The following is a 72,089-nucleotide window of genomic DNA, read 5'->3' on the forward strand; positions in this document are numbered from 1 at the left end:
GCTTAAAGGAGCTGTAATTGTCAGGGTTGCGCTCGGAATCATGGAGTGAGCGGCTTCCATACGCGATCACTCTCTCCCGGCTGTCTTGAACTTGTGACAACACAGTCCCCAGCCCGTGAAGACTCCCGTCAGTGTGCAGGATGAACGGATGCGAGAAATCCGCATAAGCAAACACCGGAGCATCCGAGAGCGGAGCCTTAAGGTCTTGGAAGGCCTCTTCTTGAGGTTGTAGCCACTGGATTTTTCGTCCATTTGCAAGAAATGCAAATGCAGGAGCCCCCTTTAGCAGGTCATGAAGGGCTCGAGCTCGACATGCAAAATTCTTTACGAAACGACAGCAGTATCCAGCCAACCCCAGGAAGGCCCGCACGTCTTTTATCGTCTCGGGGGTAGGCCATCCCTGAATGACAGCAACCTTTTCTCGGGACGGCCTTATGCCCTCTGCCGAGACGACATGGCCCAGATATTCAATCTGGGTGCGAAATAAATGGCATTTTTGGGGTTTTACCTTCAACCCGTACTTTTGCAGCTGGCCGAGTACCTGCCCCAACCGCCTCAGGTGGTCCTCAAACGTGGCAGCATAGATGATAATATTGTCTAGGTATATCAACGTGGCCTCAAAATTGAGATCACCCAGACACCGCTCCATCAACCGCTGAAAGGTTCCTGGGGCGTTAGGCAGTCCGAACGGCATACGATTGAACTCAAATAGTCCCATAGGAAGTAGGAACGCCCTGTTTCTATTGACATGGGCACCTGCCAGTACCCACTGGCCATGTCCAAAGTTGAAAAATACGTTGCCTTCCCCAAGGCGGACAAGGATTCTTCTATTCGGGGTAGTGGATATGAGTCTTTTATGGTGCAAGCATTCAGCTTTCGACAGTCCACGCAGAATCACAAGGTGCCATCCTTTTTGCAGACCAACACAATGGGAGCTGCCCAGGGGCTTTGGCTTTCTCGAATAACTCCCTTTTGCAACATTTGGGCCAGCAAAGTTTTCACCTCTTGGTAGAGTTGTGGAGGTATCTGTGAATATCATTCTCGGATGGGGGCCGCTTCTGCTGTGGGAATTCCATGGGTGATGGCGGTGGTACATCCAAAATCTTCCTCATGACTAGCAAATACCTCGTGGTACTGTCTGAGCAGTGTTTTTATCTGGGAAAGCTGAGCTGAAGGTAGTCCGGAGAGCTCGGCCCGCATTTGTTCCAGAGCTCCGCCCATTGCTTCAATAACATCATAATTTGTGAGGGGGAATGTACTGTGGGGACATGGTAATGTGTGGGGGGATGTACTGTGAGGACATCATACTGTGTGAGGAAGAATGTACTGTGGGGACATCATAATGTTTGTGTGTAGGAATGTACTGTGAGGACATCATACTGTGTGGGGGAATGTACTGTGGGAACACCATACTGTGTGTGGGGGAATGTACTGTGGGGACATTATAATGTGTGTGGGGGAATGTACTGTGGGGAAATCATACTGAGTGTGGGCGAATGTACTGTGGGGACAACATAATGTGTGCAGGGGAATGTACTGTGGGGAAATCCTACTGTGTAGGGGGACCATACTGTGATAACATCATACTATGTGTGGGGGGAATATACTGTGGGGACATCATAATGTGTGTAAGAGAATGTAGTGTGAGGACATTACATCATACTGTGTGTGGGGGAAAGTACTGTGGGGACATCATACTGTGTGTGGGGGAAAGTACTGTGGGGACATCATACTGTGTGTGGGGGAATGTACTGTTGGGATATCATACTTTGTGGGGGAGTATGTACTGTGAGGATATCATTCTGTGTGTGTGTCAGAAAGTACTGTGGGGATATCACACTGTGTGCTGGGGAATGTACTGTGGTGACATCATAATGTGTGTGGAGGAATGTACTGTGGGGACATCATACTGTGTGTGGGAGAATGTACTGTGTGGAAATTATACTGTGTGTGGGGGAATGTACAGTGGCGACATCATACTGTGTGTGGTGGAACGTACTGTGGGAACATCATACTGTGTGTGGGAGAAATAACTGAAGACATACTGTGCGTGGGGGAATGTACTGTGTGGACATCATACTGTGTGTGGGGGAACGTACTATGGGGACATCATACATGTGTGGGGGGAACATACTGTGATAACATCATACTGTGTGTGGGGGAATGTACTGTGGGACATCATACTGTGTGTGTGGGGGAATATACTGTGAGGACATCATACTGTGTGTGGGGGGAATGTACTGTTGGGATATCATACTGTGTGGGGGAGTATGTACTGTGAGGATATCATTCTGTGTGTGTGTCAGAAAGTACTGTGGGGATATCACACTGTGTGCTGGGGAATGTACTGTGGTGACATCATAATGTGTGTGGAGGAATGTACTGTGGGGACATCATAATGTGTGTGGGAGAATGTACTGTGTGGAAATTATACTGTGTGTGGGAGAATGTACAGTGGCGACATCATACTGTGTGTGGTGGAACGTACTGTGGGAACATCATACTGTGTGTGGGAGAATTAACTGTGAACACATCATACTGTGCGTGGGGGAATGTACTGTGTGGACATCATACTGTGTGTGGGGGAACGTACTATGGGGACATCATACATGTGTGGGGGGAACATACTGTGATAACATCATACTGTGTGTGGGGGAATGTACTGTGGGACATCATACTGTGTGTGTGGGGGAATATACTGTGAGGACATCATACTGTGCGTGGGGGAATGTACTGTGGGGACATCATACTGTGTGTGGGGGAATGTACTGTGGGGACATCATACTGTGTGTGGGGGAATGTACTGTGGGGACAGCATACTGTGTGTGGAATGTACTGTGAAGGCATCATACTCTGTGTGTGGGGGAATGTACTGTGGGGGCATCATACTGTGTGTGGGGTAATGCACTGTAGGAACATCGTACTGTGTGTGTGGGAATGTACTGTAGGGGCATCATACTGTGTGTGGTGGAACGTACTGTGGGAACATCATACTGTGTGTGAGAGAATGTACTGTGAAGACATCATACTGTGCGTGGGGGAATGTACTGTGTGGACATCATACTGTGTGTGGGGGAACGTACTATGGGGACATCATTCATGTGTGGGGGAACATACTGTGATAACATCATACTGTGTGTGGGGGAATGTACTGTGGGACATCATACTGTGTGTGGGGGAATATACTGTGAGGACATCATACTGTGTGTGGGGGAATGTACTTTGGGGACATCATACTCTGTGTGGGGGAATGTTCTGTGGGGACATCATACTGTGTGTGGGGGAATGTACTGTGGGGACAGCATACTGTGTGTGGAATGTACTGTGAAGGCATCATACTCTGTGTGTGGGGGAATTTACTGAGGGGACATCATACTGTGTGTGGTGGAATGTACTGTGGGGGCATCATACTGTGTGTGGGGGAATGCACTGTAGGAACATCATACTGTGTGTGGGGGAAAGTACTGTGGAGACATCATACTCTGTGTGGTGGAATGTACTGTGGGGATATCATACTGTTTGTGGGGGAAATGAACTGTAAGGACATCAAGAAACCAGGGGAAGAGTCTTGAGGAGATCATTTGCATATTCCCAGTGCCTTCTGGGATAAGTGAAGAGTCTCCGCGAGCTCAACGATCACTGGGTTTTGGCCGTTGCAGCTGAAAAGAGGAAATCGGAGAAACCAGGGGAAGAGTCTTGAGGAGATCATTTGCATATTCCCAGTGCCTTCTGGGATAAGTGAAGAGTCTCCGCGAGCTCAACGATCACTGGGTTTTGGCCGTTGCAGCTGAAAAGAGGAAATCGGAGAAACCAGGGGAAGAGTCTTGAGGAGATCATTTGCATATTCCCAGTGCCTTCTGGGATAAGTGAAGAGTCTCCGCGAGCTCAACGATCACTGGGTTTTGGCCGTTGCAGCTGAAAAGAGGAAATCGGAGAAACCAGGGGAAGAGTCTTGAGGAGATCATTTGCATATTCCCAGTGCCTTCTGGGATAAGTGAAGAGTCTCCGCGAGCTCAACGATCACTGGGTTTTGGCCGTTGCAGCTGAAAAGAGGAAATCGGAGAAACCTCGCGCCTGTCGGCGCGCGAATTTTGGCTCATCTTTCATCTTTTTAAGAAATCTCAAGATGGAAGAGGCCAGGAGCCATTTGGTGAGCTGCATTTCTTGCTACATGTTCACAGATTTACCAGTGGAAAAGCCAAACTTCACATGTCACAAATGCAAGCTTGTGACCCTGTTGGAGGAAAAGTTGCAAAATCTCGAAGAGAGGTTAGCTACCGTACGTTGAAGATCATTAAGGAAGGTGAAGAGTTCTTGGACAGAGCAGAATTATCTCTTCATGTTACAGAAAGAGAAGAAATTCAAAGTGCACCTGAAGAAACAGAGGAATGGAGACATGTGACCCAGAGAAGCAGGAGGATCAGGAGGCAGTCAGCACCCATACTGCTCAGAAACCAGTACCAGGCTCTCACGCAGGAAAACGATGAAGAAATACATCAGGATAAGACTTTGCCAACAAACAGCAACCTTTTACGCCTTCAGAGTCCTCCTGGATGGAGAAAGAAAAATGTTGTGAAGAAGAAACGGAGAGTGGTGGTCATGGGGGATTCCCTGTTGAGAGGAACAGAGGCCGCTATCTGCAGACCGGATATAACTTCAAGAGAAATGTGCTGTCTTCCAGGTGCAAAAATTAAAGATGTGTCTGACAGGATATCAGGACTCTTCAGACCTACAGATGACTACCCATTCCTGCTACTACATGTGGGGACAAATGACACCGCAAGAAATGACCTGGAAACCATCTGCAGAGACTTTGAAGACTTAGGCAAGAAAGTGAAAGAACTGGGAGCGCAGGTGGTCTTCTCTTCCATCCTCCCAGTGGATGGCCATGGAACAAGGAGGTGGAATAAGATTCTGCAGGTGAACAACTGGCTACGTCGATGGTGCCGTCAGCAACGATTTGGATTTCTGGATCACGGAGTGAACTACTTATACGATGGACTACTTGCTAGAGATGGGGTGCACCTTACGAAGACTGGAAAGCAGGTATTTGGAAGTCGCCTTGCTACACTTGTAAGGAGAGCTTTAAACTAGAACAACATGGGAAGGGAAGCAAAAGACCAGAAAAAGCCATACACCTGACAAATGCTACTGAGAACTCTGCTATTAGAAGTGGAAAGGAAGAACAAAGACGAAAGAATCTAATTAAAAAAAATATTGGAGAAAGAGAAACCAATCACAAACTAAAATGTTTCTATACTAATGCACAAAGCATGGGCAACAAACAAGGAGAATTGGAACTACTAACACAGGAAAAGAAATATGATGTCATTGGAATCACTGAAACTTGGTGGGACAATACACATGATTGGAATACAAGACTAGAAGGATACAACTTATTTGCAAGAAACAGACTTGATAAACGAGGAGGGGGTGTCGCATTGTATGTTAGAAATGCGTATATCTGCACAGAGATTGAAGCTTCAGAGACTGGGAGTTCTGTGGAAACTGTTTGGGTAAGAATACAAGGACAGAACAATGGAAAGGACACCATTGTAGGCATTTACTACAGGCCGCCTGTGCAAGCTGAAGATATGGATGAACTCTTTATGCATCAAATGGCCAAATTCTCCAAAAAATATGACATAGTTGTCATGGGAGATTTCAACTATCCAGACATTTGTTGGGAATCTCTCTCAGGCAAAACTAACAGGTCATCTTCCAAAAGGTAAAGGAGAAAACAAGGGGAACTGCTACCTTGGATCTAATCCTTATAAACAGGGAGGAAATGGTTGAGGAGGTAAAAGTGGCTGGGACCCTAGGAGGTAGCGACCATGCTATTTTAGAATTTTGGATAACTAGAGGCGGAAGACCTGTGAAGACTCAGACGTCAAGGTTAGATTTCAGAAAGGCAGAAACGATCACTGGGTTTTGGCCGTTGCAGCTGAAAAGAGGAAATCGGAGAAACCAGGGGAAGAGTCTTGAGGAGATCATTTGCATATTCCCAGTGCCTTCTGGGATAAGTGAAGAGTCTCCGCGAGCTCAACGATCACTGGGTTTTGGCCGTTGCAGCTGAAAAGAGGAAATCGGAGAAACCAGGGGAAGAGTCTTGAGGAGATCATTTGCATATTCCCAGTGCCTTCTGGGATAAGTGAAGAGTCTCCGCGAGCTCAACGATCACTGGGTTTTGGCCGTTGCAGCTGAAAAGAGGAAATCGGAGAAACCAGGGGAAGAGTCTTGAGGAGATCATTTGCATATTCCCAGTGCCTTCTGGGATAAGTGAAGAGTCTCCGCGAGCTCAACGATCACTGGGTTTTGGCCGTTGCAGCTGAAAAGAGGAAATCGGAGAAACCAGGGGAAGAGTCTTGAGGAGATCATTTGCATATTCCCAGTGCCTTCTGGGATAAGTGAAGAGTCGCCGCGAGCTCAACGATCACTGGGTTTTGGCCGTTGCAGCTGAAAAGAGGAAATCGGAGAAACCAGGGGAAGAGTCTTGAGGAGATCATTTGCATATTCCCAGTGCCTTCTGGGATAAGTGAAGAGTCTCCGCGAGCTCAACGATCACTGGGTTTTGGCCGTTGCAGCTGAAAAGAGGAAATCGGAGAAACCAGGGGAAGAGTCTTGAGGAGATCATTTGCATATTCCCAGTGCCTTCTGGGATAAGTGAAGAGTCTCCGCGAGCTCAACGATCACTGGGTTTTGGCCGTTGCAGCTGAAAAGAGGAAATCGGAGAAACCAGGGGAAGAGTCTTGAGGAGATCATTTGCATATTCCCAGTGCCTTCTGGGATAAGTGAAGAGTCTCCGCGAGCTCAACGATCACTGGGTTTTGGCCGTTGCAGCTGAAAAGAGGAAATCGGAGAAACCAGGGGAAGAGTCTTGAGGAGATCATTTGCATATTCCCAGTGCCTTCTGGGATAAGTGAAGAGTCTCCGCGAGCTCAACGATCACTGGGTTTTGGCCGTTGCAGCTGAAAAGAGGAAATCGGAGAAACCAGGGGAAGAGTCTTGAGGAGATCATTTGCATATTCCCAGTGCCTTCTGGGATAAGTGAAGAGTCTCCGCGAGCTCAACGATCACTGGGTTTTGGCCGTTGCAGCTGAAAAGAGGAAATCGGAGAAACCTCGCGCCTGTCGGCGCGCGAATTTTGGCTCATCTTTCATCTTTTTAAGAAATCTCAAGATGGAAGAGGCCAGGAGCCATTTGGTGAGCTGCATTTCTTGCTACATGTTCACAGATTTACCAGTGGAAAAGCCAAACTTCACATGTCACAAATGCAAGCTTGTGACCCTGTTGGAGGAAAAGTTGCAAAATCTCGAAGAGAGGTTAGCTACAGTACGTTGAAGATCATTAAGGAAGGTGAAGAGTTCTTGGACAGAGCAGAATTATCTCTTCATGTTACAGAAAGAGAAGAAATTCAAAGTGCACCTGAAGAAACTCAACGATCACTGGGTTTTGGCCGTTGCAGCTGAAAAGAGGAAATCGGAGAAACCAGGGGAAGAGTCTTGAGGAGATCATTTGCATATTCCCAGTGCCTTCTGGGATAAGTGAAGAGTCTCCGCGAGCTCAACGATCACTGGGTTTTGGCCGTTGCAGCTGAAAAGAGGAAATCGGAGAAACCAGGGGAAGAGTCTTGAGGAGATCATTTGCATATTCCCAGTGCCTTCTGGGATAAGTGAAGAGTCTCCGCGAGCTCAACGATCACTGGGTTTTGGCCGTTGCAGCTGAAAAGAGGAAATCGGAGAAACCAGGGGAAGAGTCTTGAGGAGATCATTTGCATATTCCCAGTGCCTTCTGGGATAAGTGAAGAGTCTCCGCGAGCTCAACGATCACTGGGTTTTGGCCGTTGCAGCTGAAAAGAGGAAATCGGAGAAACCAGGGGAAGAGTCTTGAGGAGATCATTTGCATATTCCCAGTGCCTTCTGGGATAAGTGAAGAGTCTCCGCGAGCTCAACGATCACTGGGTTTTGGCCGTTGCAGCTGAAAAGAGGAAATCGGAGAAACCAGGGGAAGAGTCTTGAGGAGATCATTTGCATATTCCCAGTGCCTTCTGGGATAAGTGAAGAGTCTCCGCGAGCTCAACGATCACTGGGTTTTGGCCGTTGCAGCTGAAAAGAGGAAATCGGAGAAACCAGGGGAAGAGTCTTGAGGAGATCATTTGCATATTCCCAGTGCCTTCTGGGATAAGTGAAGAGTCTCCGCGAGCTCAACGATCACTGGGTTTTGGCCGTTGCAGCTGAAAAGAGGAAATCGGAGAAACCAGGGGAAGAGTCTTGAGGAGATCATTTGCATATTCCCAGTGCCTTCTGGGATAAGTGAAGAGTCTCCGCGAGCTCAACGATCACTGGGTTTTGGCCGTTGCAGCTGAAAAGAGGAAATCGGAGAAACCAGGGGAAGAGTCTTGAGGAGATCATTTGCATATTCCCAGTGCCTTCTGGGATAAGTGAAGAGTCTCCGCGAGCTCAACGATCACTGGGTTTTGGCCGTTGCAGCTGAAAAGAGGAAATCGGAGAAACCTCGCGCCTGTCGGCGCGCGAATTTTGGCTCATCTTTCATCTTTTTAAGAAATCTCAAGATGGAAGAGGCCAGGAGCCATTTGGTGAGCTGCATTTCTTGCTACATGTTCACAGATTTACCAGTGGAAAAGCCAAACTTCACATGTCACAAATGCAAGCTTGTGACCCTGTTGGAGGAAAAGTTGCAAAATCTCGAAGAGAGGTTAGCTACCGTACGTTGAAGATCATTAAGGAAGGTGAAGAGTTCTTGGACAGAGCAGAATTATCTCTTCATGTTACAGAAAGAGAAGAAATTCAAAGTGCACCTGAAGAAACAGAGGAATGGAGACATGTGACCCAGAGAAGCAGGAGGATCAGGAGGCAGTCAGCACCCATACTGCTCAGAAACCAGTACCAGGCTCTCACGCAGGAAAACGATGAAGAAATACATCAGGATAAGACTTTGCCAACAAACAGCAACCTTTTACGCCTTCAGAGTCCTCCTGGATGGAGAAAGAAAAATGTTGTGAAGAAGAAACGGAGAGTGGTGGTCATGGGGGATTCCCTGTTGAGAGGAACAGAGGCCGCTATCTGCAGACCGGATATAACTTCAAGAGAAATGTGCTGTCTTCCAGGTGCAAAAATTAAAGATGTGTCTGACAGGATATCAGGACTCTTCAGACCTACAGATGACTACCCATTCCTGCTACTACATGTGGGGACAAATGACACCGCAAGAAATGACCTGGAAACCATCTGCAGAGACTTTGAAGACTTAGGCAAGAAAGTGAAAGAACTGGGAGCGCAGGTGGTCTTCTCTTCCATCCTCCCAGTGGATGGCCATGGAACAAGGAGGTGGAATAAGATTCTGCAGGTGAACAACTGGCTACGTCGATGGTGCCGTCAGCAACGATTTGGATTTCTGGATCACGGAGTGAACTACTTATACGATGGACTACTTGCTAGAGATGGGGTGCACCTTACGAAGACTGGAAAGCAGGTATTTGGAAGTCGCCTTGCTACACTTGTAAGGAGAGCTTTAAACTAGAACAACATGGGAAGGGAAGCAAAAGACCAGAAAAAGCCATACACCTGACAAATGCTACTGAGAACTCTGCTATTAGAAGTGGAAAGGAAGAACAAAGACGAAAGAATCTAATTAAAAAAAATATTGGAGAAAGAGAAACCAATCACAAACTAAAATGTTTCTATACTAATGCACAAAGCATGGGCAACAAACAAGGAGAATTGGAACTACTAACACAGGAAAAGAAATATGATGTCATTGGAATCACTGAAACTTGGTGGGACAATACACATGATTGGAATACAAGACTAGAAGGATACAACTTATTTGCAAGAAACAGACTTGATAAACGAGGAGGGGGTGTCGCATTGTATGTTAGAAATGCGTATATCTGCACAGAGATTGAAGCTTCAGAGACTGGGAGTTCTGTGGAAACTGTTTGGGTAAGAATACAAGGACAGAACAATGGAAAGGACACCATTGTAGGCATTTACTACAGGCCGCCTGTGCAAGCTGAAGATATGGATGAACTCTTTATGCATCAAATGGCCAAATTCTCCAAAAAATATGACATAGTTGTCATGGGAGATTTCAACTATCCAGACATTTGTTGGGAATCTCTCTCAGGCAAAACTAACAGGTCATCTTCCAAAAGGTAAAGGAGAAAACAAGGGGAACTGCTACCTTGGATCTAATCCTTATAAACAGGGAGGAAATGGTTGAGGAGGTAAAAGTGGCTGGGACCCTAGGAGGTAGCGACCATGCTATTTTAGAATTTTGGATAACTAGAGGCGGAAGACCTGTGAAGACTCAGACGTCAAGGTTAGATTTCAGAAAGGCAGATTTTAAGGGATTCAGAAAGAGAATTGGAGGGATCCAATGGCTGGATATCCTTAAAGACAAAAATGTCCAGGAAGGATGGGAAATCTTGAAAAATGAAATTCTCAAAGCACAGTTGTTAACAATTCCGAAAAGAGGGAAGAATAGGAAGCATTTAAGGAAACCAGGATGGATGAACACAGAACTTAAGCACATGCTAAAAAGGAAGAAAAACATGTTTATAAAATGGAAAGAAGGAGGCATATCTAAAGAAGAATATAATGCTGTCTGCAGAACCTGCAAGGCACAAATCAGATTAGCTAAAGCTGAAAATGAATTGAGGCTTGCAAGAGATGTCAAAAGCAATAATAAAGGATTTTGGGGATATGTCAAAAGTAAAAGAAAAGTCAAAGATGCTATAGGATTTTTACAGGATGAAAATGATGAAATGGTAAGACAGGATGTTGAGAAGGCTGAACTTTTAAATTCCTATTTTGCATCTGTTTTCTCTCAGAAAGGAAATGTAACATCAACTGCTATTCACTGTCCTATTAAGGGAATAGAAGAATCCAGGATATCTATAAACAGAAAGATAGTGAGGAAACACTTAGCTAACCTAAATGTATTCAAGTCTCCAGGTCCAGATGAATTACACCCCAGAGTACTGAAGGAGATAGCAGAAGATATTTTTGAACCCCTCTCCATAATCTTTGAAAATTCTTGGAGAACAGGAGAAGTGCCAGAAGACTGGAGAAGAGCAAATGTTGTTCCTATCTTCAAAAAGGGGAAGAAGGTGGACCCAGGCAACTATAGGCCGGTGAGTCTGACTTCTATACCAGGAAAGATCTTTGAACAAATTATTAAACAACATGTATGTCAATACCTGGATAAGAATGAAGTGATTAAACAGAGTCAGCATGGGTTTGTAACTAATAAGTCATGTCAGACTAATTTAATTTCCTTCTATGATGGTATTACTGATTGGGTGGATCAAGGAAATGCTGTAGATATAGTATATCTTGACTTCAGCAAAGCATTTGACAAAGTCTCTCATACAATCCTTATTGAAAAAATGACTAAGTATGGAATGGACAAGGCAACTGTTAGGTGGATTCATAACTGGCTTAGTGATCGGACCCAAAGAGTGGTCGTAAATGGCTGCACATCCAGTTGGAAGAATGTCTCAAGTGGGGTACCACAGGGCTCTGTCCTGGGCCCTGTATTGTTCAACATCTTTATCAACGATTTAGATGAAGGAATTGAGGGTAAACTGATTAAATTTGCTGATGACACAAAGCTAGGAGGGATAGCTAATACTAGAGAAGAGAGAGAGAGGATTCAAAAAGATTTAAATAAAATGGAGAAGTGGGCAGCAACTAACAGAATGGTTTTTAACAGGGAGAAATGCAAAGTACTACATCTGGGCAATAAAAATGAAAAAAGCATATATAGAATGGGAGGAATAGGGCTAAGTGACAGCACATGTGAAAAAGACTTGGGTATACTAATAGATCGCAGACTGAATATGAGTCAACAGTGTGATGCAGCAGCAAAAAAGGCAAATGCAATTCTAGGATGTATTAACAGAAGCATACAGTCTAGATCACGTGAAGTAATTATTTCCCTCTACTCCTCTTTGGTCAGACCTCATCTGGAATATTGTGTCCAATTTTGGGCACCACATTTTAAAAAAGACATCAACAAACTGGAGCAAGTTCAGAAAAGAGCGACCAGAATGGTGACCGGTCTGCAAACCCTGTCTTATGAGGAAAGGTTGCAGGATTTGGGAATGTTTAGTTTGCAAAAGAGAAGACTGAGAGGAGACTTAATAGCTGTCTACAAATATCTAAAGGGCTGTCACATTGTAGAAGGATCAACTTTATTCTCATTTGCAAAAGGAAAGACTAGAAGCAATGGGATGAAGCTGAATGGGAGGAGACACAGATTAGATATTAGAAAAAACTTTTTGACAGTTAGAGTGATCAATGAGTGGAACAGGCTGCCACGAGAAGTGGTGAGTTCTCCTTCAATGGAAGTCTTCAAACAGAGGCTGGACAGACATCTAACTGGGATGATTTAGCGAATCCTGCTTTGAGCAGGGGGTTGGACCAGATGGCCCAGGAGGTCCCTTCCAACTCTACGATTCTATGATTCCCTATGATTCCCATACTTTGTGTGGGGGAATGTACTGTAGGGACGTCATACTGTATGTGGGGGAATGTACTGTGGGGCAATCATACTGTTTGTGGGAATGTACTGTGGGGCCATCGTACTGTGTGTGTGGGAATGTACTGTAGGGGCATCATACTGTGTGTGGAGGAATGTACTGTGAGGACATCATACTGTGTGTGGGGGAATGTACTGTGCGGACATCATACTGAGTGTGGGGGGATGTACTGTGAGGACATCATACTGTGTGTGGGGGAATGTACTGTGGGGACATGTGGTGGGGAATGTACTGTGAAGACATCATACTGTTTGTGGGGGAATGTACTGTGCGGACATCATACTGTGTGGTGGGGAATGTACTGTGAAGACATCATACTGTTTGTGGGGGAATGTACTGTGGGGACATCATAATGTGTGTGGGGAATGTGCTGTGAGATCATGACATCATACTGTGTGTGGGGGAATGTACTGTGAAGACATCATACTGTGTGTGGGGGAATATACTCTGACAATGTAAGGGTGTGGCGTTGCTATGGACAGTGAGACAAGCTGCCATTTTAAGAGACAGCACACCCTTTGTTAGAGCAACGGGACATTCTGCTCTCCCCTGCAGAAAAGACTGTGTGGGTTGTTCTGCCAGCACTGGAGAAGGGATGGTCTGCTTTTCTGTGCGAGTGTTCAGAGCCGAGATTTTCTGCAGAAAGCTGACGTGCCTGGAGCTGTGAGGAAAAGAACGTAAAGCCGGAGACATGTTTCAAAGGTTCAAGCTGTGAAAGTTTTTTAAGCTAAATGAGTCGAGGTTATTAAATTGTTTCTGTCTACTTTCTATCTGGCTATCTTTTTCCTTCAGAAGCGACGGGAGGACGGGTCATTAGAGGGTTTTCTGCAGAAAGCTGACGTGCCTGGAGCTGTGAGGAAAAGAACGTACAGCCGGAGACTTACTGAACCTGCGTGATTGTGGTGGCTTTCCTGTGTTGCCGTGAGGAGCCACGAAGAATTACAAGAAAGGAATCCAGAGGAGGGAATCCACCGTTTCTAGGACCATCTCAGGACCCACACATGAGGAGAAGACCACGTTGCATAGAGCTTCCAGGAAGACGCGCACACCATTTTGCAAAGCTGCAGGGGCCCCCGGGACTGGACTGAGATGCCAACGCTACTGTGAGTATTAACCTCTTCTGTGCACATGCTAGGGATTAGGATAGGCTGCAATAGATAGAGCACAGCAGCCGTGCAGCTTGTGTAGCAGAGGCCAGATAGGCTAGAGTTAGAGTAGTAGCATACTGTACTTTAATGTGTTGTTTTTGCCTGTTGGATAAATACGCTGTGATAGTTGGTGCACCATGCTGTTTGATGGCCCAGCTAGAAAATATTATTCTTGTAAATTGTCTGTTTTCATTGCATACCCCTATTTTGCACTTTCCTAACACTGCATTCCTTACCTGTCAATAAATTAACCCTTTGTTGTGCACCTCATCTTGTGTACCGTAGTCTCCCTGCAATGTGGTGGTCCTCCGCCCATTGCTTCAATAACATCATAATTTGTGAGGGGGAATGTACTGTGGGGACATGGTAATGTGTGGGGGGATGTACTGTGAGGACATCATACTGTGTGAGGAAGAATGTACTGTGGGGACATCATAATGTTTGTGTGGAGGAAAGTACTGTGAGGACATCATACTGTGTGGGGGAATGTACTGTGGGAACACCATACTGTGTGTGGGGGAATGTACTGTGGGGACATTATAATGTGTGTGGGGGAATGTACTGTGGGGACATCATACTGAGTGTGGGCGAATGTACTGTGGGGACATCATATTGTGTGTGGAGTAATGTACTGTGGGAACATCGTAAAGTGTTCAGGGCGAATATACTGTTGAGACATCATAATGTGTGCAGGGGAATGTACTGTGGGGAAATCCTACTGTGTAGGGGGACCATACTGTGATAACATCATACTATGTGTGGGGGGAATATACTGTGGGGACATCATAATGTGTGTAAGAGAATGTACTGTGAGGACATTACATCATACTGTGTGTGGGGGAAAGTACTGTGGGGACATCATACTGTGTGTGGGGGAAAGTACTGTGGGGACATCATACTGTGTGTGGGGGGAATGTACTGTTGGGTTATCATACTGTGTGGGGGAGTATGTACTGTGAGGATATCATTCTGTGTGTGTGTCGGAAAGTACTGTGGGGATATCACACTGTGTGCTGGGGAATGTACTGTGGTGACATCTTAATGTGTGTGGAGGAATGTACTGTGAGGACATCATACTGTGTGAGGGAGAATGTACTGTGTGGAAATTATACTGTGTGTGGGGGAATGTACAGTGGGGACATCATACTGTGTGTGGTGGAACGTACTGTGGGAACATCATACTGAGTGTGGGAGAATGTACTGTGAAGACATCATACTGTGCGTGGGGGAATATACTGTGTGGACATCATACTGTGTGTGGGGGAATGTACTGTGGGACATCATACTGTGTGTGGGGGAATATACTGTGAGGACATCATACTGTGTGTGGGGGAATGTACTGTGGGACATCATACTCTGTGTGGGGGAATGTACTGTGGGGACATCATACTGTGTGTGGGGGAATGTACTGTGGGGACAGCATACTGTGTGTGGAATGTACTGTGAAGGCATCATACTCTGTGTGTGGGGGAATGTACTGAGGGGACATCATACTGTGTGTGGTGGAATGTACTGTGGGGGCATCATACTGTGTGTGGGGGAATGCACTGTAGGAACATCATACTGTGTGTGGTGGAAAGTACTGTGGAGACTTCATACTCTGTGTGGTGGAATGTACTGTGGGGATATCATACTGTGTGTGGGGGAAATGAACTGTAAGGACATCATACTTTGTGTGGGGAATGTACTGTAGGGACGTCATACTGTGTGTGGGGGAATGTACTGTGGGGCAATCATACTGTTTGTGGGAATGTACTGTGGGGCCATCGTACTGTGTGTGTGGGAATGTACTGTAGGGGCATCATACTGTGTGTGGAGGAATGTACTGTGAGGACATCATACTGTGGGGGAATGTACTGTGCGGACATCATACAGAGTGTGGGGAATGTACTGTGAAGACATCATACTGTTTGTGGGGGAATGTACTGTGCGGACATCATACTGTGTGGTGGGGAATGTACTGTGAAGACATCATACTGTTTGTGGGGGAATGTACTGTGAAGACATCATACTGTTTGTGGGGGAATGTACTGTGGGGACATCATAATGTGTGTGGGGAATGTACTGTGAGATCATGACATCATACTGTGTGTGGGGGAATGTACTGTGAAGACATCATACTGTGTGTGGGGGAATGTACTGTGACAATGTAAGGGTGTGGCGTTGCTATGGACAGTGAGACACGCTGCCATTTTAAGAAACAGCACCCCCTTTGTTAGAGCAATGGGACATTCTGCCCTCCCCTGCAGAAAAGACTGCGTGGGTTGTTCTGCCAGCACTGGAGAAGGGATGGTCTGCTTTTCTGTGCGAGTGTTCAGAGCCGAGATTTTCTGCAGAAAGCTGACGTGCCTGGAGCTGTGAGGAAAAGAATGTAAAGCCGGAGACATGTTTCAAGGGTTCAAGCTGTGAAAGTTTTTTAAGCTAAATGATTCGAGGTTATTAAATTGTTTCTGTCTACTTTCTATCTGGCTATCTTTTTCCTTCAGAAGCGACGGGAGGACGGGTCATTAGAGGGTTTTCTGCAGAAAGCTGACGTGCCTGGAGCTGTGAGGAAAAGAACGTACAGCAGGAGACTTACTGATCCTGCGTGATTGTGGTGGCTTTCCTGTGTTGCCGTGAGGACCCGCGAAGAATTACAAGAAATGAATCCAGAGGAGGGAATCCACCGTTTCTAGGAGCATCTCAGGACCCACACATGAGGAGAAGACCACGTTGCATAGAGCTTCAAGGAAGACGTGCACACCATTTTGCAAAGCTGCAGGGGCCCCCGGGACTGGACTGAGATGCCAATGCTACTGTGAGTATTAACCTCTTCTGTGCACATGCTAGGGATTAGGATAGGCTGCAATAGATAGAGCACAGCAGCCGTGCAGCTTGTGTAACAGAGGCCAGATAGGCTAGAGTTAGAGTAGTAGCATACTGTACTTTAATGTGTTGTTTTTGCCTGTTGGATAAATACGCTGTGATAGTTGGTGCACCATGCTGTTTGATGGCCCAGCTAGAAAATATTATTCTTCTAAATTGTCTGTTTTCATTGCATACCCCTGTTTTGCACTTTCCTAACACTGCATTCCTTACCTGTCAATAAATTAACCCTTTGTTGTGCACCTCATCTTGTGTACCATAGTCTCCCTGCATTGTGGTGGTCCTCCGCCCATTGCTTCAATAACATCATAATTTGTGAGGGGGAATGTACTGTGGGGACATGGTAATGTGTGGGGGGATGTACTGTGAGGACATCATACTGTCTGAGGAAGAATGTACTGTGGGGACATCATAATGTTTGTGTGGAGGAAAGTAGTGTGAGGACATCATACTGTGTGGGGGAATGTACTGTGGGAACACCATACTGTGTGTGGGGGAATGTACTGTGGGGACATTATAATGTGTGGGGGAATGTACTGTGGGGACATCATACTGAGTGTGGGCGAATGTACTGTGGGGACATCATATTGTGTGTGGAGTAATGCACTGTGGGGACATCGTAAAGTGTTCAGGGCGAATATACTGTTGGGACATCATAATGTGTGCAGGGGAATGTACTGTGGGGAAATCCTACTGTGTAGGGGGACCATACTGTGATAACATCATACTATGTGTGGGGGGAATATACTGTGGGGACATCATAATGTGTGAAAGAGAATGTACTGTGAGGACATTACATCATACTGTGTGTGGGGGAAAGTACTGTGGGGACATTATACTGTGTGTGTGGGAAAGTACTGTGGGGACATCATACTGTGTGTGGGGGGAATGTACTGTTGGGATATCATACTGTGTGGGGGAGTATGTACTGTGAGGATATCATTCTGTGTGTGAGTCGGAAAGTACTGTGGGGATATCACACTGTGTGCTGGGGAATGTACTGTGGTGACATCATAATGTGTGTGGAGGAATGTACTGTGGGGACATCATACTGTGTGTGGGAGAATGTACTGTGTGGAAATTATACTGTGTGTGGGGGAATGTACAGTGGGGACATCATACTGTGTGTGGTGGAACGTACTGTGGGAACAACATACTGTGTGTGGGAGAATGTACTGTGAAGACATCATACTGTGCGTGGGGGAATATACTGTGTGGACATCATACTGTGTGTGGGGGAACGTACTATGGGGACATCATACATGTGTGGGGGGAACATACTATGATAACATCATACTGTGTGTGGGGGAATGTACTGTGGTACATCATACTGTGTGTGGGGGAATATACTGTGAGGACATCATACTGTGTGTGGGGGAATGTACTGTGGGGACATAATACTGTGTGTGGGGGAATGTACTGTGGGGACATCATACTGTGTGTGGGGGAATGTACTGTGGGGACAGCATACTGTGTGTGGAATGTACTGTGAAGGCATCATACTCTGTGTGTGGGGGAATGTACTGAGGGGACATCATACTGTGTGTGGTGGAATGTACTGTGGGGGCATCATACTGTGTGTGGGGGAATGCACTGTAGGAACATCATACTGTGTGTGGGGGAAAGTACTGTGGAGACATCATACTCTGTGTGGTGGAATGTACTGTGGGGATATCATACTGTGTGTGGGGGAAATGAACTGTAAGGACATCATACTTTGTGTGGGGGAATGTACTGTAGGGACGTCATACTGTGTGTGGGGGAATGTACTGTGGGGCAATCATACTGTTTGTGGGAATGTACTGTGGGGCCATCGTACTGTGTGTGTGGGAATGTACTGTAGGGGCATCATACTGTGTGTGGAGGAATGTACTGTGAGGACATCATACTGTGTGTGGGGGAATGTACTGTGCGGACATCATACTGAGTGTGGGGGGATGTACTGTGAGGACATCATACTGTGTGTGGGGGAATGTACTGTGGGGACATGTGGTGGGGAATGTACTGTGAAGACATCATACTGTTTGTGGGGGAATGTACTGTGCGAACATCATACTGTGTGGTGGGGAATGTACTGTGAAGACATCATACTGTTTGTGGGGGAATGTACTGTGAAGACATCATACTGTTTGTGGGGGAATGTACTGTGGGGACATCATAATGTGTGTGGGGAATGTACTGTGAGATCATGACATCATACTGTGTGTGGGGGAATGTACTGTGAAGACATCATACTGTGTGTGGGGGAATGTACTGTGACAATGTAAGGGTGTGGCGTTGCTATGGACAGTGAGACAAGCTGCCATTTTAAGAGACAGCACCCCCTTTGTTAGAGCAATGGGACATTCTGCTCTCCCCTGCAGAAAAGACTGTGTGGGTTGTTCTGCCAGCACTGGAGAAGGGATGGTCTGCTTTTCTGTGCGAGTGTTCAGAGCCGAGATTTTCTGCAGAAAGTTGACGTGCCTGGAGCTGTGAGGAAAAGAACGTAAAGCCGGAGACATGTTTCAAGGGTTCAAGCTGTGAAAGTTTTTTAAGCTAAATGATTCGAGGTTATTAAATTGTTTCTGTCTACTTTCTATCTGGCTATCTTTTTCCTTCAGAAGCGACGGGAGGACGGGTCATTAGAGGGTTTTCTGCAGAAAGCTGACGTGCCTGGAGCTGTGAGGAAAAGAACGTACAGCCGGAGACTTACTGAACCTGTGTGATTGTGGTGGCTTTCCTGTGTTGCCGTGAGGACCCGCAAAGAATTACAAGAAAGGAATCCAGAGGAGGGAATCCACCGTTTCTAGGAGCATCTCAGGACCCACACATGAGGAGAAGACCACGTTGCATAGAGCTTCCAGGAAGACGCGCACACCATTTTTCAAAGCTGCAGGGGCCCCCGGGACTGGACTGAGATGCCAACGCTACTGTGAGTATTAACCTCTTCTGTGCACATGCTAGGGATTAGGATAGGCTGCAATAGATAGAGCACAGCAGCCGTGCAGCTTGTGTAACAGAGGCCAGATAGGCTAGAGTTAGAGTAGTAGCATACTGTACTTTAATGTTTTAAACTAAAAAACTATTCCACTTAGGCCTATTTCGCACATCAGGTTTTCGCCGTCAGGCGCGATCCGGCGCTTTTGACAGAAACCGGATCAGGCGAAATGCAATGCCGGATCCGGTTTCCCCCCCATTGACTTGCATTTGCGCCGTATCGCGCCGGATGGCCATGCGTTTCATCCGGTTTTCGCCGGATCCGGCAATGTGTCGCAATGTGTCGCGATCCGGCGTCTGGAAAAAACGTCTACTGTAACGTTTTTTGTCTCCGGCGAAAAAGCCGTACCCGCCGGATCCGGCGCGTCCGGCTTTTTCACACAATGAAAGCCTATGAGCGCCGCAATGCGCCGGATCCGGTTTTTTGGTCTGAGCATGCTCAGTAGCTCTGCCCACAAGACATATATAAAAGCAAGACAGTGGGACCCACAGCCACACCCAACATGCCACCCAAGAAAGCAACCAAGCGAAGCAGGAGAAGGCAGGAGACCACTGCAGCACCATCAGCACCACCACCACCCCAAATGGAGCAGCAAATAGAACATGCTGAGGAGGGGAGGCCAGCAGCAGATGAGAGACGGTAATTATCAAATCCCCCATTCCTCCAAACTAGGGCCATGGAATATCAAGATATTCATTGGCCCTTTGTTTCTCTTTATTCAACAGCCGCCAAAGAGATGCAGCAGCAGCAGCAGCAGCAGAAATGGCATCACTGGCAGCAGCAATACCCACAGCCATGGAGTCTGGCCATCAACAGGACAGCACATCTTCTTCTGGGAGCCCTCCCTCGCATCGTCAGCGTTTGACGGTAAGTTTTTATTTCCAAAATCCATCATCTCTGTAATATATGTCTATTCATTGCCTTTTATTTCAAAACAGGAATCACAAGATGAAGAGGAGCTCCCAGAAGAAGAAGGAAGGGGTGGACAGACACCTGGAGTGGGCTCACAATTGGTAAGTTTTTTGCATCAAACGCAGAAACACAACATCACACTACACACAACACATAGAAAACAATGTTCTGCAGACCACACACAGCAAACAAATGCCTACATCCAAAGACATAACATTTTTTGTTTTCTTCTCTAGTCTTCCCAATCTGGTGCTCGGCCAAGAGGTCCTCGCAGTGCCTCCCAGGGTCGTCGGCGACAGCAACGCGGCGGTCACCAGCGTGTAAGTATAAATATTTTTGCTTTTTTTTTGCACTTTTTATTTCATTTCTTTTGTGGAGGCTAATTATGTTATTTTTGTCTTTTTCTTTAACAGCCTTCACAGCGTGCTCCCGACTCTGACGGTGAGGATGGAGGGATTGATGTGGACCGCCTCATCGATCTCGTCAGAGAAAGGGAGCCGCTCTGGAATATGGCTGACCGCCGCCACGCTGACCTGATCGTTACCCGACGACTCTGGGAGGAAATCTGTTCGCTCCTTGTGGACCGCTGGGAGGACCTCGAAGCTCGGGCCCAGATTAAAGAGCGTAAGTATATACAGTACCGGTTGCTTGATGTAAACCAGTGTTTCCCGAACTCCAGTCCTCGTGGTCCCCACGGATCATGTGTTCAGGATTTCTATTTACTATGGAAATCCTGAAAACATGACCCCTGGGGACCATGAGGACTGGAGTTTGGGAAACACTGATGTTGTATACTAACCACTCCTTTCTCGTTTCAGGGAACAGAATTGTGAATCGGTGGCGGTCTGTGAGGGATCGTTTCAAGAAGGAGTTCAATAAAGAGATGCGGGCCCCGAGTGGATCTGGAGGACGCAGGAGCAAGTACAAGTACGCACAAGCCCTGTCGTTCCTCCGGGAAACAATGCTCACCAGAAGGTAAATATTACACACCACATGTGAAAAAAATGTTAGATGTAACTTTTTTTTTTCAGCCAGGGCCATACCATGTCAGTATTTTAATTGTTTTTTTTTCTCTTTATTCCACAGCACGGTGAGCAGCACTCGGGAGCCTGCACGATTGGACCCTTCTGAGGCGATCCCTGAGGAGACCGGCACCGAGGGACACTTCGACCGCCCCGGTACATCTGCACCTTCCCAGCCTTCCCACACATTCGACCCATCTGTCCCATCCACCAGCACAGGAGCATCGTGGCCACCTACATTACATGAAGCTGCTGGTGAGGAGATCGCTTTCCCTTTACCCCACCCTTCTGCCCCTGCCACCTCTAGTACACCTGCGGGTACTGGGCGGCTGCGGCAGAGGGGTCAGGAAAAGAGTTATGCGCAAGAGTTCTTGCATCTGAATGCATCTTTCCAGAACTGTCTCAAAGTCTTGTCAGAGCAAATCTCCGCAGGCTTTCAGCAGATCAACTCCAGCATTCTGGAGGTGAAGACACTTCTGCAAACCATGCATTCAGAAGCAAGATCTTCGCCAAACCACACCTTTTTCAGGTCTGTTGTGGAGCGCATGGCAACACTATCTCCTACCCAGCAGATGCATGTAATGCATTCGTGCCACGGTGCTCTACAGCAGGTTACCTCCCAACCTCCACCTCCCACCACAGTAGTTCCTCCACCTGCACCCCCTCCAGCCACTTTCCATCCTCCCCCTCCTATTACATCTGCACCCCCTCCAGCCACTTTCCATCCTCCCCCTCCTATTACATACCAGCAACCTCACCAGTACCAGACATCTCCCCACTTCCAGCAACCTGCCCCGTACCAAACTCCTTCCCCGTACCAAACTCCTTCCCCGTACCAAACTCCTTCCCCATACAACTTTCCATCAACATCATCTGCTCCTACAGTCCCTGCCCAACCCTCCACTCCACCGCCCACCACCTCTTCTGCCTCCCACATGTCCACCCATTCTGTAGCTTTTTCCACACCTTCACCTCTAACTGTTCCTTCCCCACCACGATCCCAGTCCTCTCTCCACACACCCAGTGTCGAAGTGTCCCGCAGCCCCTCCAGCAGTATTTCCACCCCACAGTACACAGAGTTGTAATGTTTTTTTTTTGTAATAAAAATGCCCATTGGGTTTAAAACCTTTATTAAAAAAGTTTTTTGCACTTTAAAAACATAAAAAAAAAAAAAATTAAATAAAAGTTAAATTATCGTTTCACAATGGTTGTCTGTCATTTCTTTCTGCGGCGAACTATGTTTTAAAAAAAGGTTAAATACAGGGTATTTCAAAGGTAAAAAGGTATTCAAAACCAGGTATATAACTGTGGGTAAATTTTAGCTTTTTGCCACAGTTGTGTTCCTGGTTGTGTTTGAAGCAAAGTATTTCACCTAAAAAGTTGTGTTTATTGTTGGTGATTTCCTACCAATGTACACAACTTTTGTTTAAAGGTGAAATACTTTGCATAAAACACAACCAGGTACACACCTGTGGCCTAAAGGTAAAAATAGAGACCATGACAAGATAGCCAACTTTGGTTGGCAAAGGTATATACTGTTGGTCCAGAAGGTACACAAGTTTAGGGCACAAATCTCTCACACTCTGTCATCCCAGTGTACTCTGCCTTGAGGTGACATAAAGTATAGTGGAAAATTGTCCCTGAAACCGTCACAGAACTTCTAGTGGTAATATTTCCAATGACAACATCCATCTTCGCCAGTAACTTGCTCTTCTCTCCAACCTGCACTTTCTCCTCTACAACCTGTCAAAGAAGGGCTGTAGGAACATGCTATATCTAGTTTTCCAGTAGCCAATCCCGTTCGGAAGGCCACAAGGGTCAATTTTAAAAACCGGATCCGGCGTAATCCGTCGAAAAACGGATAGAAAAACGGATAGAAAAACGGATGAACCTGATGAGACGGATCCGGTTTTGTCTGTCAAGAACAAGACGGATCCGGCAGAAAACCGGATCCGGCACTTCAGGTTTTACAAAACATTTGCCGGATCCGGCATTCCGGCACGACGCCGGATCGTGCCTGACGCCGAAAACCTGATGTGTGAAAGTAGCCTTAGTCAGGTGGAAGAGCCTCTAGACCAATAAATTATACCAAGAAAAACCAAAACAGTTCAGAAAAAATGTCAAAAAAGTGTTAACTAAGCATGCTCACATGTTTGCCATATATATTAATATGATTAAATGCTCAGAATGTAATTGTAAACATCAAAAAATAGAGGCTCAGAACAATTCCAAGAATAATACAAAATTTATTTAAATATAAACAATGTGACAAAAAGAGTGACAAAAAGAGTGTCTGGGTACGCACACATAAAGGTAGGAAAAGGGAAAGGAAGGGGAGAGATTGTCCGGAGTCCAATAATAAAGATAAACATATTCACAGTAGTCGTTTATGCATTATGTGACCCAATAGATAGTAAATACACCCCGGACAAAAAGGAGCGGAAGCAGTCCTCTGAATACACCACAGAGGACAAACCGTAATTAAATCAATAAATGAAAGAGCCAGTCTGACGCAAATAAAGGCCTATCAAGGTTAGATTTCCCAGGTCTGAATAGGGTGTATAGTGGCTAAATTCTAATCTGCACTATTCGGAGCGAGGTACTAACATAAATGTCGCACCCATTACAAAAAGAGTGCATTACCTTCAGACATGGTGCGGTATGACCGTGGAGCAGACGGCGCTTCCTAGAGCCTCACCGTGGAGCAGACGGCGCTTCCTAGAGCCTCGACGCGCGTTTCACCACCCTTGTGGTTTCATCAGGAGGCTGTACTTTAATGTGTTGTTTTTGCCTGTTGGATAAATGCGCTGTGATAGTTGGTGCACCATGCTGTTTGATGGCCCAGCTAGAAAATATTATTCTTGTAAATTGTCTGTTTTCATTGCATACCCCTGTTTTGCACTTTCCTAACACTGCATTCCTTACCTGTCAATAAATTAACCCTTTGTTGTGCACCTCATCTTGTGTACCGTAGTCTCCCTGCATTGTGGTGGTCCTCCGCCCATTGCTTCAATAACATCATAATTTGTGAGGGGGAATGTACTGTGGGGACATCGTAATGTGTGGGGGGATGTACTGTGAGGACATCATACTGTGTGAGGAAGAATGTACTGTGGGGACATCATAATGTTTGTGTGGAGGAATGTACTGTGAGGACATCATACTGTGTGGGGGAATGTACTGTGGGAACACCATACTGTGTGTGGGGGAATGTACTGTGGGGACATTATAATGTGTGTGGGGGAATGTACTGTGGGGACATCATACTGAGTGTGGGCGAATGTACTGTGGGGACATCATATTGTGTGTGGAGTAATGCACTGTGGGGACATCGTAAAGTGTTCAGGGCGAATATACTGTTGGGACATCATAATGTGTGCAGGGGAATGTACTGTGGGGAAATCCTACTGTGTAGGGGGACCATACTGTGATAACATCATACTATGTGTGGGGGGAATATACTGTGGGGACATCATAATGTGTGTAAGAGAATGTACTGTGAGGACATTACATCATACTGTGTGTGGGGGAAAGTACTGTGGGGACATCATACTGTGTGTGGGGGAAAGTACTGTGGGGACATCATACTGTGTGTGGGGGGAATGTACTGTTGGGATATCATACTGTGTGGGGGAGTATGTACTGTGAGGATATCATTCTGTGTGTGTGTCGGAAAGTACTGTGGGGATATCACACTGTGTGCTGGGGAATGTACTGTGGTGACATCATAATGTGTGTGGAGGAATGTACTGTGTGGAAATTATACTGTGTGTGGGGGAATGTAAAGTGGGGACATCATACTGTGTGTGGTGGAACGTACTGTGGGAACATCATACTGTGTGTGGGAGAATGTACTGTGAAGACATCATACTGTGCATGGGGGAATGTACTGTGTGGACATCATACTGTGTGTGGGGGATTGTACTGTGGGGACATTATACTGTGTGTGGGAGAATCTACTGTGGGGACATCATACTATGTGCGGGGAATATACTGTGAGGACATCATACTGTGTGTGGTGGAACGTACTGTGGGAACATCATACTGTGTGTGGGAGAATGTACTGTGAAGACATCATACTGTGCGTGGGGGAATGTACTGTGTGGACATCATACTGTTTGTGGAGGAATGTACTGTGGGGACATGATACTGTGTGTGGGGGAATGTACTGTGGGGACATTATACTGTGTGTGGGAGAATCTGCTGTGGGGACGTCATACTGTGTGGTGGGAACGTACTGTAATAATATCATACTGTGCGTGGGGGAATGTACTGTGGGGACATCATACTGTGTGGGGGGAACGTACTGTAATAATATCATACTGTGCTTGGGGAATGTACCATGGGGACATCATACGGTGTGTGGGGAATGTACTGTGGGGACTTCATGCTGTGTATGGGGGAATGTACAGTGGGGATATCATACTGTGCGTGAGGGAATGTACTGTGGGGACATAATACGGTGTGTGGGGAATGTACTGTGGGACTTCATGCTGTGTGTAGGGGAATGTACTGTGGGGACATCATACTGTGTGTAGGGGAATGTACTGTGGGGATATCATACTGTGAGTGGGGGAATGTACTGTGGGGATATCATACTGTGAGTGGGGGAATGTACTGTGAGGACATCATACTGTGTGTGGGAATGTACTGTGAGGACATCATACTGTGTGTGGGGGGAATGTACTGTGGGGATATCATACTGTGTGTGGGGGAATGTACTGTGGGGATATCATACTGTGTGTGGGGGAATGTACTGTGGGGACATCATACTGTGTGTGGGGGAATGTACTGTGAGGACATCATACTGTGTGTAGGGGAATGTACTGTGGGGATATCATACTGTGTGTGAGGGAATGTGCTGTGAGGACATCATACTGTGTGTAGGGGAATGTACTGTGGGGATATCATACTGTGTGTGGGGGAATGTACGGTGAGGACATCATACTGTGTGTAGGGGAATGTACTGTGGGGACATCATACTGTGTGTGGGGGGAATGTACTGTTGGGATATCATACTGTGTGGGGGAGTATGTACTGTGAGGATATCAATCTGTGTGTGTCGGAAAGTACTGTGGGGATATCAACTTTTATAAATTTGAGCCGCTAGGGCTATGCTAAGCAACCAAACCAAAACAATAACAGATATTGTCCTTGCAGGGACTATGCACAAACAAGCACTCTAAATGAGAATATGACTAATCCGGCAACAGCCGGTTGCTATAGGGCCGCGATATGGCGACTACGTGTCCTTATTTGCTACAGTGTCACTTATCCGTCCTGACGTCCCTCGGCGTCACTGATGAGGCTGCGTTGGTGTCACAACCACTGGACCCAGCTGCTGATGATCTGTCATAGTCTTCGGGCGCCTTAGCGCCCAGGAGGAGTTGGGGCACAACAGGCCCAGAACGAGTCCTTTGATGAGGTGACCCCCTGTAGACACAGCGGGGTTCGACTTGTGAGCGAGTTTAATGAGACTCCAGTCTCCAAGCAGGGTTGTGTTGCAGTTCCCAGGAGTGGCGGTTGGCAGGCCACATGCACGGCCTAGGCCAAGGCGAAGAGTTCCCCTGCAGGCGGGGAGTAGGCCCCAACTGCCAACTGCGGCAGGGTGATGTCCACTGTGACCGATGATGAAGAGGCCGCAGTCGCGGACTGAGGCGGGGCAGCAGCAGGCAGGCCGCAGTCGTGGGCTGGAGTGAAGTGGCAACGGCTGTAAGGGGCGGCGGACCAGCCGCAACAGGCTGAAGCACAGCGTTAACAGCTGCGGAAGACCGTGGGCAAGGAGCGACCCCAGATTGGAGTAAAGCGCAAGTCTCCGACTGGTAGGTTCGTCACTTACTCTCCGCAGGCCACTGAAAGTCTCCCCTCTGTCGCTGGTCTCTTCTCAGGTCACTGTCTGTCACTCTGGTTCTCCCAAAGTGCTGCAGTCTCTTGCTTCGTGTCTGCCGTTCAACCCACTCCCCTGCCCGCTCCCTGGCCCTTTTATACTCGCCCCTCCCCTTGCCATCCTGTCACTCTCAGCAGCCCATTCTCCTCCTTCGTTCCCCGTGCACTGTTCCCTTTGGAACCTAGATGGCAGTCCCCTTGGTTCCGGCCCGGACACTCTGCGAGGACCCTCCTCCCTACAGGAGAATGAACTGTAGGGACATCATACTGTGTGTGGGGGAATGTACTGTGGGGCAATCATACTGTTTGTGGGAATGTACTGTGGGGCCATCGTACTGTGTGTGTGGGAATGTACTGTAGGGACATCATACTGTGTGTGGGGGAATGTACTGTGGAGACATAATACTGTGTGGGGGGAATGTAGAGTGGGGACATCATACTGTGTGTGGGGGAATGTACTGTGGGACATCATACTGTGTGTGGGGGAATATACTGTGAGGACATCATACTGTGTGTGGGGGAATGTACTGTGGAGACATCATACTCTGTGTGGTGGAATGTACTGTGGGGATATCATACTGTGTGTGGGGGAAATGAACTGTAAGGACATCATACTTTGTGTGGGGGAATGTACTGTAGGGACGTCATACTGTGTGTGGGGGAATGTACTGTGGGGCAATCATACTGTTTGTGGGAATGTACTGTGGGGCCATCGTACTGTGTGTGTGGGAATGTACTGTAGGGGCATCATACTATGTGTGGAGGAATGTACTGTGAGGACATCATACTGTGTGTGGGGGAATGTACTGTGCGGACATCATACTGAGTGTGGGGGGATGTACTGTGAGGACATCATACTGTGTGTGGGGGAATGTACTGTGGGGACATGTGGTGGGGAATGTACTGTGAAGACATCATACTGTTTGTGGGGGAATGTACTGTGCGGACATCATACTGTGTGGTGGGGAATGTACTGTGAAGACATCATACTGTTTGTGGGGGAATGTACTGTGGGGACATAATAATGTGTGTGGGGAATGTACTGTGAGCTCATGACATCATACAGTGTGTGGGGGAATGTACTGTGAAGACATCATACTGTGTGTGGGGGAATATACTGTGACAATGTAAGGGTGTGGCGTTGCTATGGACAGTGAGACAAGCTGCCATTTTAAGAGACAGCACCCCCTTTGTTAGAGCAATGGGACATTCTGCTCTCCCCTGCAGAAAAGACTGTGTGGGTTGTTCTGCCAGCACTGGAGAAGGGATGGTCTGCTTTTCTGTGCGAGTGTTCAGAGCCGAGATTTTCTGTAGAAAGCTGACGTGCCTGGAGCTGTGAGGAAAAGAATGTAAAGCCGGAGACATGTTTCAAGGGTTCAAGCTGTGAAAGTTTTTTAATCTAAATGAGTCGAGGTTATTAAATTGTTTCTGTCTACTTTCTATCTGGCTATCTTTTTCCTTCAGAAGCGACGGGAGGACGGGTCATTAGAGGGTTTTCTGCAGAAAGCTGACGTGCCTGGAGCTGTGAGGAAAAGAACGTACAGCCGGAGACTTACTGAACCTGCGTGATTGTGGTGGCTTTCCTGTGTTGCCGTGAGGAGCCACGAAGAATTACAAGAAAGGAATCCAGAGGAGGGAATCCACCGTTTCTAGGAGCATCTCAGGACCCACACATGAGGAGAAGACCACGTTACATAGAGCTTCCAGGAAGACGCACACACCATTTTGCAAAGCTGCAGGGGCCCCCGGGACTGGACTGAGATGCCAACGCTACTGTGAGTATTAACCTCTTCTGTGCACATGCTAGGGATTAGGATAGGCTGCAATAGATAGAGCACAGCAGCCGTGCAGCTTGTGTAGCAGAGGCCAGATAGGCTAGAGTTAGAGTAGTAGCATACTGTACTTTAATGTGTTGTTTTTGCCTGTTGGATAAATACGCTGTGATAGTTGGTGCACCATGCTGTTTGATGGCCCAGCTAGAAAATATTATTCTTGTAAATTGTCTGTTTTCATTGCATACCCCTGTTTTGCACTTTCCTAACACTGCATTCCTTACCTGTCAATAAATTAACCCTTTGTTGTGCACCTCATCTTGTGTACCGTAGTCTCCCTGCATTGTGGTGGTCCTCCGCCCATTGCTTCAATAGCATCATAATTTGTGAGGGGGAATGTACTGTGGGGACATCGTAATGTGTGGGGGGATGTACTGTGAGGACATCATACTGTGTGAGGAAGAATGTACTGTAGGGACATCATAATGTTTGTGTGGAGGAATGTACTGTGAGGACATCATACTGTGTGGGGGAATGTACTGTGGGAACACCATACTGTGTGTGGGGGAATGTACTGTGGGGACATTATAATGTGTGTGGGGGAATGTACTGTGAGGACATCATACTGAGTGTGGGCGAATGTACTGTGGGGACATCATATTGTGTGTGGAGTAATGTACTGTGGGGACATCGTGAAGTGTTCAGGGCGAATATACTGTTGGGACATCATAATGTGTGCAGGGGAATGTACTGTGGGGAAATCCTACTGTGTTGGGGGACCATACTGTGATAACATCATACTATGTGTGGGGGGAATATACTGTGGGGACATCATAATGTGTGTAAGAGAATGTACTGTGAGGACATTACATCATACTGTGTGTGGGGGAAAGTACTGTGGGGACATCATACTGTGTGTGGGGGAAAGTACTGTGAGGGCATCATACTGTGTGTGGGGGGAATGTACTGTTGGGATATCATACGGTGTGGGGGAGTATGTACTGTGAGGATATCATTCTGTGTTTTGTGTCGGAAAGTACTGTGGGGATATCACACTGTGTGCTGGGGAATGTAATGTGGTGACATCATAATGTGTGTGGAGGAATGTACTGTGTGGAAATTATACTGTGTGTGGGGGAATGTACAGTGGGGACATCATACTGTGTGTGGTGGAACGTACTGTGGGAACATCATACTGTATGTGGGAGAATGTACTGTGAAGACATCATACTGTGCATGGGGGAATGTACTGTGTGGACATCATACTGTGTGTGGGGGAACGTACTATGGAGACATCATACATGTGTGGGGGGAACATACTGTGATAACATCATACTGTGTGTGGGGGATTGTACTGTGGGGACATTATACTGTGTGTGGGAGAATCTACTGTGGGGACATCATACTATGTGCAGGGAATATACTGTGAGGACATCATACTGTGTGTGGTGGAACGTACTGTGGGAACATCATACTGTGTGTGGGAGAATGTACTGTGAAGACATCATACTGTGCGTGGGGGAATGTACTGTGTGGACATCATACTGTTTGTGGAGGAATGTACTGTGGGGACATGATACTGTGTGTGGGGGAATGTACTGTGGGGACATTATACTGTGTGTGGGAGAATCTGCTGTGGGGACGTCATACTGTGTGGTGGGAACGTACTGTAATAATATCATACTGTGCGTGGGGGAATGTACTGTGGGGACATCATACTGTGTGGGGGGAACGTACTGTAATAATATCATACTGTGCTTGGGGAATGTACCGTGGGGACATCATACGGTGTGTGGGGAATGTACTGTGGGGACTTCATGCTGTGTGTGGGGGAATGTACAGTGGGGATATCATACTGTGCGTGAGGGAATGTACTGTGGGGACATAATACGGTGTGTGGGGAATGTACTGTGGGACTTCATGCTGTGTGTAGGGGAATGTACTGTGGGGACATCATACTGTGTGTAGGGGAATGTACTGTGGGGATATCATACTGTGAGTGGGGGAATGTACTGTGGGGATATCATACTGTGAGTGGGGGAATGTACTGTGAGGACATCATACTGTGTGTGGGAATGTACTGTGAGGACATCATACTGTGTGTGGGGGGAATGTACTGTGGGGATATCATACTGTGTGTGGGGGAATGTACTGTGGGGACATCATACTGTGTGTGGGGGAATGTACTGTGGGGACATCATACTGTGTGTGGGGTAATGTACTGTGAGGACATCATACTGTGTGTAGGGGAATGTACTGTGGGGATATCATACTGTGTGTGAGGGAATATGCTGTGAGGACATCATACTGTGTGTAGGGGAATGTACTGTGGGGATATCATACTGTGTGTGGGGGAATGTACGGTGAGGACATCATACTGTGTGTAGGGGAATGTACTGTGGGGACATCATACTGTGTGTGGGGGGAATGTACTGTTGGGATATCATACTGTATGGGGGAGTATGTACTGTGAGGATATCAATCTGTGTGTGTCGGAAAGTACTGTGGGGATATCAACTTTTATAAATTTGAGCCGCTAGGGCTATGCTAAGCAATCAAACCAAAACAATAACAGATATTGTCCTTGCAGGGACTATGCACAAACAAGCACTCTAAATGAGAATATGACTAATCCGGCAACAGCCGGTTGCTATAGGGCCACGATATGGCGACTACGTGTCCTTATTTGCTACAGTGTCACTTATCCGTCCTGACGTCCCTCGGCGTCACTGATGAGGCTGCGTTGGCGTCACAACCACTGGACCCAGCTGCTGATGATCTGTCATAGTCTTCGGGCGCCCCAGCGCCCAGGAGGAGTTGGGGCACAACAGGCCCAGAACGAGTCCTTTGATGAGGTGACCCCCTGTAGACACAGCGGGGTTCGACTTGTGAGCGAGTTTAATGAGACTCCAGTCTCCAAGCAGGGTTGTGTTGCAGTTCCCAGGAGTGGCGGTTGGCAGGCCACATGCACGGCCTAGGCCAAGGCGAAGAGTTCCCCTGCAGGCGTGGAGTAGGCCCCAACTGCCAACTGCGGCAGGGTGATGTCCACTGTGACCGATGATGAAGAGGCCGCAGTCGCGGACTGAGGCGGGGCAGCAGCAGGCAGGCCGCAGTCGTGGGCTGGAGTGAAGTGGCAGCGGCTGTAAGGGGCGGCGGACCAGCCGCAACAGGCTGAAGCACAGCGGTAACAGCTGCGGAAGACCGTGGGCAAGGAGCGACCCCAGATTGGAGTAAAGCACAAGTTTCCGACTGGTAGGTTCGTCACTTACTCTCCGCAGGCCACTGAAAGTCTCCCCTCTGTCGCTGGTCTCTTCTCAGGTCACTGTCTGTCACTCTGGTTCTCCCAAAGTGCTGCAGTCTCTTGCTTCGTGTCTGCCGTTCAACCCACTCCCCTGCCCGCTCCCTGGCCCTTTTATACTCGCCCCTCCCCTTGCCGTCCTGTCACTCTCAGCAGCCCATTCTCCTCCTTCGTTCCCCGTGCACTGTTCCCTTTGGAACCTAGATGGCAGTCCCCTTGGTTCCGGCCCGGACACTCTGCGAGGACCCTCCTCCCTACAGGAGAATGAACTGTAGGGACATCATACTGTGTGTGGGGGAATGTACTGTGGGGCAATCATACTGTTTGTGGGAATGTACTGTGGGGCCATCGCACTGTGTGTGTGGGAATGTACTGTAGGGACATCATACTGTGTGTGGGGGAATGTACTGTGGAGACATAATACTGTGTGGGGGGAATGTAGAGTGGGGGACATCATACTGTGTGTGGGAGAATGTACTGTGGGACATCATACTGTGTGTGGGGGAATATACTGTGAGGACATCATACTGTGTGTGGGGGAATGTACTGTGGGGACATCATACTGTGTGTGGGGGAATGTACTGTGGGGACAGCATACTGTGTGTGGAATGTACTGTGAAGGCATCATACTCTGTGTGTGGGGGAATGTACTGAGGGGACATCATACTGTGTGTGGTGGAATGTACTGTGGGGGCATCATACTGTGTGTGGGGGAATGCACTGTAGGAACATCACACTGTGTGTGGGGGAAAGTACTGTGGAGACATCATACTCTGTGTGGTGGAATGTACTGTGGGGATATCATACTGTGTGTGGGGGAAATGAACTGTAAGGACATCATACTTTGTGTGGGGGAATGTACTGTAGGGACGTCATACTGTGTGTGGGGGAATGTACTGTGGGGCAATCATACTGTTTGTGGGAATGTACTGTGGGGCCATCGTACTGTGTGTGTGGGAATGTTCTGTAGGGGCATCATACTGTGTGTGGAAGAATGTACTGTGAGGACATCATACTGTGTGTGGGGAATGTACTGTGCGGACATCATACTGAGTGTGGGGGGATGTACTGTGAGGACATCATACTGTGTGTGGGGGAATGTACTGTGGGGACATGTGGTGGGGAATGTACTGTGAAGACATCATACTGTTTGTGGGGGAATGTACTGTGCGGACATCATACTGTGTGGTGGGGAATGTACTGTGAAGACATCATACTGTTTGTGGGGGAATGTACTGTGAAGACATCATACTGTTTGTGGGGGAATGTACTGTGGGGACATAATAATGTGTGTGGGGAATGTACTGTGAGCTCATGACATCATACAGTGTGTGGGGGAATGTACTGTGAAGACATCATACTGTGTGTGGGGGAATATACTGTGACAATGTAAGGGTGTGGCGTTGCTATGGACAGTGAGACAAGCTGCCATTTTAAGAGACAGCACCCCCTTTGTTAGAGCAATGGGACATTCTGCTCTCCCCTGCAGAAAAGACTGTGTGGGTTGTTCTGCCAGCACTGGAGAAGGGATGGTCTGCTTTTCTGTGCGAGTGTTCAGAGCCAAGATTTTCTGCAGAAAGCTGACGTGCCTGGAGCTGTGAGGAAAAGAATGTAAAGCCGGAGACATGTTTCAAGGGTTCAAGCTGTGAAAGTTTTTTAATCTAAATGAGTCGAGGTTATTAAATTGTTTCTGTCTACTTTCTATCTGGCTATCTTTTTCCTTCAGAAGCGACGGGAGGACGGGTCATTAGAGGGTTTTCTGCAGAAAGCTGACGTGCCTGGAGCTGTGAGGAAAAGAACGTGCAGCCGGAGACTTACTGAACCTGCGTGATTGTGGTGGCTTTCCTGTGTTGCCGTGAGGAGCCACGAAGAATTACAAGAAAGGAATCCAGAGGAGGGAATTCACCGTTTCTAGGAGCATCTCAGGACCCACACATGAGGAGAAGACCACGTTGCATAGAGCTTCCAGGAAGACGCACACACCATTTTGCAAAGCTGCAGGGGCCCCCGGGACTGGACTGAGATGCCAACGCTACTGTGAGTATTAACCTCTTCTGTGCACATGCTAGGGATTAGGATAGGCTGCAATAGATAGAGCACAGCAGCCGTGCAGCTTGTGTAGCAGAGGCCAGATAGGCTAGAGTTAGAGTAGTAGCATACTGTACTTTAATGTGTTGTTTTTGCCTGTTGGATAAATACGCTGTGATAGTTGGTGCACCATGCTGTTTGATGGCCCAGCTAGAAAATATTATTCTTGTAAATTGTCTGTTTTCATTGCATACCCCTGTTTTGCACTTTCATAACACTGCATTCCTTACCTGTCAATAAATTAACCCTTTGTTGTGCACCTCATCTTGTGTACCGTAGTCTCCCTGCATTGTGGTGGTCCTCCGCCCATTGCTTCAATAGCATCATAATTTGTGAGGGGGAATGTACTGTGGGGACATCATAATGTGTGGGGGGATGTACTGTGAGGACATCATACTGTGTGAGGAAGAATGTACTGTGGGGACATCATAATGTTTGTGTGGAGGAATGTACTGTGAGGACATCATACTGTGTGGGGGAATGTACTGTGGGAACACCATACTGTGTGTGGGGGAATGTACTGTGGGGACATTATAATGTGTGTGGGGGAATGTACTGTGAGGACATCATACTGAGTGTGGGCGAATGTACTGTGGGGACATCATATTGTGTGTGGAGTAATGTACTGTGGGGACATCGTGAAGTGTTCAGGGCGAATATACTGTTGGGACATCATAATGTGTGCAGGGGAATGTACTGTGGGGAAATCCTACTGTGTAGGGGGACCATACTGTGATAACATCATACTATGTGTGGGGGGAATATACTGTGGGGACATCATAATGTGTGTAAGAGAATGTACTGTGAGGACATTACATCATACTGTGTGTGGGGGAAAGTACTGTGGGGACATCATACTGTGTGTGGGGGAAAGTACTGTGGGGGCATTATACTGTGTGTGGGGGGAATGTACTGTTGGGATATCATACTGTGTGGGAGAGTATGTACTGTGAGGATATCATTCTGCGTGTGTGTCGGAAAGTACTGTGGGGATATCACACTGTGTGCTGGGGAATGTACTGTGGTGACATCATAATGTGTGTGGAGCAATGTACTGTGGGGACATCATACTGTGTGTGGGAGAATGTACTGTGTGGAAATTATACTGTGTGTGGGGGAATGTACAATGGGGACATCATACTGTGTGTGGTGGAACGTACTGTGGGAACATCATACTGTGTGTGGGAGAATGTACTGTGAAGACATCATACTGTGTGTGGGGGAACGTACTATGGGGACATCATACATGTGTGGGGGGAACATACTGTGATAACATCATACTGTGTGTGGTGGAACGTACTGTGGGAACATCATACTGTGTGTGGAGAATGTACTGTGAAGACATCATACTGTGCGTGGGGGAATGTACTGTGGGGACATGATACTGTGTGTGGGGGAATGTACTGTGGGGACATTATACTGTGTGTGGGAGAATCTACTGTGGGGACGTCATACTGTGTGGTGGGAACGTACGGTAATAATATCATACTGTGCGTGGCGGAATGTACTGTGGGGACATCATAATGTGTGGGGGGAACGTACTGTAATAATATCATACTGTGCGTGGGGGAATGTGCCGTGGGGACATCATACGGTGTTTGGGGAATGTACTGTGGGGACTTCATGCTGTGTGTGGGGGAATGTACTGTGGGGATATCATACTGTGCATGGGGGAATGTACTGTGGGGACATAATACGGTGTGTGGGGAATGTACTTTGGGGACTTCATGCTGTGTGTAGGGGAATGTACTGTGGGGACATCATACTGTGTGTAGGGGAATGTACTGTGGGGATATCATACTGTGAGTGGGGGAATGTACTGTGGGGATATCATACTGTGAGTGGGGGAATGTACTGTGAGGACATCATACTGTGTGTGGGAATGTACTGTGAGGACATCATACTGTGTGTGGGGGGAATGTACTGTGGGGATATCATACTGTGTGTGGGGGAATGTACTGTGGGGACATCATACTGTGTGTGGGGGAATGTACTGTGGGGACATCATACTGTGTGTGGGGGAATGTACTGTGAGGACATCATACTGTGTGTGGGGGAATGTGCTGTGAGGACATCATACTGTGTGTAGAGGAATGTACTGTGGGGATATCGTACTGTGTGTGGGGGAATGTACGGTGAGGACATCATACTGTGTGTAGGGGAATGTACTGTGGGGACATCATACTGTGTGTGGGGGGAATGTACTGTTGGGATATCATACTGTGTGGGGGAGTATGTACTGTGAGGATATCAATCTGTGTGTGTCGGAAAGTACTGTGGGGATATCACACTGTGTGCTGGGGAATGTACTGTGGTGACATCATAATGCGTGTGGAGGAATGTACTGTGGGGACATCATACTGTGTGTGGGAGAATGTACTGTGTGGTATACTGTGTGTGGGAGAATATACTGTGTGGAAATTATACTGTGTGTGGGGGAATGTAAAGTGGGGACATCATACTGTGTGTGGGGAAATGTAATGTGGGATCATCATACTGTGTGTGGGGGAATGTACTGTGGGGACATCATACTGTGTGTGGGGGAATGTACTGTGAGGACATCATACTGTGTGTAGGGGAATGTACTGTGGGGATATCATACTGCGTGTGGGGGAATGTACTGTGATGGCATCATACTGTGTGTAGGGGAATTTACTGTGGGGACATCATACTGTGTGTGGGGGGAATGTACTGTTGGGCTATCATACTGTGTGCGGGAGTATGTACTGTGAGGATATCATTCTGTGTGTGTTGGAAAATACTGTGGGGATATCACACTGTGTGCTGGGGAATGTACTGTGGTGACATCATAATGTGTGTGGAGGAATGTACTGTGGGGACATCATACTGTGTGTGGGAATGTACTGTGAGGACATCATACTGTGTGTGGGGGGAATGTACTGTGGGGATATCATACTGTGTGTGGGGGAATGTACTGTGGGGACATCATACTGTGTGTGGGGGAATGTACTGTGGGGACATCATACTGTGTGTGGGGGAATGTACTGTGAGGACATCATACTGTGTGTGGGGGAATGTGCTGTGAGGACATCATACTGTGTGTAGAGGAATGTACTGTGGGGATATCGTACTGTGTGTGGGGGAATGTACGGTGAGGACATCATACTGTGTGTAGGGGAATGTACTGTGGGGACATCATACTGTGTGTGGGGGGAATGTACTGTTGGGATATCATACTGTGTGGGGGAGTATGTACTGTGAGGATATCAATCTGTGTGTGTCGGAAAGTACTGTGGGGATATCACACTGTGTGCTGGGGAATGTACTGTGGTGACATCATAATGCGTGTGGAGGAATGTACTGTGGGGACATCATACTGTGTGTGGGAGAATGTACTGTGTGGTATACTGTGTGTGGGAGAATGTACTGTGTGGAAATTATACTGTGTGTGGGGGAATGTAAAGTGGGGACATCATACTGTGTGTGGGGAAATGTAATGTGGGATCATCATACTGTGTGTGGGGGAATGTACTGTGAGGACATCATACTGTGTGTAGGGGAATGTACTGTGGGGATATCATACTGCGTGTGGGGGAATGTACTGTGAGGGCATCATACTGTGTGTAGGGGAATTTACTGTGGGGACATCATACTGTGTGTGGGGGGAATGTACTGTTGGGCTATCATACTGTGTGCGGGAGTATGTACTGTGAGGATATCATTCTGTGTGTGTTGGAAAATACTGTGGGGATAGCACACTGTGTGCTGGGGAATGTACTGTGGTGACATCATAATGTGTGTGGAGGAATGTACTGTGGGGACATCATACTGTGTGTGGGAGAATATACTGTGGGGACAGCATACTGTGTGTGGAATGTACTGTGGGGGCATCATACTGTGTGTGGTGGAACGTACTGTGGGAACATCATACTGTGTGTGGGAGAATGTACTGTGAAGACATCATACTGTGCGTGGGGTAATGTACTGTGTGGACATCATACTGTGTGTGGGGGAACGTACTATGGGGACATCATACATGTGTGGGGGGAACATACTGTGATAACATCATACTGTGTGTGGGGGAATGTACTGTGGGGACATTATATTGTGTGTGGGACAATCTACTGTCGGGACTTCATTCTATTTGCGGGGAACATACTGTGATAATATCATACTGTGTGTGGTGGAACGTACTGTGGGAACATCATACTGTGTTTGGGAGAATGTACTGTGAAGGCATCATACTGTGCGTGGGGGAATGTACTGTGTGGACATCATACTGTGTGTGGGGGAATGTACTGTGGGGACATGATACTGTGTGTGGGGGAATGTACTGTGGGGACATTATACTGTGTGGGGGAGAATCTACTGTGGGAACATCATACTGTGTGGGGGGAACGTACTGTAATAATATCATACTGTGCGTGGGGGAATGTACTGTGGGGACATCATACGGTGTGTGGGGAATGTACTGTGGGTACTTCATGCTGTGTGTGGGGGAATGTACTATGGGGATATCATACTGTGTGTGGGGGAATGTACTGTGGGGACATCATACGGTGTGTGGGGAATGTACTGATGGGAATGTACTGTGGGGACATCATACTGTGTGTAGGGGAATGTACTGTGAGGACATCATACTGTGTGGGGGAATGTACTGAGGGGGCATCATACTGTGTGTGGGGGGAATGTACTGTGGGGATATCATACTGTGTGTGGGGGAATGTACTGAGGGGGCATCATACTGTGTGTGGGGGGAATGTACTGTGGGGATATCATACTGTGTGTGGGGGAATGTACTGTGGGGATATCATACTGTGTGTAGGGGAATGTACTGAGGGGGCATCATACTGTGTGTGTGGGAATGTACTGAGGGGGCATCATACTGTGTGTGGGGGGAATGTACTGTGGGGATATCATACTGTGTGTGGGGGAATGTACTGTGGGGATATCTTACTGTGTGTGGGGGAATGTACTGTGGGGACATGATACTGTGTGTGGGGGAATGTACTGTGGGGACATTATACTGTGTGGGGGAGAATCTACTGTGGGGACATCATACTGTGCGGGGGGAACGTACTGTAATAATATCATACTGTGCGTGGGGGAATGTACTGTGGGGACATCATACGGTGTGTGGGGAATGTACTGTGGGTACTTCATGCTGTGTGTGGGGGAATGTACTATGGGGATATCATACTGTGTGTGGGGGAATGTACTGTGGGGACATCATACGGTGTGTGGGGAATGTACTGAGGGGAATGTACTGTGGGGACTTCATGCTGTGTGTAGGGGAATGTACTGTGGGAACATCATACTGTGTGTAGGGGAATGTACTGTGGGGACATCATACTGTGTGTGGGGGAATGTACTGTGGGGATATCATACTGTGTGTGGGGGAATGTACTGAGGGGGCATCATACTGTGTGTGGGGGGAATGTACTGTGGGGACATCATACTGTGTGTAGGGGAATGTACTGTGAGGACATCATACTGTGTGGGGGAATCTACTGAGGGGGCATCATACTGTGTGTGGGGGGAATGTACTGTGGGGGCATCATACTGTATGTGGGGGGAATGTACTGTGGGGATATCATACTGTGTGTGGGGGAATGTACTGTGGGGATATCATACTGTGTGTAGGGGAGTGTACTGGGGGGGCATCATACTGTGTGTGTGGGAATGTACTGAGGGGGCATCATACTGTGTGTGGGGGGAATGTACTGTGGGGATATCATACTGTGTGTGGGGGAATGTACTGTGGGGATATCTTACTGTGTGTAGGGGAATGTACTGAGGGGGCATCATACTGTGTGAGGGGGAATATACTGTGAGGACATCATACTGTGTGTGGGGGAATGTACTGAGGGGGCATCATACTGTGTGTGGGGGGAATGTACTGTGGGGATATCATACTGTGTGTGGGGGAATGTACTGTGGGGATATCATACTGTGTGTAGGGGAATGTACTGAGGGGGCATCATACTGTGTGAGGGGGAATATACTGTGAGGACATCATACTGTGTGTGGGTGAATGTCCTGTGGAGACATCATACTGTGCGTGGGGAAATGTACTGTGGAGACATCATACTGTGCGTGGGGGAATGTACTGTGGAGACATCATACTGTGTGTAGGGGAATGTACTGAGGGGGCATCATACTGTGTGAGGGGGAATATACTGTGAGGACATCATACTGTGTGTGGGGGAATGTACTGAGGGAACATACTGTGTGTGGGGGGAAAGTACTGTGGGGACATCATACTGTGTGTAGGGGAATGTACTGTGAGGACATCATACTATGTGGGGGAATGTACTGAGTGGGCATCATACTGTCTGTGGGGGAATGTACTGTGGTGATATCATACTGTGTGTGGGGGAATGTACTGTGGGGGCATCATACTGTGTGTGGGGGGAATGTACTGTGGGGATATCATACTGTGTGTGGGGGAATGTACTGTGGGGGCATCATACTGTGTGTGGGGGGAATGTACTGTGGGGACATCATACTGTGTGTGGGGGAATGTACTGTGGGGATATCATACTGTGTGTGGGGGAATGTACTGAGGGGGCATCATACTGTGTGTGGGGGGAATGTACTGTGGGGACATCATACTGTGTGTAGGGGAATGTACTGTGAGGACATCATACTGTGTGGGGGAATCTACTGAGGGGGCATCATACTGTGTGTGGGGGGAATGTACTGTGGGGGCATCATACTGTATGTGGGGGGAATGTACTGTGGGGATATCATACTGTGTGTGGGGGAATGTACTGTGGGGATATCATACTGTGTGTAGGGGAGTGTACTGGGGGGGCATCATACTGTGTGTGTGGGAATGTACTGAGGGGGCATCATACTGTGTGTGGGGGGAATGTACTGTGGGGATATCATACTGTGTGTGGGGGAATGTACTGTGGGGATATCTTACTGTGTGTAGGGGAATGTACTGAGGGGGCATCATACTGTGTGAGGGGGAATATACTGTGAGGACATCATACTGTGTGTGGGGGAATGTACTGAGGGGGCATCATACTGTGTGTGGGGGGAATGTACTGTGGGGATATCATACTGTGTGTGGGGGAATGTACTGTGGGGATATCATACTGTGTGTAGGGGAATGTACTGAGGGGGCTTCATACTGTGTGAGGGGGAATATACTGTGAGGACATCATACTGTGTGTGGGTGAATGTCCTGTGGAGACATCATACTGTGCGTGGGGAAATGTACTGTGGAGACATCATACTGTGCGTGGGGGAATGTACTGTGGAGACATCATACTGTGTGTAGGGGAATGTACTGAGGGGGCATCATACTGTGTGAGGGGGAATATACTGTGAGGACATCATACTGTGTGTGGGGGAATGTACTGAGGGAACATACTGTGTGTGGGGGGAAAGTACTGTGGGGACATCATACTGTGTGTAGGGGAATGTACTGTGAGGACATCATACTATGTGGGGGAATGTACTGAGTGGGCATCATACTGTCTGTGGGGGAATGTACTGTGGTGATATCATACTGTGTGTGGGGGAATGTACTGTGGGGGCATCATACTGTGTGTGGGGGGAATGTACTGTGGGGATATCATACTGTGTGTGGGGGAATGTACTGTGGCGATATCATACTGTGTGTGGGGAATGTACTGTGGAGACATCATACTGTGTGTAGGGGAATGTACTGTGGAGACATCATAGTGTGTGTGGGGGAATGAACTGTGAGGACATCATACTGTGTGTAGGGGAATGTACTGTGAGGACATCATACTGTGTGGGGGAATGTACTGAGGGGGCATCATACTGTGTGTGGGGGGAATGTACTGTGGGGACATCATACTGTGTGTGGGGGGAATGTACTGTGGGGATATCATACTGTGTGTGGGGGAATGTACTGAGGGGGCATCATACTGTGTGTGGGGGGAATGTACTGTGGGGATATCATACTGTGTGTTGGGGAATGTACTGAGGGGGCATCATACTGTGTTTGGGGGAATGTACTGATGGGGCATCATACTGTGTGTGTGGGGAATGTACTCTGGGGTTATCATACTGTGGGTATATGTATATATTCAGCATTTTGTTTTCTTCAAAGATTTTTATGGTGCTGTGCCCATTGCGTAACACCAAGAGGTGAGTAATACTCATTGTGTTTTGATAGATAATCTAATATAACGGTAATACACCAGGAGGGAAAGGTTTTATTCATTGTTTAATATTGTGTGTTAGGGGCTAGATGGGGGCATCGTTCTGTGTGTGAGGTGCATTAAATTATGTGGGAGCCATGGTGACATCATATTATGTGTGTCATTCTGTAGGGACATCATAATGTGTGTGGGCAATGGGGGCATTAATCTGTGTAGGGGTACATATGAGGGTTTTGAGGGCATCATATTGTGTTTGGGAAGGTCTATGGGGGCATCATACTGTGTGTGGGAACATAATATTGTGAATGGCAGCAGTGAGGTGCATCTTACTGTACGTGGGGGTCTGTGGGGGCATCATACTATGTGTGTAGACAATGGGGGGAATCATACTGTGTGAGGACCTCATACTGTGTGTGTGGGGTGACTGTGGGGCATCATATTATGTGTGTGGGCTGTGGAGGAATAATACAGTGCTGGTGTATCATACAGTGTCTGTGGGGGGTACTATGGGGGATTCATACTGTGTGTGGGGACTGTGGGACATCACAACGTGTGTAAGCACTATTAATGAATGATACTCTGTGCTTGGGAAACTTTGAGGGCATCATACTGAGTAAAGGGGTGTAAGGGCATCATATTGTGTAGAGGGGGTCTATGGCAGCCATAAAATGATAATTGAACTATGTCTGAGCACAAATAAACTTCACTTGAATCAATATTTCAGTGTGGGCATATATAAAGGACTGGACGAAGTTAAGAAAGTGGTTTCACTTAAAATAAAAATTGTGCATATAAACAAAAGTGAAATATCACACAGTAAAGTAATAGATGCTGTAAAACTTGAGATTTAAGTCCTGAAACCCGACCATAATGTGATAAAATGCCACAAACCTCTGACTTTATATGTGTGATATCGCTCTGTGGCCACTAGAGGGCAAAGTCCCAGATTCATACAAACATCTCCCATAATTTCTGCAGTTTGTATGGAGTGAAGTTTTTTTTTATACTTTACTTTCTTTTTTATACGGCGCTATATGGACCAGAATAATATGTGGTTAGAAATCAGTATGAAGACAAGTCATTGTTTTTGCTGCGCTCTTAGATCACTGTGGTTTCTTCTGCTATACGGGCACAATCCCTGGTTATAATATAACTATGGCTGTCACTGTTATAGGGGAATTACACTGAGCAGGAAACACACAATTCATTCATCCCAAAAAATCATTAACAATTTCAGCAAAATTTGAGAATTTTGATGAAGAAAATTTCATTCATAGAATTCTAAGAATTTTTGTGCAGGGGCTCAATCCTGCGCTAGGTGCTACCAGGAAAAGTCCCCTCAGATGCAGGAATAATACATTGTAATTTGACCAATTATCATACAGAAGGTGAGAGTCACGAGACGTGGTGAAAATGTGATGCCCCAAATGTGTTACGTTTTGGTTTGGGATGTCACAATTTGTGCTGATCCTGGCAAGCTGGTACTTCATAGAAGTATGTCAGCTACTGTAGGGATCGTCCATTACGGCTGAGCACAGGCAGTTCTTTCATAAAACGCAGTACAATCCGGGTAGTTTGGCATCGATTAAACGTGGACATGCGGGAATTAATATTCCTTATGTGTGGAGAGAGGCGTAACCGGAGTATATATATATATGTTTCGGTTTCTTCTCACTTTCACCCCCATACTTCTCTATTTTGGCCGATCTCCTGTAATCCCCCCACCTAGTAAGGAACTTGTCATTTCCCCCTCCATCCTCCCCAGCCATCTCACCTCCTCCTCAGAACTGTTCCTCCACATACAATCCTTTTTTTCCAGACATACGCGGCCACATCATGACCTATCCTGCTCCCACCTTCTAACGCTCTGTCGTCTGCTAGTACTCATTGCTGGTGACGCATCCCCAAATCCTGGCCCTCCTCACCACATCCCCACACTCATTTCTAACATCCTGCCACGATCCTCTACACGTTTTTGCAACCATGATAACCGCATACCTATTCATCCAGCCCCCACTCCCCCGGTCCTCTTACCTGGCGTCTTATGGAATGCACACTCTGTCTGCAATAAGCTGTCGTTTATCCATGACCACTTTATCACCAACAAGCTCTCCTTCCTTGCCATCACTGAAACCTAGCTCACTCCCTCTGACACAGCCTCTCCAGCTGAGCTTTCCTATGGCGGATTCCATCTCTCTCACACCCCTCGCCCCAGCAACAAACATGGTGGAGGAGTTGGCTTGCTCCTGTCTGACACCTGCTCCTTTACCCCAATTCAACTTCCACCCTCCGCTACTCTTCCCTCGTTCGAGGTGCACTCCATCTGCATCTATTCCCCCTCCAACTGGCTGTCATCTACCGCCCCCCAGAACTAGCCATCTCCACCTTTCTCGACCACTTCTCCACCTGGCTACTTCATTTAATGTCTGCTGACATCCCCACCATCATCATGGGCGACTTCAACATCCCCATTGACACTTCCACCTCAGCTGCCTCTAAACTTTTATCACTGACTGCCTCCTTTGGCCTCACTCAATGGTCATCTGCGGCCACTCGCAAAGATGGTCACATGCTGGACCTTATCTTCACCCGTCTCTGTTCCCTCACTAATCTTACTAACTCACCCCTCCCCCTGTCCGACAACAATCTACTGACATTCTCTTCCCTCTCCTCTCCGACTACACAACCCCCACTCCACAAACTTGCTCACCCTCGCAGAAATCTCAAACACCTCAATTTGCAATCACTTTCTGAGTCCTTTCTCCCTCTCACATACATAGCTTCCCTTCATGACACAGATGCTGCTGCCACCTTTTATAACACCACAATAACAGCAACACTTGATTCAGCCGCCCCCCTCACGCAGAGCAAAACTCGTACAATCAACAGGCAGCCCTGGCTGACCAGCCTGACCAAAGAACTGAGATGGGTTTCCAGGGCCGCTGAGCGGAGATGGAAGAAAACCCGTTCAACCGAGCACTTCAACGCATACAAGCAGTCCCTTGCCAGCTTCAAGTACACGCTCTCTGCCGCAAAACAAATTTACTTTGCATCCCTCACATCCTCACTATCTCACAATCCTAAACAGCTTTTCAACATTTTCAACTCTCTACTCTGTCCCACAGCACCTCCTCCATCTCCTCTCATTTCTGATGAAGACTTTGCCTCCTTTTTTAAGCAGAAGATCGATACGATCAGAGAAAGCTTTGGCCCGCAGCCCCCAATGCCCCTTTTAGCCGCTCAGCCCTGTTCTTCCAAAACCAGCTTCTCCACCATGACAGATCAGCTCTCCACCCTCCTGTCAAGATCACACCTCACCACTTGTGCACTTGACCCGCTCCCGTCCCACTTCATCCCTAACTTTGCCACAGTCTTCATCCCAACTTTAACACACCTCTTCAACCTTTCACTTACAAATGGTGTCTTTACCTCATCCTTCAAACATGCCTCAATCACACCCATCCTCAAAAAGCCCTCCCTCGACCCATCCTCTGTGTCTAACTATCGCCCGTAATCCCTTCTTACGCCTTAAAACTACTGGAACATATGTATATCTTGAATTGTCCTCCCACCTCTCCTCCTGTTCCCTCTTTGACCGGTTACAATCTGGCTTCCGACCACATCACTCAACTGAAACTGCCCTAACTAAAGTCACTAACGACCTACTAACCGCCAAGGGCAAGCGACACTACTCTGTCCTCCTTCTGCTGGACCTGTCTTCTGCCTTTGACACTGTAGACCATTCCCTCCTGCTGCAGATTCTCTCATCTCTTTGCATCACAGATTTGGCCCTATCCTGGATCTCATCATACCTAACAGACCGAACATTCAGTGTCTCTCTCTCACACACCACCTCCTCACCTCACCCCCTGTCTGTCGGTGTTCCTCAAGGCTCAGTCCTCGGACTCCTACTCTTCTCCATCTACATCTTCGGCCTGGGACAGCTCATAGAATCCGACGGCTTGCAGTACCACCTCTACGCCGATGACACACAGATCTACCTATCTGGACCTGACCTCACCTCCTTGCTAACCAAAATCCCACAATGTCTGTCTGCTATTTCAGCCTTCTTTTCTGCTCGTTTTCTCAAACTGAACATGAACAAAACAGAATTCATCATCTTCCCCCCATCTCACTCAACCCTTCAACCAGACCTATCCATCAATGTCAATGGCTGCTCTCTTTCCCCAGTCCCGCATGCTCGGTGCCTTGGGGTGATCCTCGACTCTGCCCTCTCTTTCAATCCACATATTCAAGCCCTTGCCTCCTCCTGCCGCCTCAAACTCAAAAATATTTCCCGGATCAGCGCATTCCTCAACCATGAAACCACAAAAACACTAGTGCACGCCCTTATCATCTCCCGCCTCGACTACTGCAACCTCCTACTCTATGGCCTCCTCTCCAGCACTCTGGCACAACTCCAGTCTATCCTACACACTGCTGCCCGACTAATCCACCTGTCTCCCCGCTATTCCCCTGCCTCCCCCTATGCGAGGCCCTTCACTGGCTTCCTATTGTCCAGAGGCTCCAGTTCAAAACCCTAACCATGACATACAGAGCCATCCACAACCTGTCTCCTCCATACGTCTGTAACAGGGTCTCCAGGTACCTACCTGCACGCAACGTTTGATCCTCTTTCCCCTTTGATCCAATTCATTTTTTGCACTGTATGTAATACTTACTGCTTTAGATCCGTGACTGGGGCCTTTCTAGATCTTATCAGGTGGAAGGTGCTATAGCATATTGACACATCTTGGTCTAGTGCCTTTGATCATCTAACCATCCCCTGGTGTGCTGGCCCCAGCTGCCAAATTATACCCAACCAGCTCCCACAATCCCTCTCTCCTGACCCTGTAGTGTGGCCTATATATGTAGTAGTTCCTAAGGGGAAGCACACAGTGTGGGGTGCACGCAGGCATCCCATAAGCAAAGCATCACAGAAGCTAAGCATCCAGCAAAACGGCAGTTATACATGGCAGTTAGTCAGGGCAGGAGTCAGGTAACCCACACTTTGCTCTCCCCTTTAACCATGTGCTTTATTTTTATCCTAATGTGTTCCCTTGCCATCTACATTCACCACCCTATCCCCCCTCCATCACGACTCATACACATCAGCCCCTCTATACTTCCCTTTCCCATGTACAGCTCCCAATCACTCCTCACCTTCCTGAGAAACCACAGCCTATGGAGAAAAACCCGCACACCAGAAGACTTCATCCACTTCAAATTTATGTTAAGAACCTATAACGCTGCCCTTCACCTCGCCAAACAGACCTACTTCACCACCCTGATCTCACTAGCCAACAACCCCAAGAAACTTTTTGACACTTTTCACTCCCTCCTCAGGCCAAAAGCACAAGCCCCTATCACAGACATTTGTGCTGATGACCTGGCCTCCCACTTTACAGAAAAAATAAATAATATCCGTCAAGAAATCTGCTCCCAACCACCAAGTGCTGTGACTCCCATCCCTTCCTGCATCTCCCCTGGCTCACTTTCCACATTTGATCCCATCATAGAAGAAGAAGTCTCCAGACTCCTCTCTTCTTCTCGTCCGACTACATGCACTACTGACCCCATGCCCTCACATCTCCTCCAGTCTCTCTCTCCAATCGTCACAACCCACCTAACTACAATCTTTAATCTCTCCCTCTCCTCGGGCATTTTCCCATCCTCCTTCAAACACGCCATTGTTACTCCATTACTAAAGAAACCTGCTCTCGACCCATTCTGCACAAACAACTACAGACCAGTCTCCAATCTCCACTTCATCTCTAAACTCTTGGAGCGCCTAGTTTACTCCCGCCTTACCCGTTACCTCTCCACTCACTCCCTTCTAGACCCTTCACAGTCCGGCTTCCGCCCCTTACATTCGACTGAAACTGCACTCATCAAAGTGACCAATGACCTTCTGACAGCAAAACGTAATGGTGACCACTCTCTGCTCATTCTTCTTGACCTATCTGCAGCTTTCGATACTGTTGACCACCATCTCCTACTCTCTAGGATCCAGTCACTAGGCATTAAGGACACTGCACTCTCCTGGTTCTCTTCCTATCTCTCTGACCGCTTCTTCATTGTTTTGTTCTCTGGCTCCACTTCAACTCCTCTTCCTCTTGCTGTCGGGGTACCTCAGGGCTCAGTCCTTGGCCCCCTTCTTTTCTCTCTCTACACGGCCCCAATTGGACAGACCATCAGCAGATTTGGCTTTCAGTACCATCTTTATGCTGATGACACACAACTATACACGTCTTCCCCCGACCTTACCCCCGCTGTACTACAGAACGCCAGTGACTGTCTGTCCGCAGTCTCCAATATCATGTCCACTCTCTATCTGAAACTCAACCTCTCTAAAACTGAACTTCTTCTGCTCCCGCCGTCTACTAACCTCCCTAAATCGGACATTTGCCTCTCCATGGGTGGTACCACAATAACACCCCGGCAGCAGGTGCGCTGTCTGGGTGTTATGTTTGACACCAATCTCTCCTTCACATCCCATATACAATCTCTTGCCCGCTCTTGCCGCTTACACCTAAAGAGCATCTCTAGAATCCGCCCTTTTCTCACTATGGAAACAACAAAAACCCTGACTGTTGCATTGATCCACTCCCGCCTAGATTACTGCAACGCTCTATTAATTGGCCTCCCCGTCACTCGACTATCCCCTCTCCAGTCCATACTTAATGCAGCGGCCAGGATCGTCCATCTGGCTACTTGGTACTCGGACGCATCCGCTCTTCGCCAGTCCTTACATTGGCTGCCCATTCATTATAGGATCCAATTCAAAGTACTTGTTCTCACCCAAAAAGCTCTCCACAGTGCGGCACCCCCTTACATCTCTTCCCTCATTTCTGTCTATCGGCCTAGCCGAGCGCTGCGCTCTGCAAACGACTTTCGACTAACCTCTGCACTAATCCGTACCTCCCACTCCCGACTCCAAGACTTCTCCCGTGCTGCTCCTATCCTCTGGAATGCTCTACCCCAAGAAATCAGGACTATCCACAATTTGCATAGTTTTAGGCGGTCCCTCAAAACACACTTGTTCAGAGCGGCCTATCATGTTCACTAATCAAAGTCATTCTCTGTGTAAGTGTGCGTGTGTAGCCCATTCACTATCTCCATTCATCCTTCACTCCCTCAAGATGGCTGGACCTTCATTGTAAATACACAATTGTAAATACACACCTGTACTCTGTATCTCCCTCACCTCATTGTAGATTGTAAGCTCTCACAAGCAGGGTCGTCTTATTTCGTCTTATTTTGCTTTAATTATTGTATTGTTAACGTTGTTACTTATGACTTGTGTTTTGAAACTGTTAAACTGTAAAGCGCTGCGGAATATGTTGGCGCTATATAAATAAAGATTATTATTATTATTATTATTATCCTCTCAAGATCTCCTTCTCTACTCCCCCCTCATTTCTTCTTCCCACAACTGCATACAAGACTTCTCCCGTGCTTCCCCCATACTCTGGAACTCTCTTCTGCAACACATCAGACTCTCACCAACAACGGAAACCTTCAAGAAGAACCTGAAGACCCACCTGTTCCGACAAGCCTACAGCCTGCAATGAACCTCGGTCTACTGAACCACCGCACAACCAGCTCTACCCTCTCCTACTGTATCCTCACCCATCCCTGTAGACTGTGAGCCCTCCCGGGCAGGGTCCCCTCTCCTTATGCACTTGTGTGTCCCTTGTCTTGCACATGTTTTTGTACTTGTCTATATTTCCCCTTTTCCCTGTAAAGCGCCATGGAATAAATGGCGCTATATAAATGTATAATAATAATAAATATATATCTCATCCTGGCACCATCCTCGTATTTATATCGCCCATCCTGGTATATGTCCCCCGTTCTGCCTCTGGTCTTTAATGCATGGAAAAAAATAAACCGTTATACTTTTCTTTCAAGTCATGGGGCTCCATAGCAGAAGTATAATGCACCCCCTGCCCATAGTACACCATATAGGATAATGCATCTCATAGTCCTCTATATAGCATACTGCACAGCCCATCGTAAGTCGTAAGTATAATACACCACATAGTCATCTATATTACCACAATGCAAAGCCTATCGTGCTCCATATAATATACTGCACAGCCCAAAGTCATCCATGTAGTATAATACACCCCATAGTCATCCATGTAGTATAATGCACAGCCCATAGTCATCCATACAGTATAATGCACACCCATAGTCATCCATATTAGCATTACACACAGCCCATAGTCATAGTCATCCATATAGTATACTGCACAGCCCATAGTCATCCACATATTATAATGCATAGCCCATAGTCATACATAAAGTATAATGCACTCCATAGTCATCCATATAATATACTGCACAGCCCATAGTCATCCATGTAGTATAATACACCCCATAGTCATCCATATAGTATAATGCATAGCCCATAGTCATGCATAAAGTATAATGCACTCCATAGTCATCCATATAATATACTGCACAGCCCATAGTCACCCATATAGTATAATGCACCCACATAGTCACCCATATAGTATAATGCACCCACATCTATATTAGCATTATACACAGCCCATAGTCCTTCATATAGTATAATGCACAGCCGAATGTCATCCATAAAGAGTGATGCACATAGTCAAACATAAAGTATACTGCACCCCTATAGTCATCCAGATAGTATAAAGCACAGCCCATAGTCATCAATATAGTATAATGCACAGCCCATAGTCATCCATGTAGTATAATGCACCCTATAGTCATCCATATAGTATAATGCAGAGACCATAGTCATTCATATAATATAATGCACCACATAGTCATCTATAAAGTATGATGCACAGCCCAGTCATTATAAAGTATAATGCACAGCCCATAGTCATCCATATAGTATAATGCACAGCCCATAGTCATCAATATAGTATGATGCACAGCCCATAGTCATCCATATAGTATAATGCACCCTATAGTCATCCATATAGTATAGCGCACAGCTCATAGTCATCCATATAGAATGTGACCCTCTGGTCAACTGAATTCCCTTGTGACTGAATGGACTGTCATCTTCCTGCACTTGTCGTTACCTCCTCTCTCTGTGTGTGTGCCACAGGTGTGGTGGTCGACCCTTGAAGCTCTGAAGAAACACAGTTGCTCCTATCCCAGTGGGTCAGTGGAAGGGTGAGACTCTGTAATATGCACCATCTTGGGTACTGTGCTGCGACTGTTCTATGTGTTATCTGCCTGTTTTGTCGTTCAATAAAGCATTGCCACACTGTTTTACCCTCACCCTGCGTTGTCTGAGTTGCGCTATGCCCACATTAAAGGGAGAACAGGCCTTCGGTGGGACGATCCCTGGTCCATGCTATTTCGGCTAGCTGACCAGGGCACCTGCTAACCGCCTGTGTCTCCACAGGATCGTACTAAGTTGGCAATGTGACAATGATCATTTCCTTTTGATCTTGTTATGGGGCACTGTGGTTGTCACTTTTATATCTGATATAATATATTGTATAATATGGCGATATATATTGTAGGCATACTGTATATAGGCAAAACCCCCGTGTGTTCTACGTTCAAAGATTTAGCTGTGGTATTTACATTACCATTGCTGTGATACCTGGGTGTGACTGCAGTTAAAGCTTATACTATAGTTATACCACTCTTTATATACAGTAGATGGAATGAGTGTCATACCTTATATATAAAATAAATGAGAACCCTCTATAGATGCTTCATAGCTGGACTGATCTTAGATTTACAAATTCAACACAAAAAAATTCATCTTCCCTAAAAGATGAAGTATCTGCTCCACGATGAAAGGCTTAGAAAAGTTCCGCTAGCTTCACAGTTTCTGTTTTTCGTACCATGGATGAATGGAATAATGATTATCTTTGGCCTCTGGCTGCCCCGTTAGCATGGCCTTTACAAGATAATACAGTATGGCAGGTAACCCTCTAATGACCCGTCCTCCCGTCGCTTCTGAAGGAAAAAGCCAGCCAGATAGAAAGTAGATAGAAACAATTTAATGACCTCGACTCATTTAGCTTAAAAAACTTTCACAGCTTGAATCCTTCCATGTGAAACAGAGATAAATTGGAAGTCATGCCGGGGAGATGCCTAATCAGATGCCTAGTGGAAGCAAGCGGGCTTTGAACTGTGGCCCTGCCACTTCTGTAGCTGGTCTAACTATGTCTGTCCGAAATATGAGCATGAAAGTCGTCTACTGCAAGACACAAGATTGGTCGGAGGAGCTCATTGCTTAGTCATGCCTGAAGAACCAGCTGGGAGATCAAGGAAGCCACTTGCTCCTCGCTAACCCCATTTGACATGGCACAGCGGTGCCTTAATGACCTGACATTATTAGTCTGGGGACATCTCACCACTGTCAGGTGACACAGTTGCGTCAAAGGTTCAATCACATTCAGTAAAATCTCAATAAAAAAAAATTGCGGGAAAGTCTGCAGGGTTGGCATTGTTCAGCTTTATTAGACATTCTTAATTATACTGGTTATGGAGTCTATGTATTGCCATGGACATGTTTGTAGGTGGCACCAACATTATGGTCCTTGGAAGACTTTATGGAACAAAATAGCTTGAGCAGACAATCGAGATGAAACTACACTACACCTAGATCTGATCATCGGGGAACAGTTTGAGGAGAGCCAAGTGGTGTATGGAGATGTATTTAAGGGCAATGTTCTATCAGAAACTATCCAAATTGCCAAACTGAAAACTATTTTAGACTACCTAGTTGATACTTCCATAGCCATTGCTTCCCTCTCTGTGGATAATCTCTGCGCCTTTGTCCTATGCCATATTTGATTTATGCGTATTACACCTGGGACTAAGTGACAGTCTCTAGAGCACCCATTAAGAGACGAATGGTCATTGCTCACCCACAATTCATCGTATCGTGCTAATGTATGGCCCTGCAATAAAGCTCTACCAATTTTTGTTTGTGCTTACAACTAGAGATGAGCACCCTTTCAAGATTCGGTTCAGTTCGACTTGGCGAACATCCAAAAAATTGACATGGATTCCCCTGTATTTGAGATTGGCTAACGTTTTCCGACAAGTTCGCTCATCTCTACTTACAATGTTACTCTAAAGTTTATTATTCCTTACTACTCCAGATTGTATTCTGAACCTGATTTTTGTCTGGCACCCGCCCTGACCCTCTACCTGTCACTCATAGTGAATAAACTATGACAATACCAACTACAACTTACACTGACAAGCAAAAGGGTAACGATATTTTGAACTTTTAGCTTTCAGGCTCCATTTCTCACCACTCACTACTGCTTCAAACGTATATGAAATAAAGTACTGAGAGCACTACAGAATAGTACGAGTATACAGGATCACTAGCCACACACTTAGTGAAGCATCGAAGAAATGAGAGAAAAGAATTGTGTAAAAATAAAGAAAATAGCACATGTTAAAGAAGGACAGAGAGGGTCCCTGAGGAAGCCACGCTTTGTGGTGATACGCGTGAGGCTCCTTCCTCCACACATCTTGTGACCGGTTGATTTTTACTTACTATATCCACCAACAGGTCTTATACAGCCTTGGGACCCTCTCTGTCCTTCTTTAGCATGTCCTATTTCCTTTACCTATAGGATTCCACTTGACTTGCCTCTTTTTCCATTAACTACTCTTTGGGACTCATCTTTTGTTTTGGGGCTGATTTGCTCAGGACTATTTTCCATCTCATTATATATTTGTACAGCTTGTCACTATGTCCTGGATTAATTGCTATGCTTTTTGAACAGCTCTTTTTCCTGGGACTTTTTGGGTTTGTAATATCCATAGTTTGTATACCCCAGGTGCACATTGTGGAGGAGTCTGGTTGGTCCTTATTTGGTTCTCCAGCTGGTATTTACATTGACCCTTATGGTTTTTAATTGTTTTTAAATGTGTGCTTTTTTGTCTTGTTTGCATATTTGTATTACAATAAATGTACTTATTTTATTTATAACGATGATCCTTGCCATATATACACACTTTTTTGTTCTCATTTCTTCTGCACTGCTTCAAACGTGAGACTGTTATCATTTTACAGGCAATCATCTTGGCAATTTCATACATAAATTTGACTTGCAGCTCTTTAGCATATGATTAGTTATACACCTGGTGGTGGGAAATTCTTTTTCTTCCTGAATACTACAAATTGCAACCTGTTCACACATTCCCTAATAGCTCAGTGTGTTTTTAGGTTGATTCCCAAGCAAAAGTTCACTGATTCGAATTACGGAGCCACCATGAAGAAGATTTCCCAAGAAAAAGAGAAACAACATTGTGCAGCTCATCGATAGCGGTCTCTTGCCCAAGAAAATTGACAAACTGCACCATGTGAGCACCATGAGAGCTGGAAAAACACAAATATTGGAGTCAACAAAACGGCTCATCCGAAGGTCTATCAATTCTGGAGGAACAAACACGTCAGTGGAGGAGGCGCGCGTGCTTCATAATAGTGAGATCACAGATATCCATTCAAACACCATGTGATGGACGTTACACAAGTCTGGAATAGTTGCCCAAAAAAACCTGAAGAAGCTTCGACTTCAATGTTTTCATAAGAAGCGTCTGCTCGAATTCACAAATAAGTAGGAAAAGTAGACATTAGGAGATTAGAAATTGGAGTGATGAGACAAAAGTCAATAGACTAGGTGCAAATGGGTATGGATCAAGAACTTGAAGTAACTATCAAGTTCGGTGGAGGAAGCCTGATGATATGTGGTTGGATACTTGACCAGGATCGATGATGGTCTCTTTGCTGAGCTATATGTGAGTATCCTACAAGACATATTACTTCGTACACTGAAGCACTATGGGAAAAGGACAACATAGTGATCCAGCCGGACAACGACCTGAAGAATATGTCAAAATAGGAAAAGAAATGGTTCAATGGCAATGAATTAGAGGAGCTGATTGGCCACCACAGACCCCAGACCTCAGCCCAATACAACACTTGTGGGTATAGCTGAAGAAAAAACTGTACGCTCCAGTATGTCGACCACCATCTTTGGGAACATGTAGAAAAGACCTGAGATCAGATTTAGGATGAGACATGCTTGAATTTGATCAAGGGCATGCCCAGAAGGATTCAGGCAGTGTTGAAAGCCAAAGGTGGATTTACAAAATACTGACAAAATACTAAAAATACAAATTTTGATTTTTAGAAGCAAAGCAATAACAATGCATTGACAAGACAAGAATCTTTATAACAAATCATATGCTGAATAGCTGCAAGTCAACTTTATGTATGAGATAGCCAAAATGATTGACTTTAAATTGATGGTAGTCTCACCTTCGAAGCAGAAGTGGATGGGGAGATATGGAGCCTGAAAGTCAAAAGCACAAAACATTGATAGACTTTTGCTCGTCAAGGTAGGTCCATGTTATTCTTAAGTCCCTGCTCTGGCATTAAACTCTTGATATTTTTTTTCTGATGGCCAGCTCCCCCTGATTACCATGGTATGCCCATGTACCTTTGATGTCTTGCCCATGTGCTGGCTCACGTGGCGGAACAACTCCTGAGTATTCAGGTAGTCAGGTAAGCACATACGTACCACTTCATCAAGCTCCATTATTCATCCAGCCTCACCATGCATACTCAGCTCTGCTGTTAGATATACAAGCTGCTATTCTGCATACTCAGCTCTGCTGTTTCACGTTGCTGCAAGGTGTTCCTTAACATATCGAGCTTTGTTGTACCACGCTGCTTCAAGGTAGTATCTGGCATATCCAGCTATGCTGATCCATGAATTTGATGGTTGGTTGATATGACCAACAATGTAATTTTTTTGCTTGGGGTAACTTTAGATTGTACTTGGCAGAAAAATCAATTTTAATGAAATGTCTATTTGTATTTATACAGCATATTACTGTTAGGAAACGATGATTATATAGGCTGCTTCTTACACTAATCCAAGGGTTAGCACAATTTCTGTTATTTAACCTTTGTCATGTTACTTGACTTTCTGAACCTGTTTAATGAGCCGAAGCATCTCCTGAGGATAATCCAATGAGGTGGACTTCAGGGTTTGAACTTCACAGTATGGAATTCAATCCTGCAACATGTCCGCTGTGTCCACGCTAAAGCTCCTCCGCTTCATTATAATTTAATCCTCTAGGTATAAAAAAAATGGAATTCCTTCTTAATTTGCAGCCAATGTATGTGGGGACCCGACTTTAGGGAAATATCAATATGTCCGAGCCACAGCTAATGATTTCAGTACCTTTTCCATTTAATAGGTTATGCTTCCTCTTATTATATCTAAAGGTATCTACAAATGTACTTAATTTTTGTAGAACACCATATGCAATTTACCATCCAAAAAAAACATTAAAACAACTGCTATGTTCACCTATTGCCATAATTGGCTGAAAAAAGAACCTTTCAATGGGTCAAATACAATGAAAATGTACATTTTTTTTAACTTTTTTTAGTTAGGAGCTGGAAGACTCAGCAAACATTAAGATATAAGAGTCATGGACAAGAGCGGACTCAGCAAACATTAAGATATAAGAGACTTGGACAAGAGCAATGTTGGGTTGTTTTGACAAATGATCAGAAAAACTCCAAAATGACAGATATTGTGGGGTGTTCTTGATATATGGTGGGTATTGTGGGGGGTTCCTAGTATATGGTGGGTCTTTTTACATATAGTATATGTTGGGTCTTGTGAGGTGTTCCTAATATATGTTGGGTCTTGTGGGGTGTTCCTAGTACTGTATATGGTGGGTATTGTGGGGTGTTCCTAATATATGGTGGGTTTTGTGGGGTGTTCCTAGTATACGGTGGGTATTGTGGGGTGTTCCTAATATATGGTTGGTCTTGTGGGGTGTTTTTAGTATATGGTGGGTCTTGTGTGGTATTCCTAGTATATGATGGGTCTTGTGGGGTGTTCCTAGTATATGGTGGGTCTTGTGGGGTGTTCCTAATATATGTTGGGTCTAGTGGGGTGTTCCTAGTATATGTTATGTCTTGTGGGGTGTTCCTAATATATGGTGGGTTTTGTGGGGTGTTCCTAGTATATGGTGGGTCTTGTGGGGTGTTCCTAATATATGTTGGGTCTAGTGGGGTGTTCCTAGTATTTGTTATGTCTTGTGGGGTGTTCCTAATATATGGTGGGTTTTGTGGGGTGTTCCTAGTATATGGTGGGTCTTGTGGGGTGTTCCTAATATATGGTGGGTCTTGTGGGGTGTTCCTAATATATGGTGGGTCTTGTGGGGTGTTGTTAGTATATGGTGGATCTTGTGTGGTATTCCTAGTATATGATGGGTCTTGTGGAGTGTTTCTAGTATATGGTGAGTCTTATGGGGTGTTCCTAGTATATGTTGCGTCTTGTGGGGTGTTCCTAATATGTGGTGGGTTTTGTGGGGTGTTCCTAGTGTATGGTGGGTCTTGTGGGGTGTTCCTAATATATGGTTGGTCATGTGAGGGGTTCGTAATATATGGTGGTGGGTCTTGTAAGGTGTTCCTGATATATGATAGTTCTTTTGGGGTGTTCCTAGTATATGGTGGGTCTTGTGGGGTGTTCCTAATATATGTTGGGTCTTGTGGGGTGTTCCTAGTACATGTTGTGTCTTGTGGGGTGTTCTTAATATATGGTGGGTTTTGGTGGCTGTTCCTAGTATATGGTGGGTCTTGTTGGCTGTTTCTAGTATATGGTGGGTCTTGTGTGGTCTTCTCAATATGGTGTTCTCTTCTGCCTTGTACATGCTCGCTTCAGCAGAGTTTGCCGCTTTGATATCTGCAACTTTCCCCTTTTGCAGTCGATCTTCACATAATTTTATGCAGCAAAACACAATTCTTAGCTTGCCATACTCTTTGCCATCTAAAAATAATGCAAGTCCCATAAACTTTTGAACATTATATTGTAACCTGGAAATTCTACACCAAGAAACAGTTTATGATATGCGCTGTAGCCCCTGAAGAGAAGTATACTATATACTGTACCTCGGAAATGAATTACAATATTCAGTTTTAACCCTAAAATAATTTCTACTACACTGTGCCTCCTGTGATATGAATCACAATACACTGTGCCCCCGCAGTATACTCACTTTCGCAAAGGTGGAAACAGTGAGAAGAAGGCCTCGCTGAAAAAACTGCATATGAGCTCTGCGCAGTCGAAAAACTAAACATAATGCACCCATTTAGGTATATGTGACAGAAACTTTTTACTGCTTTGGAAGTAGTAGCGACCTATATACCTCTTGGTCTCCTTTGTAGCTGTATATGTTGCACCAATGGTATGTCCGTGCCTGCACTTGTCCCATATTCACGCAGTCCCCAAATAATAGAGGGCTCTCCACTCTTGGACAGGCCTGGGCCCTGAGCAGTGACACCGGAGGTGCCATGACTTTATCACGGTACTGGTGTCATTCCACAGGAGCGAAGCTTGGAAAGAAAAATAATGACTTTGCTCTGGTATTATAGAAGGGAGCTGGCTCCAGCAGTCAGCATCCTCCTCATCAGTTCCCTGTTTTTTCAACAACTGGTTTGGTAGAACCAAAGGTAACACCTAGTAGCGTGTGTGACAGTAACCTGGGATAGAGTTCCAGTATTGGTAGAAGAGTAGCCAGTATAGGCAACATGATGGGACAATGTTCTGCTGGAAAACCTTCAGCGATACCTTCAGAGGTCCTACTATTTATGCACCAATCAACAAGAGCTGTTAAGGCAGCAGGAGAGAGACCAACATGATGTTAGACATCTGGACTTATAGGAGTTCTGCAGCGCAGCTTAGTTCTACATGTACATCTGGAGGTAACCACCAGAGCAAAGAACAGCTGATCAGTCGAGGTGCTGGGAAAGGTCATCAATATCATCTTAAAAAAACCAACCCCTTTAATGTCATGGCTGATAGGTGTTGATTAACGTCATTGGTGAGAACTACAGTTAAACACAGACTAGTGACCGGTAAAGCAACCTCAGTTCTGACGAGGGCGCTAAAGTTATTGGAGAAGTCTAAATTGCAATCATCAAGTTTCTAATTACCCAAAATTAACATGAAAACCCAACTCAACACATTATACTGTAAATGTGCAACAACGGCAGATCTCATTCTCTCTCACAAAATGAAGAAGAAAATAGACCCACTCTGCAACAAGTCTAATAGACAGCGCAAAACTATGGATGCAGTGTTCCAGTAAGAGCACAGAATGGCTTTATTATCCTCCAAGTGATGTCTCCTTTGTTGGTCTGTCAACAGTTCCCTGCCCAAACACTTGGTTCTAAGTATCACAGTCTCCAAATGCCAAATGCGGAGTGGAGGAAGGGAAGAAAGTCAGCTCATCCCCCTCTACTTCTCACAAGGCACAGACAATGGTAAAGTAGAGAAAATAGGAATGTTCTGATCTGATAAACATTGTTGAGACAGGTCTATTGAAGGTCGACTGAAGCCGAATTATAGTAAATAGACACCTACAAGAGTTACCTCTTTGGCCTCCAATAGAACACGGGAAGGGAAGTCAATGGAAGCCAGAAGCACTAAACCTAAAGACCTTTATCTCCATCTAATCATATTCTGAAAGGGGGTTTCAACAAAGTCTCTTCGTCCTTTTGCCCTGGAAAGTTCCATTTCTCAGGAAGCAATTTTTTTTTTCGGGTGAACAGTGCCGAGATTCTCCGGTGAATTAGACAACTGATAAAAAGACAGCACGGTTTTTGTGTCTATGTTCTAAATTGATCTAACCCTTGTACAAACGAGACAGTTGAAGAATTTTCCTTAATGGTACCTTTGCCTTTGTTCATTGTGCTAATATCTTGCACCCGTAACTGATAGGATGTTAGATAGTGATCTAGGATGTTAGGTAAGACTAATATTTGATGTAAATTTAAAGCAGCACATTGACCGGGGCAACGCCGAAGACTGGGCTTGTTGTGCTTTCTCAACAATACCTTCAGATGGGGTTTTGGTGCACAGGGCTTTCGAGAGTTGTCTCTATTTTATGCAAATGGTTCTGTACGAACAACTTAATGGTGCAGACAAGGGGGTGATGTGATGCAGGAAGGACTCTGACATAAGTACAGTTTTGTACAGACGTATCTCAACACAATAAAAGAAAGCGTAATATTAGAAACTACCCCTAGAAGATATCAGGAACGCTTTATCAGCTTCATAATGCCATTTTTAATGTTTTATCTCTAAGTGCTACTGCAGTATGTGTAGTGCCGGAGTGCATACCAGGACTATTCCGTCACTCATTCTGACCCCTGCATGTACAGGTTGTGCACAGAGGAGAAGAAAAAATATGTGAAGAAATCTTCTCTGTGTGTCTCAAGACATCAGACACGTCCACCTCTTCCTTCTCATTGTGCATTGTGTTATATGTGGCTGCAGCAGGAGCCTCCCCCCACTGCCTTGACTGCAGAAGGATACAGACCATCAAACCACACCCCTTAAATTAAGACCCACCTTTACGGCATTTAACCCCTTCACGACCTTAGACGTAGCCATACATCCAAGTCGACTGGTACTTACCGACCTTGGACGTCTGGATACGTCGTGGCTATTTTACGCACACAGAGGTTGTGCGATTGCGATCACCACCAGGTGTCAGCTGATTCTGGCAGCTGACACTCGGCTCTCAGTGCCAGGAGTGGTGCCAGCACTTTAGCCCCCTATTGCTGTGAACGATACGATCACAGCATTTAGAGAGCAGACAGAGGTTACAAAGCCCCTCTGCCCTTAAATCAGAGACCCCGTGATGTCATGGCGGGTCTCGATTGTTTTCATGGTGACGCAGTGTCATCATGACAACATCTGGGTCACCAGGCACTAGCAAGTTAGTTAGATCATGCTCAATCAATGGTCAAACTAACTTGTGTCTGCAGGGCTTACAGGCTATAAGGTATAGCAATGCTCCTGCTCCTGCATCACTATACCTTAAAACTGCAATCAGACTGCCGAAAGTGAAAGTCTTATAGAGGGAATAAGTTAAAAAAAAAGTTTTAAAAAAAGTGAAAAAAGTTGGAAAAACATTTTTTTAAATCACAAAAATAATAAAAAATTATATACTGCAAATATATAAAAATATTGTACCCATAAATAAATATTATGAAAAAAAAACAAAACAATAAAAGTACACATATTTGGCTTTGTTGCTTCCGGAATAACCCATTCTATAAAACTGTCCCACTAGTCAACCTCTTTATTGAACACTGTTAAAAAAAAGAGGCAAAAAAAACAATGCTTTATCATCACACCACCGAACAAAAGTGGAATTAAATGCAAACAAAAGACTAATGAAAATAAAAATGGTACCACTGGAAATGTCATCTTGTCCCACAAAAAACTAGCTCCCATGCAGCGCCATCAGCGGAAAAATAAAAAAGTAAGGCTAATTTCACACTAGCGTTTTTTAGCGCTGCGCTTCGTGCGCAATAGAATTGCATGCAAAAAATGCATCATGCGTTTTCTATGCATTTGCGTTTTTTAGGCACATGCGTTTTAACCAGTTTCTAGCCATGTTAACTCTTAAAATGCATGCGATTTTAAACGCAGGCATGCGCATGTCCATGTGCATGCCTGTATTCCCATAGACTGTAATGTGATTTTTTTGCGCATTCCGTACGCAAGCGTGCACATATGGTTTTTTGAGACAGGTCGGACAGACCAAAAATGCAACAGGTTGCGTCCATCGCGCCTAGGCGCACACTACAAAAAAACGCATGCGCACGAAAACGCATACGAACGCGTGCATACACTAGACCATGTGCCCCCATGTTAAACATAGGTGCACATGGCACATGCACATGGACGCGCACGAAGCGCAGCACTAAAATACGCTAGTGTGAAACCAGCCTTATAGCTTTCCAAATAAAGCGATGCAAAATAATTCTGTTTTCTATAGAACAGTTTTTACTGTATAAAAGCACCAATACTTAAAAAACAATATCTATGAGCCAAAGAATTAAACTCCCTTATCAATTTTACCACATGTGAACAACATAAAAAAACAAAAAAAATTCCTGAATTGCTGTTTTTTGTTCATTTTGCCTTCCAAAAATTAGAATAGAAAGCGATCAAAAAATGTCATGTGCCCGAACATGGCACCAATAAAAAAGTCAACTTGTCCCGCAAAAAACAAGAACTCACATAACTCTGTGGGCCGAAATATGGAGAAATTCTAGCTGTCTAAATATGGGGATGCAATAAATAAATAAATGGTGTCTTTAGTGTGAGAGCAGCCAAACAGAAAACTCGATATAAATCTGGTACCGCTGCAATCAGTCTAACCCGAAGAATAAAGTCACCTAATCACTTATACTACACAAGGAATGGCGTAAAAAATAAATAAAATCATTTCTTCACCTGCTGTTGATTTGATCCTTCTGAGTCCCAAAGATTGCAGCTAATGGTCAGCTCATATTTATCCTGCACTCTACGCTGAGCTCTTACACTGAGGTTACTGTGGAAGATTCCCTGTAATGAGGCAGATGGAGGCACTGTGGATGCCATCTAGCCTGTGATCCAGCGGTGTCCGTCTTTTAATTCGTAGTGCATAAAAGTGCCATCGGCCACAGTTTCGTGCACTTCTGAAAAAAAGGACACCGCTGAATAGAGGCCAGATGGAGTCCAGGGTAACTCTGCTGCCTCATTATAGTGAATAGATCCTTCGGGGGGTTTCATCTGAATTAAGTCACTCAGAGATTTAAAGGGAGACCCCAATGTAAGTGGTCAGTGTAGTGTGCAAGATAAATGTGATCCCAAACGTTATGTAAAATGTTCCCAATAAAACCTTCAACTCAATGCACAAAAAAAGCAAGTCCCCACTCAGGTCCGTAATCTGTTAATGGTAATATAGGGGGCTTCCATGATACTGCTAGCACAAAGGTTCTGGAAAAATAAAATGGCCCTTGCCCCCCCAAAAAAAATTCTGTTCTCCCAAATCCAAATGCCCCCATATCTTCTGAGCCCCAGTGTGCATAAAATAGCAGTTACTGACCACATGTTTGGCATTTCTGTAGTGATGAGAGTTCGCATAACATACAGGTGCATGAGCTGAGCAAAATATACAGGCACTACAATGTACTAGTCACTACATAGACACCTTGGAATTTTCACTCAGCCACATCCACTGCTGCTTGTTTCTGGAAAACTATCATGGAGTCAAAATCATCATGACACCTTTTAATAAATTCCCAATGGGGTATAAATTCCAAAATGGGGTCACTTAAAGGGGGATGCTGCTCTTCTAGCATGTAGCGGCTTTGCATATGGAGTCCGCAAATTATTATAGAAATTCTGCGTTCCTGGATGCCTCCTGTATAACAGTACTGCTTTTAGCCATATGGCGAGACTTGGGAGGAACAGGGCGCTATTTGCCAATAGTTCTCCGTCCCGCCCGAGTTTTGCCATGTGGCTAAGCAGTATTATACAGCCACATATGGGGTATTTCTAGATTCAGCAGAAATTGTGGGGAAAATTTTGGTGCCATTTTTACCCATAGCCCAGTGTGAAAATTTGATGCTGAAACAAGATTTTTATGGTTGAAATATTATTTTTTTCTTCACTGCCCAATGGTATAAAATTCTGTGACCCATCTGTGGTGTCAATATGATCACTGCACCTCAGGGACTCTGCCAATGTGACATGGCACACTCAAACCAGTCCAGCAAAATGTGAACTCCAATATGGTGCTTCTTCTCTTCTGATCTCTGCACTGTGCCTCAAAAGTAGATTTAACCACATATGGGATATCGGCGTACTCAGGAAAAATTGCACAAAAAGTTTTGGGGTCCATTTCCTTTGCTGTCCTTGTGAAAATAAAAAAACTGGGGCTAAAATACTGTTTTTGTGGGAAAAATTTGATTTTTTTTTTTTCATGGCTCAACATTATACACTTCTGTGAAGCATCTGGTGATTCAAGGTGTTCAAAACACATGTAGATGCATTCCTTGAAGGGTCTAACTTCCAAAATGGTGTCACTTCTGGGGGTTTTCCACTTTTTAGGCACATTAGGGGCTGACCAAATGCAAAATGACGCAGACAGACCTTTCCATCAAAGTCTAGATTCCAATGCGACGCACATTTTTTCTGAGGTCTATCTTGAGCCCAAACATCTAGATAAGTTCCCTGAGGAATTTAATTTAAAAAATGGTGTAACTTGTGGGGGGAGGTGTTCCACTGTTTAGGCACATCAGGGTCTCTCCCAACGCGACATGGCATCCGCTAAATATTCCAGCAAATTTCGCATTCAAAAAGTCAAATGGTGCTCCTTCCCTTCCAAGCCCTACTGTGTGCCCAAACAGTAGTTCTCCCCAACATATGGTTTATTGGCATACTCAAATTGTACAACAAAACGTAAGGTGCAATTTCTCCTATTACCCTTGTAAAAATGCAAAAATTGGGCTAAAAAAACATTTTTGTGAGGAAAATTTGACTTTTTATTTTCACGGCTCAATATTATAAACATCTGAGAAACATCATGCGGTTCAAGGTTCTCACCACACATCTAGATAAGTTCCTTGAGGGGTTTAATTTCCAAAATGGTATCAATTTTGAGGGGGGTTTCCACTGTTTAGGCATATAAGGGGCTCTCCAAACGCAACATGGCATCAGTTAATTATTCCAGTAAATTTTACATTCAAAAAGCCAAATGGCGCTCCTTCCCTTCGTAGCCTTTCTGTGTGCTCAAACAGCATGCTCAGGAGAAATTGTACAACAAATTTTGAGGTCTACTTTTCCTGTTACCTTTGCAAAAATTTTAAAAAAATTGGATCTAAAGTTAAATTTTTGAGAAAAAAGTTAAATGTTCATTTTTATTCCACATTCCAAACATTACTGTGAAGCACCTGAAGGGTTAATAAACTTCTTGGTTTTGGGCACTTTAGGGGTGAAATTTTGGTCACTTTTTGGTATTTTATGTCATATAAGCCCCTCAAGGTAACTTCAAATGTGAGGTGTCCCTAAAAAAAGTTGTTGTTTTGTACTTTGTTGGAAAAATGAGAAGTCGCTGGTCAACTTTTAACCCTTCCTAACTAAAAAGAATTATATTTCAAAAATTGTGCTGATGTGAAGTAGACATGTGGGAAATGTTATTTATTAACTATTTTGTGTGACATGACTTTCTGCTTTAAGGGCATTAAAATTAAAGGTTTCAAGATTTTCAAAATTTTTGCCAAATTTCTGTTTTTTTGTTTTTTTTTGTGTGCAATTAAACGCAAGTCATATCAAAGAAATGTTATCACTATCATAAAGTACAATATGTCACAAAAAAAAATAACATTCTTAGAATCAGTGGGAGCTGTTGAAGAGTTCCTGAGTTATCACTTCATAAACTGACAGTGGTAAAAAATTGAAAAATTTGCCCTGGTCATAAAGGTGCTAAGAGTGAAGGGGTTAATTGCAAAAAAAAAAATGATGTTTGGTTTCGTCCAAACTTTTATTAATAGTTCGGTTCAGGTACCGGAAGTCTTCTTTCTCTCCTCTGAACACTAAAACGGACTCCCGGGAGAAATCCGTGGTAGAAATCAAGAACTTTACACTTTGGGTTCGCTCATCTCTAGTAGGGAGCTAACTCCCTTTTGGTGGAATTTTTGTAAAACTTTTTGTTTGTTATTGTCTTTAAGTTGATTATTTTTGGGATGTAGATACGTGCCTCCCATCACCCTCGTATTTTCCGCAACATCCCGGTAGGATGCCTATCATTATAATGTCGCAAATGAATAACCCAAAATCATGGAGTGTACAATATGATGGGAGTTCAAAAAAATAGGGAAATATCAAATATTAAAAAAATATAAATATATCTCCTTTGTGGCGATATATAACAACAGACCATACGAAAGTTGTACCGGATGTTCAGGTGGTCAAAAATCAGCTGAGAGAAGCTTAGAAAAATGGCAAACAAAATCACAACAGGTTTCTCAGTTAACTCGTTCTGCAGCCAAAAAAGTGCAAGGAAGCAAAGAGCTGATAAAAGCCAAATGGTGCAAACTTTTAATAAAACCAATTACAATAAAATATGTTTGGTTCAAAGTGCACGCATTTAAGTAAAAAACAACTGTACCAAAGTTACTATAAAATAAATCCATCTTTTATCCATTGCATTTAAAAAATGCATAGAATATACAAAAAATAATGTCAAAATAACCATTCATAACTTTTTCATCCCGTCTCCCAAAAATGGAGAAGAAAATGCTCAAAATGATCAAAAAGTCATAATTAAAACTCCTTCTCGAGTCTCTGCCCTCATGCAGCTTTGTTGGTAGAAATATAAAAATGTCACAAAGGCAGAAACACAGAAAGTTTTTCTTTTCCTTAAAATAAAAGTGTTTTTATTGCGCAAAAGTGGTAAAAAGTAAAACAATATAATATAATGCTGCTGCTGTGATTGCGCTGTGCCGCCCTCAGAGTACAGTAACGTGTAATTGATATAGAATCGCAATATCAATTCCAAATTTTAAAAAACTGTAGAGAAATTGCTGTTTTTTTCTTTCAAAAACTTTTTTTTTTTTTAGAAAAGTCTTTCTATATATTATATCCATCCCAAAATGGTGGCATTAAAAAGCACAACTACAAGCATTGATACAGATATGTCGATGTGACATTATATCGGTATGGCGCTTGGAACTCATTAATGAAAAAAACAATAAAAAGTTCAAAACAGATTATTAACAGGGTAATATTATCTCTGGAACCCTTCACTTTTATGCACAATCTTGTAGCGGACCTTAAAAAAGCCGTCACATCGGCCATAGAAAATCAAAAGAAGTCCAATGTATTATCGTTGGGGGCGTTAGTTCCCCCAGACTGATCGGCTCTCTCTCCACATTATCACGCCCCTTGTGGGAGTGATAACATAATTTGGATGAGCCCACCTTATCACCAGCTCATGCGTATCTTGTTCATGCGCACCTCTCATTTCAGCAACGCCACTGCGCCTCTTTAGCCGGGTCTGCGCTTCACAGGCTCACTGCGCGTGACCGGTTGGGTTGAAAGCCCTGCTGGGGTTGGAGGCCATGGAGGACCTGACTGTTTCCCTTTACACATATTACAAGATAAGAAAATAATATTGCAATTAACTCACAAAAACATCTATTATATACAAACCAGATCTTTTACTTCTTTAATTTTTCTTTTATTTTTAGATTTGAAAATACATTTCAGTGCAAGGATTTGCATGTGTTTTAGGCATTGGTTGGACATCTTCTGAGTTAGATATGTAGCCTTGCATGCTAGCCCCTTTCGATGTAAGGTGGACTGGCTACTTAGTGCCGCTTTCTTCACTTTCTTCTCTTCCTTAGGTTACCTACGAAACAAATTATCCTCCATTTTTCAGATAAGGCATTTTGATTTGTATCGGACCCCAATCCAATAATGCAAATTAGCCATTCTTCACCCATAAACGTCATTCTTCTCAACACCTTTCCTGATTGGGCGTCTCTATAATAAATTTTGTGGGTCCATTCATCAGCAGGACACAAGGTAAGGTCATAAATACATGACCCTTCTCTTATTATATCCATTTAGCCTATAAAAAAATGTAATAGTTGTAAGATCCCCCCCGTCCTTGCACATTCGTGAGTTCTCTTGACGATGACGCTTCCGATTTCTCTGCTTTCCAGCAAGTGGCGTTTTCCCAGACATCTCCGTGCAGAAAGGGGTTAAGCATTTTCTTTTCTATCTCCGTCTTTTCAAGCAGGAAAAAGGGAAAAGGTCAATGCCAGTTTACTGGGGAAGAAGAGGCAACTATGAAAGGAAGATCAGTGTCATAGCCAAGAGGCTTTTGGAAGGAATTACTCCGGTATAAAGGACAAAGTTGCTTGAAAGTGTAATTAAGGTAAAGAGACAGTTCATTTGCAAAACATGGGATCTTTTTACGAAGTGGAGCCAGTTTTTATCTACTAAGTAACCTTTACGGCTTTGTCTTCCTATTCTTTTTGATGGGCATCCGATTACCTGGCAATAATGGGGAAGGATTAAACAGGGCACAATAGAGAGTCAGATGCGGCTCTCAGAGAATCCGCGCTCAGTGTCTGCACCCTGCAGTGTATGTGCAGTACGCGGCACCCTACTGGAGTAACGCCACTCATTGTAGGTCTTTCATGAGAGTATTATATCAGTTATCAAGCAGATGATGAGCAGATGCATGACCAGGCAATGACTGTGCTAAAAAAGGGAAACAACATCAGTCATACACTGAGGAAGCCCCATATTAGTTTTCTCTGAACCCATCAACTCTAATTTAAAGGGAGCACTGTGACCCACTCATTGCCTATAGCTTGTAAGGAAAAGCAATGCAAGGTCAACTCTCTGACCATATTCCTAGGGCTATTTATTCGGGTTATTCCTATCCACAGGATCACTGGGACCCTCGGCAATCCCAAGTATGGGGCATTGAATTGCCCTATTAGATTGGAGCAGTGGCTGTGCACTGCCTTCATCCAATGAGTGCTTTGATCCACCGGTTGATCCAGCTGTTACCCCATCCAGGATCACCTTGGTTTTATTGGAAAGTAGTTACCACCGCAATAGAAATACAACATTGTTCCTCTCTATATTTCTACACCAGTGGGTCACCTCGGCATGATGATGGCCCATGCTTAGGAATGGGACACCTTGGTGGCTTTTTGCAAAGGTGCCTGCTTGAAGAACATTGTATTTCCATTCTGACGTTACCTGAGGACTAATTTTATACTTCAAAGACACGTTCATCTTTTCCAAAAATCTCTTTTATTTGTTTGTTTTTTTATTTAACGTCAATTCATTGGACAACCCCTTTACTACCTATCATAGATATACGGATCGGAGGGAGTCCAACCACAGGGAGCCAGAACGGGACACATTTACCCTCTTCAGAATGAAGAAACGGTGCACAGGCTCGACATTCACTATCTACGGGGCTGCTCTCGGACATCTTATAGTGTGATTTCTTACTTTTATATCATTTTTTTAGTTTCATTATATTTTTCTTTTTCTGGAGCGTTCTTTTTAAATAAACCAATAACGTTACACAGATTTATTTGATTTCTCCATGTTTTTTTCGTTTTCAGAAATTAATTTTCACTATTACTTGACTTCCCTGTTTTTTATTCCAATTAAAAAAAGCAAAAAATTGTACTGGTAAAAAAGGCCATTGTTAATTTTTTTTTATTATTATTATTATTATTATTATTATTATTATTATATTTTTAAACTGAAATTTCAAATGTGTCTAAAATCGTGCTCATGTCAGACATCAAAAATTGGACAATTAAAGTCTATCGCAATCTGTGTCCCAAAGATATAGGACTAATAATCTATGGACCAAACTTCCATGTCAGAAATTTCTGCGAGGCGTGAGACACAATTGTACTGATTTCACTGAAACTTGGGATATGTAAATTTTACCTAAACTACCAAGTGATGATCCTTCAAGAAACTCAATTCCCAAAGATTTTTAGAAAGCATTTTGAAAAAAAATTAAAGATTCTGAAAATATGTAACTAATTATTAAAATAATAGATGTAAAAATTGAAAATAAAAAAGCTAAAAAAGTAACAACATTTTTTTCTAAGGGAATGTGACACCAGAAAATGATTTTTTTTTTCAATCAAGTTTTTGTGTTAAGTATTTTTTTTTTAATTTTCAATGTTTTTTTTCGTAATTATTCAAAATTAAAATTAAATTAGTAATCTAAACACTTTCACAGTAGCCACTGTAGCATTTTTTGAATAATTTTTCTTGTCCTTTCAGAACGAGCTCTTGCAGTAGTTTGCTTATCATCAGAGGTAGAACTCCAGTGACAGGCTACATCTCTGTAGACAGCTGAAAATACAGAATCTACCAATCACAATACAGAATCTACCAATCACAATAGGTAATGCCCTCCCTCCCTTCACAATAACCTTTGCACATGCTCATTAGATACTTCAATGAAGAAGAGAGGGGCGGAGTGTGTTCATTGTGTCTAATGTATATGTGAATCTCCTGAAACATAAGGAAGTTAGAATCTAAAATAGAGCCAATGGCCGGTGTGAAAATTATAACATTTCTGTGATGGTGATACGGGAAAAAAAGTCCATTGTCAAAGATTAAAACAAAAATGCACTAAACACTTAAAACCTGATTTAAATAATGCATCATTTTCCGATGACATATTCCTTTTTTGAAAAATGATTAAGAAAAATATTTAGGAAGAAAAAGAAGGAAAGACATAGAGTACACTGGTCTCCATTGTATCTTTCAGCTACAGGGTGAGAATAACAGGACAATGAGCGTTCAACGCCGACACATCCAGCCAAGCTCATGGCAGAGAACAACTGCTTCTTTAGCAGACAATCCTATGAAATCACAGCCGGGGAGGAGATGACAAGCTTCTACACTGCCTCATGTTACGGCCAGGTGACTCAGCCTCCGCATCCAGATAGTCAAATTAGTTCCACTAACAGGCAAGAGACATAGACACCACATTAAGATAAGAGGCTCCTTGTGTCCAAGACAATGGGGAGAGGGGTGAAGGAAGGCAATACGTACGGTAGAGTCTACGGCCAGCTATCATGTACCAGATGATCTAAAAAAGGCCACAATATAAAAAAGTGGGCCATATTCATCAGCCAATCAAATAACTCCAAAAATAGTAAATCATTCAAAAATTATTGGAAATTAATGTGTAACATAAAAACATACTTTTAATATTAGAGGTTTTTTTACTGGTAGTTCTTCTACTGAAGTTTACTGTCAGGGACACACATAGCTGAATTTACATTTTACCCTAAACTGGACCAGGAAAGGGAAAGAACCACTTTTGGATAGGTTTATGTAAACTCCACTCCTTTTTGACTTCCAATGTGCACAGTTTTACCGGGATTGATTCCAAAAATTCTAGACTGGTGCCAGCGATGTGTTACCTGTCCTGGCTCCAGTGCCAGACCTTGTTCCCTTTTCCTATGGCTGAATCCCTGTGCTGTAGTCCACACTGCACTAACAAACGCCTCTGACATCATCACCCTAGGCTTTCTATTGCCAGCTAAAGCAGGAGTCAAGTGTTTGGGTATTAAGTAGCATTGTCTTGTTTTGCCTCAAGTTTATTGGAGTAGAGGGGCGGATATCATCACTGAGTGAGGAAGCCAGCCAGACTGGATCAAGATAGCGATTTATTAAACACTAAGTTTACACTTAATGCTCGAGGCGGGTGGAAGGTGCAGCAGTGCTCCAGGACTGCCGACTTGCAATAGTCTTTCACAGCGTTAAGCCTGCTATGCACAACCACCGGAGGTCAGGACGATGCCTCTCTCCCTACCTTTGCTCAAATGGAACACTCTTTCGCATTATTTTAGCCTTAAGTTTATCATGAGTTTGCTTCTACTTGACTTGGCTCCTGCCAGGTGTTTAGTTATTCACCTCTGCTACACCTGACTTCTATAGTATAGTCAGCATTATTTCCATGCTCAGTCCTGATTTCTAGACGTTGCTATACTTATTTCTTAGGATGCAATTTACCAACTGTTCACAACTGTTCTCAGTT

General features: G+C 45.2%; 1 long non-coding RNA gene across 1 annotated transcript; it reads left to right on the forward strand.

Moving 5' to 3' along the window:
• The first annotated feature begins 13,347 nt into the window (after positions 1 to 13,347).
• Positions 13,348 to 50,448, forward strand: LOC141058871 (uncharacterized). The gene is made up of 6 exons (XR_012222344.1): positions 13,348 to 13,668; positions 16,200 to 16,510; positions 19,179 to 19,489; positions 28,840 to 29,150; positions 34,172 to 34,482; positions 50,085 to 50,448. It is a non-coding gene; the product is annotated as an uncharacterized lncRNA (long non-coding RNA).
• Positions 50,449 to 72,089: the final 21,641 nt, after the last annotated feature.

Source organism: Dendrobates tinctorius, unplaced genomic scaffold, assembly GCF_039654945.1.
Source record: "Dendrobates tinctorius isolate UK_male_01 unplaced genomic scaffold, ASM3965494v1 ptg000216l, whole genome shotgun sequence".
NCBI classification, from domain to species: domain Eukaryota; kingdom Metazoa; phylum Chordata; class Amphibia; order Anura; family Dendrobatidae; genus Dendrobates; species Dendrobates tinctorius.